The sequence below is a fragment of the Canis lupus genome, chromosome 19 (assembly GCF_003254725.2).
Source record: "Canis lupus dingo isolate Sandy chromosome 19, ASM325472v2, whole genome shotgun sequence".
In the NCBI taxonomy this organism is placed as follows: domain Eukaryota; kingdom Metazoa; phylum Chordata; class Mammalia; order Carnivora; family Canidae; genus Canis; species Canis lupus.
The window spans coordinates 8116165-8188253 of NC_064261.1; the positions used below are offsets into that span (position 1 = coordinate 8116165).

The 72089-nt window shown below is 36.9% G+C and overlaps 1 protein-coding gene, 1 non-coding gene and 1 pseudogene across 2 annotated transcripts; 2 read left to right on the forward strand and 1 right to left on the reverse strand.

Annotated features, from left to right (window-relative positions):
• Window positions 1–24273: 24273 nt before the first annotated feature.
• On the forward strand, window positions 24274–32116 carry PABPC4L (poly(A) binding protein cytoplasmic 4 like). Its single transcript, XM_049097283.1, has one exon. It carries the CDS (start codon window positions 24982–24984, stop codon window positions 27160–27162), a length of 2181 nt encoding a protein of 726 aa, XP_048953240.1. The 5' UTR covers window positions 24274–24981; the 3' UTR covers window positions 27163–32116.
• TRNAV-UAC (transfer RNA valine (anticodon UAC)) lies at window positions 27294–27367 on the reverse strand. The gene has a single exon. It is a non-coding gene; the product is annotated as a tRNA-Val (tRNA).
• A 23136-nt stretch (window positions 32117–55252) lies between the features above and the next one.
• LOC112642702 (alpha-enolase-like) lies at window positions 55253–56465 on the forward strand (annotated as a pseudogene).
• Window positions 56466–72089: the final 15624 nt, after the last annotated feature.

Consider the following 72089-nt stretch of genomic DNA (forward strand, 5'->3'; position numbering starts at 1 on the left):
ACCAGTGATTCAAAGGCAAAGGTTACATGGAGACAAATATTTCAGTCATAAAAACAAAGGTCAAATATCAAATTGAATTTGTATTAAATTTCTAGCAAGAATGGTTTAAATGTTGATCTACTTCATTCTGGGGCTCCTTGAAAATTCACATATTAAATTCACATATTTCTGTGGAAGATAAATGAAAAAAAATGAGTTATGTTTCTGAAACTCGAGTCTAGAAACTTCCAGGAACAAAGGAAATTTTTAACAAACTTCTTATAAAGCAACATTCTCTCTGGCTTCTTTTATCCAGTATAATTTCCTATCAACCCTCTTGCAACAAGGATATTTATATCTCATTTTGGGTGGATTGCTCTCCAAATAAGACATTTTACACAGTAGCAAGTGTAGTTTCATGATATTTAAATTAATTTTTATTCTGTTCTTTCTGTGAAAATATTGTCAAATAAAATCTTAAGCAGAAAAAAAAATCACTAAAACCACATTAAAAATTGAAAGTAAGTATACTATTACTTAACCTACAGACTGGCACTGTTTACCTACTAAAATAAATATTTCTACAAAATCCCATCTATACTGCTGAATATGTCAAATGTACTCACCTATGACATAATCAATCTTAGAAAAAATGTTTCAACAGTAAGTACTTAGTTTTGCAACGTAAAGTTGATTGAATTCTGAAGTACTAGTTTGGGTTGTATCAAGCATACAAAGCTCATCTAAGAGCAAGCTAAATTCTTCGAAACTGGAAAGAACCCTATTTCATCAACTATAGTCACATCATTCCACGGCAGATGTGATGTGGTTTAAAAAACCATAAAATATTTTTTAAAGAAATATTAAAATAGAAAGGAATTTCAGGTGGAAGAAAATAGGAAAATCTGGTAAAGCTAAGTTTAGCACATAAGAATCCATGACATTTCATCCTATATGGTTTGCTAGAGATAGGCTAGTTAGGTAATTAAATGTCATGACTTCTTGAGCCTTTCCTTCTGTCTAGTGTAGTCTTGAGGATATCACCCCCAGACTCCAGTTAATCTGAAAAGCATGTTACCTGAAACAGACAGACCCTTCCTACACAACTTGTTTGCCAATTTCACCTCTTACATTTTAGACAGTTACCTAGCAAAAAAGGAACAAAACCAATAACAATTTGGTGTTTTAGAATATTGCCTGCATTTTAAACTAGTATAGATAAATTGGGTTCTGTAAAAACTTGCAGTTAAAATTATAAAGTTATCCTATTTTCTAGCCTGTCTTTTTTCTCTTTGGACATAAATGAACCCAAGGGAAAAGTTTGAAAATGAAAATTCATGCTTGAATACTGTAACGGATATATTGAATAGTATCTTCCTCCCACTCCCTCCCTCACTCCCAACACATCAAAATGCATCTTCATAACACATTTTTAAACTTTTAAAAATAAAAATTATAAAAGTCACTCTCTCAATATTATATTCATCATTCAATTAACAAATATTATGTCCTAAAACTTGTTTCTTTTTAAAGATTTTATTTATTTATTTATTTATTTATTTATTTATTTATTTATTTATGAGAGACACAGAGAGAGAGAGAGAAAGAGAGAGAGAGGCAGAGACACAAGCAGAGGGAGGAGCAGGCTCCATGCTGGGAGCCCGATGTGGAACTCGATGCCGGGACCCCAGGATCACACCCTGGGCTGAAGGCAGGTGCTAAACTGCTGAGCCACCCAGGGATTCCTAGGTTTTTTTTGTTTGTTTGTTTTTTGTTTTGTTTTTTGGTTTTGGTTTTGTGTTTTAATATTTAGGTTAGAGGGAGAGAAAGGAAGGATGGAGATTCAGATGTATAGAGTTGTTGAACAAAATGAAGTTTCAACATTATTAACATACTATATAAAAGCACAATAACACTCAAAAATACCAGAGTTGCCTATTACAGGGAGAATGGAGAATGCATTTTGGATTCTACACAAAAATTGAGCTTCCTTATGTTTGCCCCCTCCACCATCCATCCACCAAACCCAATGGAATCTAAATTATAGGATTCTCTTGCTTCAAAAATTGTGTCTGAGTAGGAGACACTTATCTGGACAGCTGCGTGGGGGATTAAAGCAGCTAATAAATTTAGCAGAGCAGAAAGTACAAAAGAGGAAGAGAGGTTGGACCTGTCAGATCCTAGCAGGCTTCACAGAATCAGATACAAAGGATTTCTGGTGGCCCTGAAGGGAAAGAAATGGTCTGGGCCTTTTCTGCTATATAGCTCACAAATTACTTTCTATGGGTACACACACTACATGGGGTATGTGTCAGTGGATGTCAGTTTCTCACCAATTTCACAATCAGATCAAGAATTTCTCCTTCCATAAGAGTGAGCAAAGAAGTGTGGAGAAGGGATAGGACATATCTAGGCTGATATGAACTCTCCCGAGGAATGGAATCTAAGCCCTCTGTACTCTCTAAAATAATGAAAGATGGAGGCAATAATTGTTCCTCATCCCTACCTTCACACACAACAGCATGACCCTCTAATCAATTAAGTATATTATGCTTGTTGGAATGGGGAAATGATATTTTAAATTCCTTTTGATACTATGTATATGTTATATTCTGAGCCATTTGGGGAAAATATTTTTAAAACACATTTAACCTTTACTTATTTAAAATAAAACCTAAGAATTTTTAAATGTTACTCAACTGAAAAATAAGATTTCACTTGATTAATAAGTAGAAGCTCTAAAACATCATATTTTGGCAAAAAATATTTATTTTAGCAGGCCTGTTCCAAAACAGAATATCAATTTTTTAAGCGATGTTGACAAAACATTCTATCTTGAACTTCATTTTGTAGTTAACCTTGAAGTTAGGTAACATACAGGTGGGACTTACCATGAAACAAGACAAGCATGGACATCCAGAGGCATGGATTGTTTTCCTACTTCTGGAAAAATCTGGCTAAACTATGTGATATAAGGCATGTAAATATTTACATTTGAGTTTTATTGCTATTGTCATTTTGCTTTGTTCTACATTTAAAAAAATAATGAATTGAAGATGATCTCCAAAGTCATCTCCAGTTTCAATGCTTGGGTGGACATATGTGTCTTAATTATTTTTATTACATAAACAGTAGTTGATAATAGTACTTGTTCATGTTTTAATTTTTTCTGAACTTTTTCCAAGAATTAGTAATGATATAAAATAAAAATGGGGATCCCTGGGTGGCGCAGCGGTTTAGCACCTGCCTTTGGCCCAGGGCACGATCCTGGAGACCCGGGATCGAATCCCACGTCGGGCTCCCGGTGCATGGAGCCTGCTTCTCCCTCTGCCTGTGTCTCTGCCTCTCTCTCTCTCTGTGACTATCATAAGAAAGAAAGAAAGAAAGAAAGAAAGAAAGAAAGAAAGAAAGAAGAAAGAAAGAAAAAAGAAAAAGAAAGAAAGAAAGAAAGAAAGAAAGAAAGAAAGAAAGAAAGAAGAAGAAAGAAAGAAAAAAGAGAAAGAAAGAAAGAAAGAAAGAAGAAAGAAAGAAAGAAAGAAAGAAAGAAAGAAGAAAGAAAGAAAGAAAAGAAGAAGAAAGAAAGAAAGAAAGAAAGAAAGAAAGAAAGAAGAAAGAAAAAATGCAGCTGTCTTCTTTTTAGATCTCTATTCTCAGAATTATATACAGCAGACTCTAGGATAAGAATAGTAGATAACGTGAAATGCTACTGTAATAAAAATTAATTAGTGATTTCTGGCATCTTATAAAATATAAAGCTTTTGAGTCAATATTAATTCAAATCTCTATTGTGATGTAAAATCACAGAGAAAGGGACTGATGTGAAACAGACTCCACTTCTTATACCATGTGAAGGAAAAGGGAGTATTGCATTTATTGAATCGTCGTTATGTAGTGTGGCCATTGTGGTGGACATAAAGCATTCAACTTTTCAAAGATGCTTTGAAATTTAATTCTATTTTATCTGGTTTTCCCTGGATCTGAAGAATTGGAGGTGACAAGCCATAGCCAAATCATTCTGGGCACAGATGCCATGGCAACTTGCCCCAGGCAGTTCCAACCAGACCCTGAGAATACTTTTTCCTGGAAGCAAGAGATGGAGAATGAACTTCATGTAACAATTTGACCTTCCTTCTCCAAAGTCCCGAATAATAGGCCCATCTCATATTTGAATATCCTGCTTTGAGTAACAGATAGATTAATGTGTGTGTTCTTTGTGTTTGTATTTGGTGGGTTTACCATAATCTCAGCTTCTCTTTTAAAACAAAGACCCTTAATGTGACTGAAGATAAGGATGGTTTTCTTTTGACTGTGTATATCATTCTAATATCGAATATTGTGTAACAAGTTTTTCAAGAATCTCTTGGTCACAAAAAAGGATTTTCTAGCAATTATTAGAATAACGAATGCTAGATGAGCGCAGACAAAACTCAATGTCTACATTCTCTTACCACTCATAAAACAGGAGGGAATAAGAAGACTATATATTGTGTCAGATGGGTATCTGAACTAAAAATCTCCTAAGACTTAAAGGATGAATAAATAAATCCAGTCTTTTCCAAAGACTCAGTTCTTTTATCTCCTTGGTCTTCTGACCATGTCCCAATAGTTATAGCTTTGATGAAATCTCCATAGATTACCTTAGTCTCCCAAGGTCATTTCAGCCTTGGGAAATACTCAAAGCATCTTATTTTTCTAGCAAACACATTTCTCCAGACCTGGAGGCCCCAGAGCCTCCATGGAACATTCCAGATCTGACCTTCCCACTCTGCTCCCCTCCTGGAACCACCAGGCCCCATCATGCTAAGTCCCTACTGCAGGGGAGAACAGGTTCTCCTCCACAGGAAAGGGATTTGCTCACTCATTCCAAGGCTGCCAGGGGCTCCCAAGAAGTGAACTAGGACTGGCTATCCGACCCCAGGGCTTCCTGGGCTGGGAAGAGCAGCAGCCTGGACAGACAGACATTTCTCAGCTCTTAACAGGCATTGCCCACTCCTCTCTGAAGGAACACTCCTGTTTGGGACGGCAAAAATTTTTTTCCCTCTTTTTGGTGTTGGTTAAAAGGGAACACAAAACATTTAAATAAAACTTTCCAAATAAAACTTTCCATTTCACCCTTACATTGTTCCCCCCCTCTTTTCTCCCTCTCCCTCTCTTGACATGAAATTGAAGTCCTCACACACTAATTAGAAGTGTAGCCAGACAGATAGATTTACATTGATGAAATTAGCTCAGTGTTAATTTTCAGTAAGAGAACCCCAGTCCCTCTGCTCCGCCTACCAGCCACTCAGCAGATTGTTAGACCTTGTATTCAACTGCCATGTGGCTAGATTTTCACTGAGAACATGTAGAGAGAGGGAATAATTTTTAAAATAAATATGTAGATATATTGAATGTTTCGTATATACCAACCTTATTGTATGAGTTAGGACATGCTAGCAGCAACCTAGCTTTACAAATTAAGAAAGTGAGACATAAAGAAATGAAGTGACTTGCCTATGGTGACTCAGCTTACAAATGCTGAGCTGGATGTCAAACTTTCAGAGCTCCAAGGAGTCAGTGGTTGAGAAAAATGGATTTAATTCACCTATCTCCAGTATTCCATGGATATTTTAAACCTGCCTATTTGAACCAACACTTTATAATTTGGGGGAAAAAAACATTTTAATTAAGTTGTTTGGGAAATTATAGATTTTAATTGCCACAGTTTTCATCACTCTCCCAAATAAATTACTTCTAACTTTACTTTTCAATTAGTCTTTGGGGCCCTTAATATCTTTATTAAATAAATATCAGGTGGGTAAGAAGAAACAATTTCACTGGGTTGAGAAGAATACCAGAGAAGAAAAGATTTCTGTGGCATTAGGAAAAATAATATTTGGTATTTATAATTTATTTCCTAGCCAATATCAATTTCTGTAAGTCAATAAGCCAAATACATTTACATGTATTTGCTACACGTAAGAAACTTTCATTTTCTTATTTATGAGAAACAAATTACTCACAATTCTTTTCCAGTCCATAGTTTATGGACTTTGTATTTCAAAGCAGATATTCTTACATGGGAAATCTAAGTGCTGTTCTTCAATAACCTGTTTCTACCAAGAGATACGCAATATATTAACCAATCAAAACTATGCTTTATTTATTTTGATTAACCAATTTGCTGAATACAAAGATATTACATTGGTAATTTAACAATTTAGCTGCTCATTAAATCAACAGTATTTCCTAGACATTCACTTTACCTAGATCACTCAAGTAAGCCCTGGGTGTGATTATAAAAGATGAAAACAAAGGAAAGTTTCTATTCCCAGGGATGCCTCGGTGGCTCAGTGGTTGAGTGTCTACCTTCTTCTCAGGGCATGATCCTGGGGTCCCAGGATTGAATCCTGCATCAGGCTCCCCGCAGGGAGCTGCTTCTCCCTCTGGCTATATCTTTGCCTCTCTCTGTGTCTCTCATGAATAAATAGATAAAATCTTAAAAAAAAAAAAAAGAAGACTTCTATTACCAATTGGGAATGAATGATAGGCACTAATATTGAAGATATATGCATTGTTTTATTGTAACTTATTTATTTAGATATTTACATGTCTGCTTCCCTCCTTCCACTATGCTGTATTCAGCAGTATTTAAGAACTATATCTAACATCATGCTCACCGCCTACCTGCCCCGCCAGCATTTTATATAATGCTTGGCAACTATCAAGCAAACACTTGTTGAAAGCATATCTTAGTTGATTACTACCATTTTACATATGTATCAAAAATCACCTGAAATAGCATATCCTCAAATAAAGGAGGATTTGACATTCAGACACGCTTGTACATTTCCTATATTTTTTTACTCCCTTCAACATAAAAAATACACATACAAACATTTAGCTATATATAATCCATAAACATCTGTGCATAAAAATATATGCATATAGATTTGTAGAGTTTTAGTCTTCTAAACCCAGAGTGTATATTTGAGGGAAGAATTATACTAATTGCCCTTGCAGAAATCAAGTAGAATATTTACTCAGGTAATCTGAAGATATTTAAATGCAGGTTCTGAGAATTATAGATATTGGCATTCCTCCCTGGTGTATGTAAAAGTGAAGAAAACAGTGGAAATAAAATTTTGTTGCTGTATTTCAATTTTAACGATAGTTATTAGTGTTGTTGCTTTTATCAGTCTTTAAAAGAAACTCTGTGACTATGCATCTGTAGTTTACTGAAAAGACTATGGATATAGAAAAATCATATCAAGGAATTAACAATAAACAACAATATGTACTGATTACCTAATATTCTCTTTAAAATATCTCTCTACTATAATTACTCAAACTTCCAATAGACATGAAACATTCCTATATATAGTTGAATTAAATTATTACATATTTTGAGCACCTATTCTAATTCTTTAATGTCATGCTTCCATAAAATTATAAATATACCATAAATATTAAAATAGGAATAAATTTAGTGATCATCTATTCCAGCCTCCCAAGAAGTAATCCTCTTTATCACACTTTTGCTGTGTATTCATATAGCTTCTACTTGAATACTTCAACTTGTTACTTCAAAAACCCTGAATTTTCATTTTTAAACTCCTCTTATTTTTAATGAATACCCAGATTATGCTGAAATGCCCCTTATATAATGTTACTAGTCCTGCTCTTTAACATAAAGAGATTGTTAGAACTCGACTTCTCAAAATAATTCTGACATTCTCCATGAACTTCCTGTTTTCCAAGCCAAATTTCCTTGTTCTTCCATATATGTCCTGTGATAAGTCCTATTTTTAGCTTGTTCTACTATTACTACAAATAAGCCATGAAGGCTATTTAATGTTTCTTAGAAGAAAAAATAAAAAAATCAATTTGGTTACCATTTAGTGCTAAACAAAAGACAAACATCAACTATAACAATTAGACTATGATTTTCAAAATAACAGTGGCACTTTTTTAGTAGCACTTGTGAGCTTCATAAGAGCCACATGAATTGTTATTACAGAAAACACTTAATATCACTCACATGAGACATAAGATATGGTTCACAGACAGAGGAAGGAGAGGTAATGTTAAGGTCTATTAGAGAAAGAGAAATATGATAGGAACCACTAGAGAATTTTTCTTTGGGAGTAAAATTACTGAAAGAGTTTTACATCTTCCCCACAAATCGCACTGCACTCTACAGAACGAGGTAAGTCTATGATCGAGAAATGGATTTTGTGTGTGTGTGTTTGAAGCGAGTAGAAAATAAACACCACTCAAAATGAATAATCCCCATAAAAGGATTAAAGTGTATCAATAAAAAAAAAGTACTTACTAATAATCAACAAAGGAAGACAAAATAAGTTGTAGTTTACTAGAGAAGTAAAAGATTGAAATGTTTTTAAAGACAAATTATATTGGTGAGAGAATAGAGGTTTGTTGAGGACATTTTAAAATTCACACGACAGGGATCCCTGGGTGGCGCAGCGGTTTGGCGCCTGCCTTTGGCCCAGGGCGCGATCCTGGAGACGAGGGATCGAATCCCACATCAGGCTCCCGGTGCATGGAGCCTGCTTCTCCCTCTGCCTATGTCTCTGCCTCTCTCTCTTTCTCTCTCTGTGACTATCATAAATAAATAAATAAATAAATAAATAAATAAATAAATAAATAAAAATTAAAAAAATAAATAAATAAATAAAATTCACACGACATAAAGCAAAAAAAAAAAAAAAAAAAAAATCAATGAAAACTCCAGTTCAATAAAAAGTTGTCATAGCTTAGAACGTCTGCCAACAGAAATTGTGTATCTAAGTCTTCTAACCACCCAGTTCTCCTGCACTGTAAGAAGGCTGGCTGAATGTCTGCCCCTGCCTAATTTGCATTTTGTATTAGGAATGGGGATGAGGATAATGTTGGTAAGGTTGAAACTAAGGGAATGGTGTGCAAAGTATTTGGAGCTAGAGAGAGGGAGGTGGGTAGCGAGTGGAGGGGCGGTGTCTTCAGAGCAAGGGAAATCCTTCAGTGGCTCACCAGTGTTTGGAGTAATACCCAGGTCAAATAAAGGAGGCCAGAATATTAAAAAGTGTTAGAGACGCATGGAGAGGGTTGTAGGCACAAAGGTAAACTAAATGTGTGTTTGAGTCAGAGCCTACGGACTAATATTGGCTACAATGCAAAGAAGAGCTACCGGAGGAAACCAGAGACAGAGTAGACACCTTCACTCCACTACCTTTCCAGAAACAGCCTCACAATGACCATTCAGTGGTGTCTGAAGTAAAAGGTTTACTTCTACAACATGCCTCACCAATGAAGCCAAGAACTAACCATAGAGTCAGGCTCTCTAGGTTTGTATCCATATGACCTTAGGCAAGTTATTAAGTTACTGTGGCTCATCGGCTTCATCTGTAATGAAGTTAATAATAGTATCTACCACATACTGTCTTATAAAAATTAAAGGGGATAATTCATATATATAATCGAATATGGCTTATAGTAAGCACAGAGTAACTGTTGGCTTTCATTATTATATCAGATAATCTGGCATTCATACATGTGTCACAATCTCTCCTTCACAAATGCAAAAAAATTAATTACAGAAAAAATTCATAAAGATGACTAGCCTTACATTACTAGAGAAATAACCTTTTTCCTCAGACTGACCTAATATGATTCCAGGTCTATTTATTTTATTTCTGAAACATAACATTTTTCAATATCATTTTTTTCTCTCATTCTGTTACCTTCTGGATCATCTCCTCCAAAAATTTCCTGAGGAGAGGAATTTTTTTCTTTTTCTTTTTTTTTTTTTTTTGTGGTTCATCCAAAATTAGCCTGTATCTCTTCTGGGAACAGAACAGCTGGAGAGGGTTTTAGCTGTGTCTGTGTGAAAATTCCAGAGGGTCAAGGAGATCCCTGGGGGATTTATTGGCTCAAAGTCCCTGTCTGTCAAAGTGGTACATCTTCCCATAATCCCCTGACACTTCATCCATGGCCTGTTGATGCATTTGTCTTCAGTGTCTCCTTGACACATTGTCTATTAGGAACTCACACACTATGGTCTTGCAAATTGTTTAATTAGTTAGCTGAGGGGAGGAAGAGATGTAGTAGCAAGATATAAAGGGAAGGTCAATTAAAGATATACCAGGAGTAAAGGCACAAAGAATGAAGACTAGATATCATAAATGGCTACTGGAATGAGTCAACAAGTGGGAAAACAAATTTGAGTGATGATGGAAATAGAAAGTTTCTTTAAGCTTTGTTATTATTGGCTTTTGTTTTCAAAATGCCTACTAGAGTAAATTAGTTGTAGTTAAAAAAATTAGAGATGGACAACACGGAGATTACAGTCACAGTAATATATGATAAACTTCAAAGTTGATAGGAAACTAGATCATAATTGTTCTCACTACAGGAAAGAAATAACAAATGATAATTATGTGACATAATAGAGGTGTTAGCTAATGCTACCATGGTAATGATATTGCAGTATAAATGTATCATCAAATCAACATGTTGTTGTGATCTTAAATTTATACAACATTACATCGCAATCGAATCTCAATGAAAAGTTAGAGACACAGACATGCTTACAGAGACATCAAAAATATATTTAACTTTAATGTTATCTATGCAACAGAAAGAACATGTTTTTGGCAATTAGAGACACACAGATTGAAATCCTCACTCTCCTCTAGTCTGGTTACAGTAGTGTTCTCTAATCTGTAGGGGGGATACAGTTCAAGACTCTCAGGAGATGCCTGAAACTATAGATAGTACTAAATTCTATTTATACTATATTTTTCCTATACATATATACCTATGATAAAGTTTAAACTGTGTATTAGGCACAGTAAGAGATTAACAATGGCTAATAATAAAACACAGTAATTATTATAATATAGTGTAATAAAAGTTAAATGAATGTGGTATCTCTCTGTGTGTCAAAATATCTTATACTGTACTCACCCTTCTTTTTCTTGTGAGGATGTGAGCTAACAAAAGGCCTCCAAGATGAAATGAAGTCAAGTGAATGACATAGGCATTGTGATGTGATGTTTGGCAACTATTGAGCTTCTAATGCTAAGTCAGAAGAAGGATCCTCTGCCTCTAAACTGTCGTTGATGGTGGGTCACTGAAACCGGGGAAAGCAAAACCATAAATAAGTGGGGACTACTGTACTGGACAACTTATAAAAAGTTTCTGCATATGATAGCCAAATCTAAGATGATGGGAAATGTATCTCCCCTTTGCAACTGCTGGCAGAAATGAATAGGTAAGAGTATAAAAAACTGATAATAACGAAATATTTTAAAAAAATAGTAACTGTTGTACTCTTCCCTTGTGCTCAATACTTTATATAGAAATGTACAGTTTGGGTGGCGTAAATGATATGCAACACATAGTTGCTTTTAGTAGTTAAATACTAACATTTTCTTAGAGTAATTTTAGAAAAAAACATAATTCAGATTATATGTCAGTTTGATCTCTTGTATATATAGCAACTTTAAGCTATTTTACTTCCCAATGCCGCTGTCTTAACTCAGGTCATCGTTGGTAATTATCCAAATAATGGTGTGGCTGTCTAGGCTCTCTGTCTCTTTTAAGCCCTTGTTCTTCCTCTCCTCATCCCTGGGGGAGCAGGCTCTTTAAGAATGAAATATTAAAGTAACATAATGTGAGCACCTGGGTGGCTCTGTGGTTGAGCGTCTGCCTTTGACTCAAGTCATGATCTTGAGGTCCTGGGATCAAGTCCCACATCGGGCTCCCTGCATGGAGCCTGCTGCTCCCTCTGTCTGTGTCTCTGCCTCTCTCTCTCTCATGAACAAATAAATAAAATATTTTTTTAAAATTAACATTATGTTACTCTAAACAAAATCATGACAAATGGCAGAGTTTTGTTCTTTTTTATGGCTAAATAATATTCCAGTGTGTGTGTGTGTGTGTGTGTGTGTGTGTGTGTGTGGAAAGAGAGAGAGAGAGAGAGAGAAATTAAGGAATAATTCCAGTCAATCCTGAATTATACTCCATCCACCAAGAGACCATGAGCTTTCAGTATTAGGAAGGAAATAATATAAACAATTCAGAATCTCCTCAATACATAAAAGCCCAGGATGGTTATAGAGCTCGTGTAGCAGTGTTTGAGTTTGGAGACCAAAGTGAAATGTTCCGGAGCCTGAAAAACAAGATTATGGAGACTTTAGAGGCTTTTTCTCATGCTGTGGTGGACAGGCTAAAAAATATTCCTCAGTACATTTTTGATGAGTAGAAAATGCCAAAAATGTACTCTAAATCCAAGTTGTTTACAATTTTGTTGCGAGGCTAATGCTAATTTTGCTAAGGGCATTAGGAAGGAAGAGGGCTAAGGAAACCCATGGAAACTTTCAAAATGGAGAACTTACAAAAGACATGGGCTAAAGGCCACATCCCAGGCAGCTTGCAGCCTTACTGATTGCATTTAAGCGCATCACAGTTGGGCCAGTGAAGATGGAGAAGTGGTGCTGAGTGCAGTGTGAGACGGCAGAGGTATAAGAGGTATACTGACTGGTAACAGAGAAGAAAGAAAAAAGAATGTCAGTGAGGTTAGTGATGTCTTCCTCCAAATTCAGGAAAGGAGGGATCCCTGGGTGGTGCAGCGGTTTAGCGCCTGCCTTTGGCCCAGGGCGCGATCCTGGAGACCCGGGATCGAATCCCACGTCGGGCTCCCTGCATGGAGCCTGCTTCTCCCTCTGCCTGTGTCTCTGCCTCTCTCTCTCTGTGACTATCATAAATAAATAAAAAAAAATTTTTTTTTAAAATACTAAAAAAAAAAAATTCAGGAAAGGAGGTTATCCTTAACTCACGTATTTGTTCAGTGTCAACAGCTGTGAAGGCTTTGACTTTACCCTACCTGCAAAGTACCCTACTCCCAAGTTATCATCCGCATTTCATGGATGCTGCCAAAGACATCAAATCCCTGGATCAGATACAAAGGACTTCACCCCTCAACGTACTAGCAGTGGCTGGAGTGTAAACATTTTCCTCTGCTCGTTCCCGAAGCACAATTACCAAAGGGTTATATGAAAAGAGTCAACTGATCCCTAAATATTGAATAGTTTTCATTAAAGGGGGAGAAATTTGAGCTTAGAGAGCTGATATCTTTTATGAAGGACAGTAAGAATGCTGGCTTTTTGCCTTGGATAGAGACACCATCTCTATCTTCCAAGGCTGTTCACTATATAAACATCCTTGAAAAGTTTGGAACGGTGATAGTGCCGTTCCTCACATTTCATTCAGTGACACAAAAGACCCATGGAAAGTCACTCGTTATCAATATCCATCTCTTCTAGACCATCTTGTCTTCTGAGTGATCATGGTAGAGTAGATTGGCCACTCTAACCAACAGAAGCTGGAACAGATCCACTCAATTTGTCTCATATTTATTATTGATATTAAGGCTGCTACCAACAGGACTCCAAACAACAAGCTGAGATAAACTTATAATATTACTCTCAACCATTTATACCACACTTCTAGACCCAATCAACTGAACAATTCCTATAAACCATCACCTCTACCTTAGATGGAGAATGACTTCTTATTTTTCTCCATCTGGCTTGAGTACTAATCCTGGTATGGTAGGATGTACACATGATTATACAGAAAGTACCTTGGCTTTTGGAAGGATGAAGTCTGGATAATTCTGTTATCATTAACAAACTTGGAAAAGTGAATTGAAGCTGACCTGAGTGTCTTCCAGGGCCAAAATACTGTTAATTAATCACTTCAGATAAAGTCAGGAACAAATGTCATACCACCAGTTCTAATCAGATGACTCATGATACAGGGATAATCGTCCCTAGGTTGCATATAAATTTCAAATCATTCATCCTCTGGGAAAAAAATCCATGAATTTCTTCATTTTGGAGAACACTCCGCGGTCTTTTGACAGCTATGAGATATACAGATGTTATTTCCTTAAGCACATGAAGGTCTCTTAAGACCATTTTTAAGGTGCAAGATACCATGTTTTCAGGGGAGAGGCAAGTGAATGCCAATCTTCTTTAAAAAAAAAAGATTTTATTTATTTATTCATGAGAGACAGAGGAAGAGAGAGAGAGAGGCAGAGACACAGGCAGAGGGAGAAACAGGTTTCATGCAGGGAGCTCCATGTGGGCCTTGATCTCGGGTCTCCAGGATGACACCCTGGGATGAAGGCGGCACCAAACCGGGGGAGGGTGGAGCATCCAGGCTGCCCGAATGCCAGTCTTCTAAACAGAAAAACAATCCCACAGATCCACATAGTATCTCTAGGAAAAAGAGTGTCATTAAAGTTTTTTGTGACCTTATATGGGATTTACATCAGTCAGGGTCACAGGTTGACAGTGCCACTGATGTGTCCTCCTCTCTAGCTGGTGCATCTTTAGCATTCCTAATTTAGTTCAAAAAGCAGGTTTTTGTCTGCTTGTTTGTTTTGTTATGTTTCTGAGGAACTGTCTGGCAACAGCCAGTCCAACCCATTCTCCTGGTCTGTGGCATTCATCTACTACGTGGAATGACTGAATGATCGTCACAGAAAAGGGAGTAGGGAAAACATCTGAGATGGTGGCAGTTGTTTCACACAGGAAGTACAGGAGCCAAGACCATCTCTTGCTGTTTTCAACAGTCTTTACAATGAGTTTAAGGGTAATGGGGTAATGGCATTTGAATCACGGTCAGAGCCACGTGATAGGAGATGGAAGACAAAGTAGTCAATGACATTTAAAATGCTCTCCACACCTTGGAAGCAGCACACCAGGGTGTTTTTCTTCACGAGCAAGCGTCTGGGATGATTCTGAAAGCCAGAGATGATTGACGTTTGTCCCTTCACCATATGTCCTGGAGTCCCAGATATTTGCTGGGTACTTAGGTTGATGCTCTTCCTTTTTTGCCACAAAATTGTTGTGTCCCATTTCTAGATCTGTAGTTTGATTCATTTCCCAATCATCTTCTATTTGCACCCAGACTTTTTATCCATAAAGGTCAAGTACCTGAGAGACAATGTTCCCTCTTTTGGTTGGCATGGACCACGATAAAGGGACTTGGTGAGTATTGTACTGCTGAATACTACTAGTACTAGGATAGTGTTCAATTGATAAATGGCCATTATGTCATTATTCTTTCTTTTAAGATCTTATTTATTTATTCCTGAGAGATAGAGAGAGAGAGAGAGAGAGAGAGGCAGAGACACAGGCAGAGGGAGAAGCAGGCTCCATGCAGGGAGCCCGACTTGGGACTCGATCCTGGGTCTCCAGGATCACACCCTGGGCTGACGGTGACACTAAACTACTGAGCCACCTGGGCTGCCGATGTCATTATTCTTATGGTCTAAAAATATGCCTAAGAAGGATATCCAAGTAGCTGCATTAGAAGAGAGTTTGAAACCCTTGAATTCCTTTTGGACAGGCTACCACTTGGAGGGTATATTAACTGGTCCATGCGGCCTGATGATAACAATAAGGGAAAGTTACACCAGCATGGTCAGGAAGGGATGGAGCAGAACGCCAACTATTCATACTCGGCCAAAAAACCCATCCCGTCGACCCTGATCATTTCTCAGGAAGTGGCCAAATGAGATGATCACTTGCTGTGGACAGCCATATTCAGTGATTAAAATCTCTGACTAAAAGATCTGGACCAAAAATAAATAAAAAGATAGAGATAGATAGATGATAGATAGATAGATAGATAGATAGATAGATAGATAGATAGATATAAAAGATCTGGACCAAGAGGAGTTGAAGAAAGTAGAGTCAGAATCATTTTGAGTTGATTTTTGAGAAGAACATTCTAATTCTCCATAACACCGGATACCTGTGGATAGTGCAGACTCTGGAAAACACATTGAACACTATGAATATCAACACGTTGCTTTGTGGCTTTGTGGAAAAAAATAGATTCCATGGTCAAACTAAATATTCTTGGTTTAAAAAAAATAAACACAAAAATAAGACATTTTGGCTTCTGGGGCTACAATGGTATAGTCACAATGGTGCAGGCTGAGCTTGAACAGTAACACTATAACCTGGTGCATGTGTCGTGGTATGTGCACTGCTCCAGGAGAGGACAACCCTGACAGAGGCTTCCAGGACTGGGTAAAACTCAAAGAAGTGTGACCTTTCCTAAATCGGAAACATAGTTAGGAAATATAAAATATAATGATGGATTCACACAGCATTGATGGCAATCAGAGAATTGCAAGTTCAATCATGACCTTGATGGTTATCAGTCCCATGAGTCAATGACCCTTAACAAGGACATTTATAGGAGAGTCCCAGATGTTTCAATAAGAAAAAGCTATTTATGTCCAAAGGGCAGTGCTCCCGAAGAGGATTGTCTTTAATCTGCCAAATTGGTAGGAATGTCCACTTGGCACCTAAATTCCTAGTGTAAATCCAGCTGTAAAACCAAAAGAAACAGTATATTGTGTTGTCACCACTTAATGACCCACAAGGTCCATTCAGCTTTTCTTCCCTACTATGAATAATGCCCAAACCTTTCAGTTGGATTGGGGCACTCCCTCCTTCCAAAGGAGCAAGTAGGATTGTGACTTGGGCATCAATAAAGCCATTGAAATTTGACTCTCTCCCTTCCCCTTCAGCATGCTTGAAGGGCCCCATTTGATATCTGGTTTCCCTTTTGGGGACAGGGGAGACTTGGGCCACTCATTAATTATCTTTCTCATGAAAGTGATTAAGGTGGAGGTAGAAGAGGAGAAAAGGATTGGGGTTTGCATATAAGGAAAACAGCACCTTCCATAAAATAAGGCTTTACATTTGTTATCAGGTTCAAGTGGAGTGATAGCAGCCTGGGTTTCAACTAAATGAATTTCCAGTACTTTTAGCCTGCTCGAAGATCTCTCAGGAGGTATGTTCCTAATGACTACCACCATCTCTTTCGGTCTTGGAGGACACCTATTTAACAGCCACAGCCAAAGTATTTGCAACTGGGGCTGCTGGGCTTGTGTACTTTAGCCAATGTGGGCCTACCTCCTAGCACAGTAGCTTTTTTTTTGAAGATTTTTTATTTTATTTATCCATGAGAGACACAGAGAAAGAGAGTCAGAGACACAGGCAGAGGGAGAAGCAGGCTCCATGCAGGGAGCCCGACGTGGGACTCGATCCTGGGACTCCAGGATCACGCCTTGGGCCGAAGGTGGGTGCTAAACCACTGAGCCACCCAGGGATCCCCAGCATAGTAGCTTTTCTAAAGCGATAAATCTGAGGCCTTCACTTTCACCTTGTTTTAACATAGAAGCTAGGGGACTTTTGCAAAATAGTAGAAAGGGGGTTACTGCAAGAATTTGTATACAATTTATTTAATCAATAACATATTCTCCAGTGGCTTATCTTCCTCAAGTGCCATCAAAGCAGTAAGAGCATGAATTCTGGTCAATTAGTCATTGGCATTTTCCCACAAGAGTTCTTCTGTCTCAGGAAAATCTGGGAAGCCAAAGCTGTTTTCTAGTAGTCAGTACCTGCTGAAAAACAAACACACACACACACACACACACACACACACGACTTGAGATCCTTTACTCTCGTTTTCAAATGACTCTGAGGTTGGTATGATGGACTATAAGAGCAGCTTATATGAATTTCCTTCTTTTCACATTCAGCAAAGATACAAGTTCTTGCAACTGTTGTCTGAAAAATATCAGAACAGTGTGCCAGCCCTGGATTAATTTTAGTATTAGTTGTTTCAAAGGGACGGACGTGAGGCTGATTACCAGATTAGTGAGGAAATTGCCTCCCCAAGAAATTAACAGCCAGGGCGCCATCTGGGCAGTTGACTTTATATCTATTTCCCTACTGTTACCCTGAAGTGACCTGCCCAATTCCTCCCATTAACAGCCAAGAAACTGAGGAGCCTTTTTTTTGTTTGTTTGTCCTATAGATGGTATTATTTGATCAATGCTTTTTGCTGCTGAAACTCATAGACTTCCCTCAAATCCCACTAATCCATTTGTGAGGCTCTTAGCCTTCCTTTCTATAGAGCTATGGCTATGTCAGTATTCCATTCTCATCACTAAAACTGCCAAAAACTATGGAGAATCTGAGATTTCACCTTCACTTGTAAGCTACAAGTTTAGCTTGTCACCATTTTAGGGAAAACGGTGGGTAAAATAAACCATGTTTCTGGGTGAGAGACGAAGACTTTATTATTCATAGTAATGACAATAGCAAACACAATAGCAGGGTGTGTGTGTGTGTGTGTGTAACAGTACTGCAAGCCCAAACTCCCCATATGGTGATGTGTGAACATCCAGGTGACACCAACACCCCATAGCAAGTTCCCTAAAAGGAGAGCAACCCAGTGCTTAGAAGACCTAAATGCTTCATAATGAAGAGGAAACATGCCTGTTTCTTTTTCTTTTTCTTTTTTTTTTTTAACATGCCTGTTTCATGCTCCAAAGAGAGACGGTACCTCTGTCTTGCTAGGCTGTGAATAAACCTGCACTTTGCTTCAGAGAGGAACACTATCTCTATCTTTCAAAGCTGTCTGAAACATAATTTAAACTCTAGTGCCTTTATTGACAAGCTGTGCAGAAACTAAGAGGTCTGTGAATAATAATTGTCTACCGACACTCGAAACATATGCTTTGAGAACCTACTGCATGCTAGCTCTTATTCTAGGCATTGAGAATATGGTGGTGGTGGGACCCTGGGTGGCTCAATGGTTTAGCGCCTGCCTTTGGCCCACGGTGCCATCCTGGAGTCCTGGGATCGAGTCCCATGTCGGGCTCCCTGCATGGAGCCTGCTTCTCCCTCTGCCTATGTCTCTGTCTCTCTGTGTGTGTGTCTTTCATGAATAAATAAAAATTTTTTAAAAAAGAGAGAATATGGTGGTGACTAAGTCAAATACAGTGTTTGCCCTCTAGAATTTACATTTTAGAGACGGTGATGGTGGTGTGGAGTGCATGCGTGTGTGTGTTGGTGGGGGGAAGCAGTGACAGAAAATAAAAAAAAATACCATAATGAGCCTGTTTGTGGCTCATTTGTATGTAGTAATGGGATCGAATAAGGAGGACATGACATAGCAAATATCTAAATAGGGCAGTTCCTAAGCCAACTGATTAGTTCTGACAGTTTGACAGAATAGCAAGTATCAGGAAATGCAGGAACACACCTAGGCGAGATCGCAGGAATTGCTACCTAAGGAAAAGAATTTACTTTGAAGACAGAAGTTAGCAAACTACAGGAAAGGAACCTTATCACTAGAAGGCATTTTGAGTATTTGAGTTTGCTAGTTATAGCGAGAAACTACGCTTAGGCAGAAAATTGTTGCATCACAGAATGTTTTCACCCAATTACAGAAGTAGGCCTGGCACAGGCCAGGGGGAGATAATAATCATCCACTCTACACTGGTAACAGCCTGCTCACGTTACTTAGTAAGGTACCCCTTTAGGGGTATTCATGAAGGAGTGAAGGAGAATGAGAAGGAAAATTCCGCCAACGCCTAAAGATCGATTCCCAGTAACCCTGTCAATCTTGGACCATGTCTTCTACCGCCTCACTTCCATATATCTTAATGTACAGAGGTTAAGCCTATATAGGGAAACTGGGACACTGCCTTCTGGGTAGGAATCTGACTGACTAATGCGAAGGGCTGCAGTGTAGATGAGTAAAAACTAGAACGATGAGCAAAAAAGATCTCTGTCCAAAGTAGATGACAGTTGCCCACAATGGCTGTCAGAAAGTCATCTCTGTGTGAATGACCAGTAAGGAGATGAATGTCTCCGTGAAAGCTGGTAGACCTTCCTGGTATGAAGAGTAAGCTAGTAAGTAGCCTCCAATCCCTCTCTCTTCATCACGGTCAAAGCACAAAAAGATTCTCTTTTGCACCGGCACATGGGTTCCATTAAGAAAAGCGAGCTAGCCAAAGGGTATGTTCTGACCCTTTCAGATCCCTCTGTTCTTCCTTAACTTTACCCCTGGTGAGGTTGAGATTTTGGCATAATAATACAATGGATTGATGTTATGAGAAATGATCAGCACTGATGACAGAGAACAAGTCTTACTGCTTTGGAGAAAGGAACTCCGAAGGATCTAAGACTACAGAGTGAACAGTTTTCTAGGCTTTGGTCATATGGGACAAACCTAAGATGAAGTCAGAGTTCATGTGGAGCAAGGATGGAAGTGAAGTAGGGAAGGAACAATGACAAAAATGAAAGGGTTTTGGGCACCCATCTGAGGGCAGTCAGATTGCAGCTTTAATGTGTTTCACCACCAGTTGTCTCAATAATCACCATATTCTTAGTTTCTAGAACTATTCTAAAGGATCAACTACCTCAGGCAATGATTCAAGAAGACTTCAGAAAGTTCTTTGGTGTACTTATGATGAGAGATTTTTACTTTAAAATGCATTTTCATATTCAAAATGGTTCATGATTATGCTTCTTTCCATTATTCCTGCTTCCTGTTTCCGTGACTCCGCGACTTCATATTATCTTCACATTACCTTTCTGAAATGTTCCATTAACATGTCACTTTGATCAATTATTCCAATAGCTCCCGTTCAGAATGAGGTCTGTATCCTAGCCTGGCATGTGAGGCACTCTGGCTTATTGCCTTCGTCTTCTCTTGCCTCAATTCCTGCCACTTCCTTCTTCACACTTTGTATTCCCACAATATTAAATGGATACTGGTTGCTACTAACTTTCCTTATCCCTAAGTTCTCCGGGGATTCATAAAAAGACTCCCAAATCGTTTTATGCCCCATCTTCTCTGCAAAGACTTTTTTAACCTTCCTAGACAGAATGGTGCATATATCTCTGTGCTAAATTTCCATCTTATCTATTTCAGATTATTGATTTCACACTGTTATAAACTTGTTTTTTTTTCCCCTAGTAAGAGTTGTGAGACTTTTGCAGAAAGATGCTATCTTCTTCGGTTTTATTGCAATGATGGCTGATATTTTACTAATAAATGATATTTAGGATCGAACTGAACTTTTGATCAATATCTAGTAGTAATCAAACATTGCTTATTGCTTATTGTGTGTGATGTTTCAGTATGACCCATGTGGAGGAGGTTAACTCTGATATGTAAATCACAATCCTCATGCTAAAGAAGTTAACACTATATTTGAATAAAAAATATATGTATACACAAATATATGTATATATACATATATATATATATATATATATATAAAAGCAATTAAAACTGGAAAGAGAGCATAATTGTCAAATGAAATGCAACCCAAATAATCTGAAAGACACAATATACTTTGGAGTAAATATTAAGCATGGCACTTTCAAAATTTAATAAAAGGAAATTTAACTCATGTAATTACTTTCATTAAGACACTGAAGATCATTCTGAGCAAAAATAAGGAAAATTTTATTAATTGTTGAGTACAACAGAGCAGTGATTCAAACAGATGTCAGAAACTACTTTGGTCTAATTACTACAACAGATTTTTATTTTAAAATGCATTTTCATACTCAAAATAGCTATCAATTCAGTTTCCCAAAATAAATACCAAAGTAAGCAACAACCTGCACTGATATCAATATCAATGAATAGAAAGATCGACGGTTTTCCTGTCATTTAAGCGAAGCGGCACCTTCTTCCCGCTTAATTCTGTGAGCCATCCACATAACAAATCTGTACATTAAAGGGACAATTGAGCTAAAAGAAACAGAAGCTTGACAAAATTACAACTTACTTCAAAATGAGGCAAATAGTGGCACTTAGTTGAAATATGCTCAAGTCGACACCACACACAGCTGTAACGACTGGCTAAGGAAAGTGTAAGACAACATCATAGGTGGCATCGTTTTTTGCATCAAGTTTCATCAAAGCCAATGAACTCATGCCAAAATCAGTTTCATGGGTGGAATGGATACGTTAAATAAATTGTTTCATTAAAGAAGTAATCCACGCCAGTCAGCTGGACTATTGAGAGAAAAAAAAAAAATGTCACAAATGGAGCTGAAGGATGACAAAATTTGGATAATAAAAGAACTTCCTGTGCATGCAAAACAGATGAAGGACTAGCTTGACAGAGATCTATGTACCGAGGATGGGACTGACTTTGCAAAGTTCTGGAAGCCATTTGTTATTTTTCACTAAAATCCAATGGAAGAAACGTTAGCAAAATTAATTCTGGCAGCAAAATGCAAGATGGACTGGCGTATAGATGGACTGGCATCTAGGCAAAAGAAGATGAATGAATAAAACTCACGCAATAATACACAAGGAAATGAGGCAAAGACAGCGGCAGCTGGAATGGAAAAACAGGGCAAGTGGAAAGACCACCCAAATTAAGAAATTAGTGAATGAACACAACTGACAAAAGAAAAAGATGAGATTTAGAGAATTAAAGAGAGGGAAAAATCACAGATGCGTAAAACGCTTGCTTTGTTAAAATCTAAAAATAAAAAAGAAATAAAAACAGTATAATGAGTAGAATAAACAGGAAGGAGCATGATTGGTAGTAATTTGACAAACAGGTTTGTACCTATTGCACACAGTTGATTAGAGACAAAAAATGTAGTTCTAAATCCTGAATCTGGAAACTCTTCCTCACTCTTCACAATATGTTGAGCGAAGATCACATCAAGTAAAATGAAAAGCCCGTGAGTTCTTGAAATATTTTGATACCTTGTGGTACCTGAATGACTATTGTACAAAGGCCTAATGTGATCTTGGGCATTTTTCTAGAAATAAGACGTCTTGAGACAAAATTCTTAAGAAATATATAATCAGGAACTTTCTTTTAAAAAAAATGATAATTCTGAACGTGATGATGAAATATATAATCGAAAATTTCCTTTAAAAAATGATAATTCTGAATGCAAAGATGATTTTATTTACCTTAAATAATGCCAAATAGTGTCTGAATTTTCAAAGCACGTACCGGAATGTTGCTGATATCTATTGATGTATCTACCAACTATACAACGGGTCATTTTTCCTTTTATAAGTTGAAGCCTTGAAGATATGGTTAAAGAAAAGATTATTTATTTGAACTAATAATAGTATAGGAGCAACACGTAACCATAAGTTTCACAAAACAGAAGCCCTTGGTCAGGATGAATTGGGGAGGAATCACGGACCCATTATTCCATTTTAGATATGTTAAAAGCAATTTGGGTTTTATCATGAAAATCACACTCCAGTTTTAGTGGTTTTTTTTTTTTTTTTAATGTATTACTAAACTGTTAGAGTATCATTATCTTCTGAAGGAGAAATATAGTGTTTTTAGTTCTTGCATTAGAAAAGACGCCACTATGGGGCATCTTAGCTTTAAGCCTTGCTATTTAGCATAGTTCACAGACCAACAGAATTCGCCTCACTCGGGAGCTTTTTAGGAATGGAATTTCCAGTCCATTCCACGTTCCCGAATCCGAATCTGCTTTCAGACCGGATCTCCCAGGTGCAGGATTCCTATGTCCATGGAAGTCTGAAAAGCACTAAATCAGCGTTCTATAAACTGATCCACCACATTTTAAAGTCTTACGAGAATCTTAAGCAATCTCTTAAATGCTAGTGGAGATAAGGTCATTATTGCCAAAACAAAACAAAACAAAACAAAACAAAAACAAAAAACAAAAAAAAACCTCTGACTGTCAGGAACTGGGTTGGACCTTTCCAAACCTGTCAATCCAGTTAATCCTTAGGCTAGTCTCGGAGGTGAGGGGCACTCTCTCTCCATGTCTCTGGGCACGAAAACCAGCCTCAGGCTAAGTAAATACCACGTTCAACACATTCGGTAGATGTGGAGCAAACCCATTTCTGAAGGGCCCTACGTGGGGCCTGGGGATCCCTTGAGCAGGGCCGCGAGGGTCCCGGACTCCCAGAGGCGGCCGTGGGTCTCTAAGAGGGAACCCGACGCGTTCCTAAGAGACTCAGGGAGAAGCTCCCTTTGCAAAGGGCACGTTCGCGGATTTCTTGAGATGCACGTTCTTGCAAAGCCGGCCCTGGGGGGGGGGGGGGGGGGGGGGGAGGGGGAGGGGGGAGAATAATAATAGAAATAAAGAAGTGTGCCTCGGGTTTGGTAAGGGCCGCGCGGCAGCAAGTTGGCAGCGCGGCGCGGGGGCCGGGACGTCGGGCCTCGACCCCGGGGCAGCGGCGCCCTCGGAGGACCCCGGCGCGGAGGGCAGGCCCGGGATCCCGCAGGCGCCGGCCGGGCCTGCGGGCGGGGGCTCCCGGGGCCACTCCCAGCGCCAGCCTCTCTCCACCCAGGTCGCCGCCCCCCGCTCCGCTCGGCCGCGCAGCTGTCGGGGGCGGGGGGGGGGGGGTGCGCGGGGAGGGGGTGCGCGGCCGGGCGGGCGGAGGGCACGCACTCTCCAAAAAAATATTAAAAAGACAAACATCCCGCTTGGCAGCGGGAAGTTGAGCGCGCGAGTTCCGGGTCCCCCGCCGGCCGCAGCCCCGGGTGAGCCCCCAGCCCCGGCCCCAGCCCCGGCCCCGGCCCTGCAGGCCGCCGCCCCCGCGCGCTCGCACACCCCGGCCCGGGCGGGTTCGGGTCCGGGTCCGGCCCGCGCCCCGCGCGCCCCGAGCAGCCGCCGGCAACGCCACTTGTGGAGTTGTTCCCCGCGGCGCCCGTAACTTTGCAGCAAGCCCGGGAGAGGCCTGCTTTTATGCAGAAACCAGCCACCCGCGTGCGTGTAGGGAAGCCTCCGACTGCGGAGGGCCGGGCCGCCCCTTGCAAAAGCAACGCCTTGCACCCCCCACGCCCACCCCAACCCTCGCCCTCGCCCTCGCCCCCGCCCCGGAGCCTGTCTTGCAGACTGCAAAATTCAGTGGCCTTCTGAGGCGGAATTGGTTGCTCGCGGGAGGCGGGGAGCTTGCTTTTTGTTTCTTTCCTTTCTCTTTCCTGCGCTCCCCAGCTGAGACCGTTGCCCTCCCCTGCAGGAGCCGCCCCCTTGCACCCCCCATCCCCGGGCCTCGCGGGCAGGCTCCGCGCGCGCGCGGGGGGCTCGGCCAGCACCGCAGCGGGGCGCGGCGGGAGGAGGCGCCGGAGTCGCCCCGGGGCCGCGGGGGAGGAGCCGAGCGATGAACGTGGCCGCCAAGTACCGCCAGGCGTCCCTGTACGTGGGGGATCTCGACGCCGAGGTCACCGAGGACGCGCTGTTCCGGAAGTTCAGCGCCGCGGGGCCCGTGCTGTCCATCCGCATCTGCAGGGACCTGCTGACCCGCCGCTCGCTGGGCTACGCCTACGTGAACTTCCTGCGGCTGGCGGACGCGCAGCGGGCCCTGGACACCATGAACTTCGACGTGCTGCGGGGCCGGCCGCTCCGCCTCATGTGGTCCCAGCGCGACGCGCACCTGCGGAAGTCGGGCGTCGGGAACGTGTTCATCAAGAACCTGGACCGGTCCGTGGACGACAAGGCCCTCTTCGAGCGCTTCTCGGCCTTCGGGAAGATCCTGTCGTCCAAGGTGGTGAGCGACGAGCGCGGCTCCCGCGGCTACGCGTTCGTGCACTTCCAGGAGCAGAGCGCCGCCGACCGCGCCATCGAGCACATGAACGGGGCGCAGCTCCGCGGCTGCAGGCTCTTCGTGGGCCGCTTCCAGAGCCGCCAGGCCCGCGAGGCCGAGCTGCGCAGCCGCGCCGGCGAGTTCACCAACCTGTACATCAAGAACTTCGGCGGCCGCATGGACGACGCCAGGCTCAGGGCCGTGTTCAGCGAGTACGGCAAGACCCTGAGCGTCAAGGTGATGACCGACGCCAGCGGCAGGTCCCGCGGCTTCGGCTTCGTGAGCTTCGAGAGCCACGAGGCGGCCCGGCGGGCGGTGGAGGCTCCTGAACGGCAGGCAGGTGGACGGGCAGCCGCTGTTCGTGGGCCGCGCGCAGAGGAAGGCGGAGCGGCAGGCGGAGCTCAGGCGGGCCTTCGAGCAGCGGCAGCAGGACGGGCTCCGCAGGGCCCAGGGCGCCAAGCTCTACGTCAAGAACCTGGACGACGCCGTCGACGAGGACAGGCTGCGCAGGGAGTTTTCTGGCTTCGGAGCCGTCAGCAGGGTCAAGATCATGCGGGAGGAAGGGCGGAGCAAAGGCTTTGGCCTCATCTGCTTCTCCTCTGCCGACGAGGCCGCCAGGGCCTTGGCCGAGATGAACGGCCGCGTGCTGGGCTCCAAGCCGCTGTCCATCGCCCTGGCCCAGAGGCCCTAGGAGGGCGGGACGGGCGCAGCCGCCGCGCTTGCAGACGCAGGGCTTGCAGCCGCGGGGCCTTGCAGCCAAAGGGCTTGCAGCCGCGGGGCCTTGCAGCCGCAGGTGCCTGCAGCCGCGGGGCCTTGCAGCCGCGGGGCCTTGCAGCCGCGGGGCCTTGCAGCCGCAGGGCTTGCAGCCGCAGGGCCTTGCAGCCGCAGGGCCTTGCAGTCAAAGGCCTTGCAGCCAAAGGGCCTTGCAGCCAAAGGCCTTGCAGCCGCAGGACCTCGCAGCCAAAAGCCTTGCAGCCAAAGGGCTTGCAGCCAAAGGGCTTGCAGCCGCAGGGCTTGCAGCTGAATGGGCTTGCAGCCAAAGGCCTTGCAGCCGCAGGACCTTGCAGCCAAAGGGCCTTGCAGCCAAAGGGCTTGCAGCCGCAGGGCCTTGCAGTCAAAGGCCTTGCAGCCAAAGGGCCTTGCAGCCAAAGGGCTTGCAGCCAAAGGGCCTTGCAGCCACAGAGGCTTGCAGCCACAAGGCCTTGCAGCCGCAGGGCCTTGCAGCTGCAGGGCTTGCAGCTGAATGGGCTTGCAGCCAAAGGCCTTGCAGCCAAAGGGCCTTGCAGCCAAAGGGCTTGCAGCCAAAGGGCCTTGCAGCCACAGGACCTTGCAGTCAAAGGCCTTGCAGCCAAAGGGCTTGCAGCCAAAGGGCCTTGCAGCCAAAGGGCCTTGCAGCCAAAGGCCTTGCAGCCAAAGGGCCTTGTAGCCAAAGGGCTTACAAACGCGCTTGCAGCCGCAGGGCTTGCAGTCGAAGGGGCTTGTAGCTGCAGGGCTTGTAGCCGCAGGGCTTTGCAGCCGCAGGGCCTTGCAGCCGAAGGGGCTTGCAGCCGCAGGCCTGCAGTGGCTCCTGCTCTCTGCCCCATTTACCCCACAGAGGACCGCAAATCCCAGCCGAGGGCTGCTCATGCCAGTAGACTTTGCGATAAGAGTTTTTGTAGACAAAGCTATTTTTCTCGTGTGGGGGGAAAAAATATGAATCTTGCAAGCTGGATTCATTTGACAGAGGCACCCCTTCCAATTACAATATTGTCTCTCTGATTTTGATTTAGGATGCGTAGCAATAAGCATAATTAGATATATTTTTATTACGTTTTGAACCATCGGAAAGGAGATAGTTGTTAAAGTTTATGTCTTATTTTTTTTTTTTTTTTAAGAAGTGCAGCTGCATCTGGTTCCACTGGGGAATCGAACCCAGGAGCTTCTGCGTGTAAAGCAGACGTGATAACCACTGCACTGTGGAACCGCAAGCCCCTATCTTCTTTCATATTTGAATACTATTGCTAGCTTTAGTTTCTTCTGTGAAAACATGCTAAAAACCAGTTCTTAGGCCGAAGGATTGCAAAGTAATTTATTTTTCCAAATAGATATTTTCTAGGTTCTCGTCGGAGCTTTTTAAAGAAACCAAAGGTTTAAGATTTGCTAGTATAAATTCAATACCTAGTTATATTTTGAATTAATGTTTAAAGTACTAGGAAAGAGTTGAATGCCTTTTGAATTTATATCCTGGCATGATTGTCCTTCTGATGGCTGAAATTAATGGTGGAGGTTTTTAAGGTTTCCTACAAACTTGACTTCTAGGATATTTTGCTATTCTTTCCATTGGCAGGCTGTCATCTATGTGCTTGCTAGTTATCAACATTGGGGCTCGAATAGTAAAACCTGAACTTCTACATTCCTTAAGTCATAAATTTGTATCAATTAAGGTGACAAAAAGTTGGCCTGGTCTTAATTCTCTTCACATCGATACAGGTTAGTATTAATGCCTTACGTTTCTTCCAGACACCAGTATTATAAAAGTCAAATATAGAGAATATAGAAATTCAGTTCAACAATTCTTTTTCGATCTCTATTTTATGTTCGATGTAATGATATTATCTCAGGGTTCAGAAGAGTATGTTTCTTTATTTTTTTTTATGGACTCATGTCTCTTTTTATTAGAGCATGAGATTTACATAACCCATTAAGTTTTGGCCTCGATTTATCAGAAGCTCGCTAAATTGATTTTCTGATAAATTGAAATTACATCAATTTGCCTGTTTTCTAGAATAACTTTTAATCCCATTTTCAGATCTCTCTTTCTCTCTTCTCCTTAATCTCTATTATTCATCTTTGTTTTATACTTTTTAAAAAAGAGGGTGTTTTTATTTTGATTTTTACTGTGTGCTATTTGAAATCCACCTTGGAAACGGAGACAAGAATTATTTATTTACATTTAAATAATTACTTTTAAAATTCTGTTTTACCAAAGGTGTCTGGAAAATAGCTTTGTGGTTGTTGTTGTTGTTGCTGTTTTATTTTATTTTTTTCTTTTACTCTGCTTAGAGGTTTCCTGTAACCATATATTCAAATCTTCTGTTTCGTATATTACCAGTACAAAAGCTATATTAAAATATTTTCTTTGGCAATACTTTAGCTATGAAAGAATGAGAAAATCTGCTTCTATTTATTTTTGTATGAACTACAGGTTTATTCATAGCACATTTTCTAAGTTAGAAGTCTCTTTGAGACAATGAAAAAATTACGGATCAAAAACTTACAGCAACATATAATTCTATTATTTAGACAAATCGTCTGTTTAAAAGTGTTGCATATCCCCTCAATTTTTTTAGACATATACACATAGTAATTTAACAAAAATGGAATCCTTGTAACCTTATTACAGATTACTCTTTAAATTTTACAATATGCCATAGTCCACTTCCATATCCACAAATAATTATTTGCATTATCATTTTAATGAGTCTTATTCTTTCACTGTTTGTACTATAATGCATTTCCTCTTGATACACATAAAAGTTGTAGATTGTTTCCTAACCCCCTCTTGTTTTCTTCTGTCATAAACAACTTGGAGATAAACATCCTAGCAAACTTATATATGCTGATATATCCAGTTACTTTCTGAAGAAAATCTGTAATTCATTGGAATTAATGTTTAGAAGGGCAGAGATTTTTAAAATAATTTTGATAAATTTTGCCCGAGTGCTCTCCAGAAAACCTGGTGCCATTTCCATTTCCATTACCAGTATGGAGGACTGCCCATTTCCATATACTTCAAGAATAAGAAATTTTGTTTAAGCTGTTAGCCAATTCAGAATGATAATGTAAAGCAAAATATTTCACGGTAACTTTTTTTTTTATTATTATTACTACAAAAGTTAAACAGCATTTCTTGTATTTGTTGGCCATCTGTGTTTTCATATTTGTGAACTGAATGTTTCATGATCTCAGTCTGTTTTCCTTTTGGGTTGTTTTTCATTTGTATAGATTTGTTACATTGAACAAAATCTTACACTTTTTTCTCCCATATTCTCACTTTGTTTATAGTTTTGAGGGTCATTCCAAAGTTCAGTCTTTAAACTCAGAATTTCCAGTCTTTTACTTAGGTGGATTTAATGTTATGACTCAAAACACTTTGAGAACTCAAATATACACACATGCAATTAATCTGTATTATCTTCAGTTACATTTAGAGCTTTATATTCTGAATAATTTCTAACAAGACTTTTGTCTTTGAAGTATGTTGCCCACAGCCTATAGTAAATCTCCTTAAAAGTATCTTACTTTTCAAGTTTCATTAATATGTTTGGTAAATACCTACCTACTATAAGAATCTGTGTGAAACTCATATGCCAACTCTAATTCATTGGGCCTCGGAATCACTGTGTTAAGAAGTTTATACCTCAAAAAAAAAAAAAAAAGTTTATACCTCTAAAACAGAGAGTTTTTAAGGAGAACGACAGGCCTGGGAAGTGTAGTAGGTGTGTCAAGCCTTGACATCTCTTTCTGGATAATCCAGTCTATCAAAGTGTCCAAATATTTGAACAATTTTTCATAATGCTCGTAAATGGATGATTAAGATAATATCAGGGAGCTGAGTTCTCTGCTGTGTACACAAGGGAATAATAGGACATAATATCAGATGTCTAGATGAATTGTAGCTGTAGCTTCATGACACTGTATTCTACCTTTTTAGTGGAAATAGCTTATTTTTAATATTTACCATAAGAAATGACAAAGTCAGTTTGCAAAAATATATAATCCTGTGGATTTTCTTGATTATTTTATTTGAATTTTGCTCATTCTCAATTTTGTGTGTGTGTGATAATATCAAGTCATCCTAGTTGGCAGTACAAGTTCACCCTTTGAAGAAAATTTAATCATTATGCCCAAGTGCCTTGATAAATAAGAAGAATCTTTACTTTTCTGATAAGCATTCCAGTAAGAGCTAATTTACAAAGGTGCCTTGAGCCACTGCTTCTATTCTTGCCTTCCTCTACCCACACGCATTGCCAAGTTTGTTGTAGAGGCCTGCTGGCGTGCACAGCCAGTTCAATAAATGTGCCTTTCTAACATTACTTAAAATTTTCAAATTTCTAAATATTTTTAAGTTTGTAAGTGAAAATCTGTAGTCAGTAAAAATAAATGTTTTAAAGTGGTTTAGAATTGGTAATGTCCTGTTCTTAGTATTTTTTATAAATCCATTGCGAAAAGATCAAATAAGGTTTAATCTTTCGATGGTAAAAGCGGGTCTAAAAATGATCTTTTTATTTAATTTTTGAGTATTTCTGATTTTCTAAAGATCGGTTTGTCTTAGGAGTAAGCTGAAAACAACTTGAATTTTTAAATGAAGATACTTGTGTTTCATGTCGCAAGACACCGACTTCCGTATAAACTAATATTTCTTTTACAGCTACTCGTAATTATGGGACCATGTTTAAAAAGAGGCACAAACACAGATCAAATTTTGATCAGGAATAATTGACTATTTTTAAAACACTTCTGCATTTAATTGTTAAAGTAAAATTCATCTTACATGTTGAGTATTTAGAATTAGATGACTTGTATTTGGAAAATATGCCTCCTAATGTAATTTTTAAAAATACATGAAACAGCAGATAAAAAAGATTTTCTTAATCTACATTTTAAAGAGTAGAACAAATTAAATATCCTCATGATATCTTTGGCTAGCAGAAAATTCCAATTCATACTAGAAAAGGAAATTTTACCTAACAAAATATTCAGAGTTTAAATATCTTCAGGCATAGTCTAGTAAGACTTCTGTACCACTTTGCAGTCTCTTCAATTCTAGTGACAGATAATCAACTTTCTAAGTTCTGTGCAGAATGCACTTAGGAAGGTCAAAGAGTAGAAATAAGTTTAGGAATATACATCCACTAAACACTGGATATTTTTTATTATTTACATCTAATTGTAAATTTCATTATTTATTTGCTATTTTCTTTCTTCTTTAAAGTTTTGTTTACAAACAGTTCTTAAAATTCCATTTTCTCCCTACAACTAGTTTTCACATAAGTCAAAAAAGGTGATTTTTTTTCTACCTCAAATTGTACAATCCTAAGGATCAAATTATGCAATATCTTTTGTATAAGATTGAATTCATTTTTGTTTGGTAATGGGACTTGTGTTTTTGTACAATCATACTCTGTTAGGTCTAAATTAAGCAACTGCTGAAAAATTTAACTGCAAAGGTTAGATTCAATTTAGTCACCCAAATGGGTTTCCAGCAAAAAATAATTGTCAACAGATTACAAATGGTTTCTTACAGTAATATTTGAAAATAAATCTACATTTAATAGGTATTGGTTTCTTGAGTTTTAACATAAGGTATAGTCAAAGCCAAATATGTTTTCATGCATGTTAACATTTTAGAATCATAGCACCAGAGGGAAGAGACTCTTCTTTTACTGTTATACAGGCATACCTCATTTTATTGTGCTTCACAGATACTGTGTTTTTTACAAATTCAAAGTTCATAACAAACCTGCATTAAGCAAGTCTACTGGCACCATTTTTCCCAACAGGATCTGCTCACTTGGTATCTCTTTGTCTTATTTTGGTAATTCTTGCAATATTTCAACCTTTTTCATTACTATTAGATTTGTTAACAGTGATCTGTGGTCACTGTTTATGACTTGCTAAGAGCACCATTGATGGCTAGCATTTTTAACAATAAAGTATTTTTTTAAAGATTTTTTTATTTTATTTATTCATGAGAAACAGAGAGAGAGAAAGAGAGAGAGAGAGAGGCAGAGACACAGGCAGAGGGAGAAGCAGGCTCTGTGCACGGAACCTGACATGGGACTCAATCCCGGGTCTCCAGGATCACACCCTGGGCTGAAGGCGGCGCTAAACCGCTGAACCACCCCAACAATAAAGTTATTTTTAAATTAAGGTATGTATATTGCATTTAGATATGATGCTATTGCACACTTAATAGACTGCAGTATATAATAGACATAACTTTTACATGCCCTGGAAAACAAAACAAAACAAAAATCATTTGACTCACTTTAATGTGACATCCGCTTTATTGCAATGGTCTGGAGCCAAACCCACAATATCTCTGACATATTCCTAAATCACCAACTATTGTGATATTCTATATAAAGAATTTTAAAGGAAAGTTCCTACTGACAGTGTGATGAATAAATCTTGAGACACATCTAAAATGTTATATGCTTATAAAATGGTTCCGATATATAGAAGTAATTTAACCACAAAGATAAATTCATAGGTGCTAATTTTCTTTACAAAACTATTTGTTATTAGACCCATTAGTACACTTAAATTATAGGAATTAACAAAATTGGACTTAGGTAAAGCTTTTCTCTTTTTTATTTTTTAAGATTTTATTTACTTATCCATTAGAGAAAGAGGCAGAGACACAGGCAGAGGGAAAAGCAGGCTCCCTATTGGAGAGCCTGATGCGGGACTCGATCCCAGGACCCCAGGATCACACCCTAAGCCAAAGGCAGAAGCTCAGCCACTGAGCCACCCAGGCATCCCTAAAGCTTTTCAAGCTTTAATTCTGTTTACACAATGTGGTATGATCCTCACACATTTTACCCATGCACTCTGTATTAAAAAAAAATACAGACGTACTAAATTCTGAGTTACAATTATATTTAGATTTGAATCTAAGGTCAGATTATTCTGCAGGTATGCTCAGAGGAAATATTTATAGCTTTGTGTTGGTTTTGTCTCGTGGCCATGTCTTATCTTAGTGTTCATAGAATGGTCTTAACTCTATTGAAGTTCCCTGAATGAAACCATTGAATCCATCAAGGAAAAGAAGAAAAATAATTCTATTAGCGGCCTTCTTTGCCATAGTAAAGAAAATGCTCAGCTTATGAGAGATATTGGCAGTTTGCACAATGGCATTGCATCAGATTTTGTTAACCCATTTATATTTACATCACTTGGATATTAAAAATACGATCTCTGCTTGAAGTTCTGCCAAATATTAACAGCACATTTGAGTTCCAAAGGCAATGTCACTGAAATTGTGGATGTTATTATAATTTTATTTTATTTTATTTTATTTATTTACATATTTATTTTTCACACAGAGTGAATATTGGTCGTGATTCATTGTGGTGGGTGTGTGTGTGTATGTGTGTGTGTATTTAATTTGGTATTTCCATTGGGATTCTCTTATCTCAGTAAACCACATCTGACAGTCTACAGTGAATCACAATTTTGATTTACATTTTATCTTTGTACATATGCCAGTGGCATACCAACACACCATGGTTTTGACATATTGCCATTCCTAGTTCCTTGAAATTAAAGTAAGGCCTTATAATAGTAATTCCAGAAAATCTTTGTTAATCAAAGAAGTACCTCAATTTGAATGTAAACCAAATATTAGAATTATAACTAGCCTATTTTGACACATCATTATTTTACCGAAATACCACGGGAGGTGTTAGAAATGATAATCTAGTATTATTCACCACTCTGTTCACTAATATTTTACACAGAGTATTTATACAAATGACATTTATTTATTTATTTATGATTTTATTTATGATTTTATTTATTTATTTATTCATGAGAGACACACAGAGGCAGAGACATAGGCAGGAGAAGCAGGCTCCCTCTGGGGAGCCTGAGCGGGACTCGATCCCAGGACACTGGGATCAAGACCCGAGCCAAAGATAGACACTCAACCACTGAGCCACCCAAGTGCCCCTACAAATGACATTTATATTGCCGAGATTACAATTGATTAAAAAAAAAAAATTGGCACTGAAGTTACGTGGTAATCTTATTTTATTTTTTTAATTTTTAAAAAGATTTTACTTATTTCTTCATGAGAAACAGAGAGAGGCCGAGACATAGGCAGAGGGAGAAGCAGGCTCCTCGCAGGGAGCCCCATGTGGGACTTGACCCCTGGATCTCAGGATCATGGCCTGAGCCGAAGGCAGACACTCAACCCCGGAGCCACCCAGGTGTCCCATCTTATTTGATTTTAATATTTATTTTTTTTTGACCAAAATGAAACTGTCAAATGCAAATTTGATCGTGTCATTCTGCTTAAGAACTTGTCATGGTCTTCCATTACTCTTAAAGTCAGGTATAAACCTTTACCATGGCTGAGGAGACCTTACATTCTTTGGTCTCTGTGTATTTTTTAATCCTTTTCTTATGCTACTATTTCCCTTAGTCGACATGCTGGAAATAAACTGGTTTTATTTCAAGTACCAAGTATCAAGTTAATCCCTTCCTCATTCAGAGCTTTAACTTTTTATCAGATAGTGTGTTGTCTATTGCAAGGGGTAAAAGGAGCCTTCCAACTTGCTTATGAAAAAAAAAAATGATGAGGGGGGATCTCTTGCCAGATCAAAGTAAATAAGAGATCTTTTCAAAATGGAAATAGTTTTCTTTTTATTTTTCGTCACAAGGGTCAAGGAAGGCTCCTTATGCACAGCATTACCTTTTTTGAAATTACACCACATGGCATAGTGTTGCAAGGAGAAAAAAGCAAGTCCTTTGAAAAGGTCAAAGAAGCTCACCTTCAAACATTTAGAATGTTATTTTTAAATATTTTATTATTTTTTTAAACAAAAGTTCATTGTCCTCCCGACCTATGCTTTTTCATGATTTAGGATATAGAGTAGATATGTTTCTTTGTCGGAAATCTGATCTTAAGTCTAGAAGGAACATGAGATGGAAATTGTGCTGCCAAAAAGTAAAGCAGGTTGTAAGTTCTGAAGAAGGTGGAGTACAGGGTAGAGAAATGACACTCAGCAGCAAGTCATCACATCTTAGCAAATTTGCTGTGTTTGGCTTAGGAAGTACACACATAGCAGCAACATATTCCTTAGAAAGTATGGGGGCAAAACTCTGGGGAAAATCTGCATATGGGTGAGGGATATTTATTTAGTTTTTTAATATTTTAAATTTGTATTAAAATATAATGTGTACAGAGAAAACTGTAGAAAGTCTAGGCATATAACTTGATGAATAATTCAGAAATAAGTATATTTGTGTAATTACCACTCAAGCCAAGAAAGAAACAGAACTTTACCTACACCCTCTAACCCCCTTCTAATCACTTTCTATCACACTTATTCTATGTAATTTCTATCTTGTTGTTAAACTCTAAGGATTAATTTTAGTTACCTTGAATTGTACTCCAATTGATTTATTGAATATGCAGCCTCTTGTGTCACTTTTACTCAAGAGACTTTAGTAAGATTCACACATACTACTTAGCGTACTAGTAATGGGTTCATAGTTACTGTCATATACTATTCTGTCTTATGACTATACTGCAAATTATTTATCCTTTTATCATGAATGAACATTTGGGTTGCTTCCATAAAAATTATCCTAGATGTCTTTTTTTTTTTTGAGCTATAATTCATGAACAATTTTCAAATGTGCAATTCGGTGTTTTTTAGTGTACTCACAAAGTTGTGCAACATCACCATCATCCAACTCCAAAACCTTTTCATCATTCAAAAAGAAACTGCATGTATCCATTAGCAGTCCTATTCCCCACTCTCTCCTCCCCATGCCCAGCACTTGGCAACTATAATCTAATTTGTGTTGATAAGGATTTGCTGTTCTGAACATTTCATATAAATGATATCATATGTGACCTTTTGTCCCTGGCTTCTTTCACCTAGCCCAATATTTTAAAGTTCCATCCACGTTGCAACCATGCATCACTACTCAATTCCTTTTTATGGAGGAATATCCCACATTGTTTATCCACTCATCACTTGTTAAACACTTGTGTGGTTTCTACTACCTGGCTATTGTGAATAAGATTATTGCGATATTAGTGTGAAAACTTTTTTGTGAATATGTAATTTCAATACTCTTGGGTATATTCATAGCCAAGATATATTCTCTTTCTCTTTTTTAAAGGATTTTATTTATTTATTCATAGAGACATAGAGAGAGAGGCAGAGACACAGGCAGAGGGAGAAACAGGCTCCCGGCAAGGGGCCCTATATGGGACTCGATCCCAGACTCCAGGATCACGCCGTGAGCCAAAGGCAGATGCTCAACCTCTGAGTCACCCAGACCTCCCTATTCTCTTTCTCTTTATAAATTTTGTTTATCTCCGAGTAATCAACTTTTGGTTTCATTAGCTTTCTCCATTACTTTTCTATTTTTTTCTCTTTTCATTGTGTTTCATTTATTTCTGTTTTAATCTTTCCTATTTCCTTCCTTTTTTTGCTTGCTTTGGATTTAGTGCTCTTAAAAAGAGACATAGACCCAAAATGGAGTCACTAGTTCTAAGCTCTGCATCAGCAAACCAAGACTTAATACCTAACCTAATTGGAATTTCACCGTCTTCCAGGATTGGAGCCTTTAACCAGTTGACCTGGAATTACCTACTCAGCACTAGTGAGGTAATCCACCTAATAGACCCCTTTTCATTCCCAAAAGGAAGGTGATCTCACCTGAACCAGTGCACTAAATGGATTATCTCCTGAAATTAGTGGGTTTATAAAAAGGCTGAGAATGGGATGGGGACCACCAGTCTGACTGAACTTATGGCCATAGTTGAACACTTTGAAAGGACTTTGAAACAATATCATAAACACAAGTCCATGAAACTATTGGCCTTACAACTACAACAGGTCCAAGGCCAGAGACTTTAGTTAACATGGGTCCTCTCACATTGCACCCTCTAGGGATCCATCATCAAAACACTGGCCCACAGATTGATGTCTGATTTGTAGTCAACTGGGACACTGGGAAAAAGATTGTTCTCAAAGGTTCATGCAAATACTTCAGGTCATACAGAGCTGAATGCCTTCATAATTATCCCCATAGAAAGGCCCCCAAATGAGTCTCTCCCAGAGTTGTTGGAACTCCAAGGTTTCAACCAATAATTCTCATAAGCTGCTAAGAGAGAACTACAATTAAAATTAGTGGGAATCCTTGTTAAATTTCAGTAGATGTCAGAGCCACACTTGCTACTTTAAACCCCACTCTCAAAAAAAAAATAAATAAATAAAAATAAAAACAAACAAATAAATAAATAAATAAATAAATAAATAAATAAATAAACCCCACTCTCATAGGACAACAAATCCTTCAGGAAAAAAAATCCTTCAGAGTGAAAAAGCTTCCATAGTGAAGGTATCTAGTAAAATTTTAAGAGAATTTCTGTCTCAACAAGCACAAGTGACTCTGATACCACTTTTACTGAAAAACATTCTCTTTTTTTGCTATGTGACACAACCCCAGTCAATCAATAAGGTGGAGATCTTCTTTCTAAGTTAAAAGGGCTAATACATTTTGCCTCCAATGGAGACCTTACCTTAGAGATTTCAGACCAGCCTGAACCTGAACTTTCATGTTCCTTACAATATGTCCTTGATAGAAGAGTAGGAATTCCAACAAAAGTCCCCTGATTTATTTTTTTTTAATTTTTATTTATTTATGATAGTCACACACACACACAGAGAGAGAGAGAGAGAGAGAGGCAGAGACATAGGCAGAGGGAGAAGCAGGCTCCATGCACCAGGAGCCCGACGTGGGATTTGATCCCCGGTCTCCAGGATCGCGCCCTGAGCCAAAGGCAGGCGCTAAACTGCTGCGCCCCCCAGGTATCCCAAAAGTCCCCTGATTTAATCAAGGTTTCTAAAACTTGGCTACTTCTTATATTGATATAGGGAGAATAAAAATGCAAAACCTACAAAAAAACTTATACAGGCATAACTAAAGCTCTTCCCAAATTACCTCAATATCCATTAAAACTTCAGGGTATATAAGGATTCACACCAGTAGTAGACCTAATTGCCCACAGTTTCATATCCCCTGGAGTAGCCCCTCTAATGCCAATCTTCCTAGCCAAAAACCTAATGTGTTGAGATCGTGACTTGTTCAGGACCTGAGATCTATTAATAAGATAATTATTCCCTTATTTCTCAATTGTTCCAAATTTGAAAAGCTTTTTAAGTCCCACCAGACTCAAAACGGTTCGCTGTTACAGACTTTGTTAAGCATTTGTCAGCATCCCTGAGGACCTAAGAGGACCTAACAGCCAATATCCATTTGTCTTTACTAAGAACAATCAACGATATATCTGGATAGTCATAACTCAAAGGTTTACTGAGACCCCTGCCTATTTCTTTCAAGCACTCCACAAGATTTAAAGAAAATCAACCCTCTTACAATATGCAGACAACCTATGCTCAGTTACTGACCCATAAAGGATCCCATTTATTTGCTTACAACAGTTAACTGAAAGACAAAGTAATTAAGGAGAAATTACAAGTATTTGGAGACACTGTTTATTACCTAGTTCATAATCTAAGTGCTGAAGGATTCCAGCTATCTCCAAAAAGAATTTGACTCATTCAAGAGTTTTCCAGGCCCACAACTAAGCAGCAGCTTTGTGGATTTCTAGGTTTGGTAGCTATTGCAGAGCATGGGTTCCTAATTTTTCTTTATTCACTTCACTTTATGAATTTACTAAAATTTCAGCCCCTGAACCTCCTCCTTTGGAACAAAAATATAAGCAGGCCTTTATAAGACTAAAACAAGTATTACAAGAGCTGTCCGCCCAAGGGTTACCTAACCATTCCAAACTTTTCACTTTATTTGTGCATGAAAGGGATAACCAAGCCCTGGGAATGCTCACACAAGAATATAGTAATAAACATAGCTGTATGGCCTATTGTAGTCTACAACGGGATTCTGTTGTCTGTGCATATCTGAACTGCCTTAAGGCTATGGAGCTCCAGCTGCAAAATTAGTAGAAGCCCCAGTGGATTTGACCCTAGGAAATGACATTTACTTACAAACCCCACACGCTATCCAAAAGTCTTCTTAACTCTGAATTGATTCAACATTTCTCTGCAAGCTGACTAACTTCCAATGAGATCCTTCTGCTTTCACCACTTAATCTAAATCCTTAAGGTCTCAACATTCTAAATCCTGTTACATTATACCCTTGTCTGATGAATGCCAACCCCATGACCATGAGGTAATAACATCCCATTTTGTGACTCCACATCTTGATGTGTAAGACATATCTTTGTTACTTGGAAAATTGCTAGTATGCTGTTACTATCCAACATGAACTACTTGAGAGGGGAGATCTCCCATGAGCTAAACCAGTCCAACAGATAGAGCCCTAGACCCTTACCAGAACGTGCCAATTATCAGAAGGACAAACTGTTTATATTGATGTATCTTTGGAGTCATCTATGATTTTGTGGGTGTTTTAGAAATGAAGGGGTTTTCTTATGCCCACTGGGATTCTAACCAAAAATGGATGAGTAAAAGACCTTCTTAATGTTATTCTCTTATCTACTGAAATTGCTGTCATCAAAATTGAAGCAAAAGACCAAAGCTGAGTGTCAGGAGAATGTCCTAACTGACTTCCATGCAAAAGCAGCAGCAATAGAATCTATGAAATTTGTGACAATTGTAGTTGAAATTTTTTCTGCTTTTGCAAACAAACAACAAACAAACAAATGACCTCATGTTGCCAGACTTGGGCATCCTGATGTCCTTGCAACACAGCAACAATCTACTTCTGAATCAGGGACATTAAGAAACACAAGACAGTGGTTAAAGTTCAATGAAACTTGGAAACCAGAGATGGCTTGGTTCTTCCAAGCTCCTTGGCATAACCCAGTTTTCCGAATTTACATTCCTTCACCCACTGTAGTGCATTTACGATGACTCAAATTATGAACAAACATTGGTGGGGAGACTCTAAAAATGTAACATTTTACCACAAATGTCTGATATGTCAGGCCCATACACCTCAAAAAATTATTTTTGTTTCTAGGGATGTCAAACCTTTTCCTTTTGGACCCTCTGAGCACCTACAGTTAGCCCTCATGCAACTGCCTCCCAGTATGGGTTATCAACATGTTGTTACATATGCATCCTGGATGCGCTGAAGCCTTCCCCTGCCTCAAGGCTGATGTCCTCACAGTGGCAAGTAAACTGTTAGAAAATGTGTTTCCCACTCCGTATACCTCCTACAATCTCTAGTGATTGAGGTATCCACTCTAGTTGACAAATCATAAGAGTCTTAGCAAAAAACCTTGCAAATTTCTTGGAATTATCACTGTGCCTATCACCCTCCATCATCAGGCATGGTTGAGAGAACTAATGGGACCGTCAAACTCAAGTCTCTAAATTTGCTGAAACTACTGGATTCCCTTGGCCTAAGGTATTGCCTCTGGCCTCCCTGACTGGTCACAGACCCCCTTTGGGAAAAATAAATTCACTCCACAAGAAGTAGTCACCAGTAGGCCAATGTCTATTGGCATACAACTTTCTGCTGATCCTTTATTGTGTTATGCTAATACGACCAACTACTGTAAGTCTTTAATGTCCTATGCCAAAGCATATCATTGACCGGTTGAAGAAACCTGCTGGAACCGAATTCAGAGGGTCTTATTGGTCATAGCCTGGAGACTGGTGACTAGAGTATTCCAGAAACCATATCAGAAGAAGACAGCCCTTGAGCCTTGCTGGAAGGGACTTTTCCTAGTGCTCCTGACCACTGACACTGCTCAAAAACTAGAAGGTATTGAACCTTGGGTACACATCTCACAGCTAAAGAAGGCTCTGTATGACATGTAGTCCTATATGGACACAGGAGACTTCCAAATCAAAATGATAAAGAAAAGAAGTATCTGACAACCATATAGAATGCTTCCACCCAAGATGCCAGATCAAAACTTCACTATTTAACTAAATAAGAAACTCTTTCTTCTCTTTCTTTCCTTTACTCTGGCATTGGCCTGGAAAGAGGTGGCCCTCATCTATGTCTCTCAGGCCATTGCTAAGGGAGGTAACCTTATAGACTGCTTGATCTGTCATCAAAGAATTCAATCTATCCATGATGCTTGAGACTTCCTCATCCTCCCTATGACCAATTTCTCTTCAATTCCCAGTGTCACCATAAACTATGATTGACAGCCCTTAGAAGCTTCTTCCAAAGCTCAACTTTTATGACCAGAACATCCAGTGGCTTTTTATCTTTTCTCCAATTATAACGTCTTGGTCAACTAAACACAAATACCTATGTACCTCTTAGTACAGTTGCACCTCTACATTCCCATGATTATCTAAATCAGGTCTTCCCCCAGTCATGAAAAAAAATCTCAACAGTAGCACCCATCTTTGCAAAGTACTTAAAGTAATTATTTCAGCTTGGGAGGCTTACTTTCAGAATGTGCTGAAAACCCAACTGACACCTGGTTTGAACAGGCAAATGCAATAATCCCTGTGAATGAATCTATTAATAATGTCACATTAACTGGAATGGTTTGTGCACTGACAGGATTTATCTTTGTGGTGATTATCATTTCCCTTAGACCTCTGAATGCCTAGATATCTGGCACATAACCAGGCAATGCCTCTGAGGATATCCAACTATGCCCCCTAACTGCACAAATGAACCAAGACAATTCATTGTTCAAATCCCCTGAATCTACATCATCAAATTAGTCAGGACTTGACCAGGAGGAGTTCATGATTCAGGATTCACTTCCTTTGGCTCTACTTTTCCTGCTAGGTATAAATTTAAAGACTATGATCAGGAACCTCTCCTTACCTCTTGAAAATATTGCAGAATCTGCTGCTAGAACAATAGCTGGCCAACAAAACTCGTTAGACTCTCTGGTCAAGGCTCTTGATGTTAGGATAGCCCTTGATTATCTTGGCTGAGCAGTGAGGTATCTGTGCTTTGGCCAACACTACCTGCTGTATCTTGATTAACACTTCTGAGATAGTAGATATTTGGTCATATAAGACGATTGAGCAAGCCACTTGGCTTAAAAAGGGGAGTCCTCTGGGGGAGGGGGTCTTTTTACTTACTTGATTTTCATTGATTTGGGTCTTGAGCATCATAGCTCCAAAGTACACTCCAGACATTGAGAATTATCTTACTTATAATAATCATAGAATCTCCTAAAGGCATTGTATTCTCTCAAAAGTTTTAACAACTTTTTTAAAGATTTTATTTATTTATTCATGAAAGACACAAAAAGAGAGGGGCAGAGACACAGGCAAAGGGAGAAGCAGGTTACACGCAGAAACCCCATCGTGGGACTCGACCCTGGGTCCCAAGGATCACGCCCTGGACTGAAGGCAGCGCCAAACTGCCGAGCCACCGGGGCCACCTCTCAAAAGTTTTAAATGCTTGTTCACAACCATGAACCACCAAGCAAATGATCTTCCTAAAAGTGGAATGCCAAAAAAGAATGAAGAAAATAAACGACTAAATTTGTGAATCTGAAGTCATAACCTGTGAATACCACACAGAGAGTCTGCGAAGAAACATCATGACTTGTGAATATCATACAGAAGATCAGTAAAAGCTACAAGAACTACAGAGTAATAGCTGAGAGTGAAGCTAAAGCCTTAAATTTTGATCATATCTCAGGCCAAGAGTCTGATCAAAAAAGGGAAATTGCTAAAAAAAAGAGACAACAGGCCCAAAATGGAGTCACTAGTGCTAAGCCTACCATCAGCAAACCAAGACTTAATACCTAACCTAACTGGAGTTTCAGCCTCTCCAAGGATTATAGCCTTTAACCAGCTGATCTGGAATTATCACATAGCACTAGTGTGGCTATCCACTTGATAGACCTTCCCATCCCCAAAAGGAAGGTGACCATGCCCAAAACAATACACTATTTTCCTTGTCTTGCCCTCTTTCTGCTTTTAAAACCCTTCCATTTTGCACAACTCTTTGGAACTTCTTCCTATCTACTAGATGAGATTCATGAATTATTTAACAAAATAAAGCCAATTACTCAAATTTACTGACTTACAAAGGAAAGGAATCTGATTGACATTACAATTTTCAACAGCAATTTTTTGTGCCAGAAAACCATACAATTCATTTAAGATCCTAAGGGAAACAAGTTTGATCAAAAGATCTACTATCTAAATTGATCTTCTTCTAGTCTGAAGGCCATGGACAAGCTTAAGAATATGACAGAAATCAGGGAATATTGTTCCGATAAGTCCTTCCTAGGAAAATTGCTAGAAAGTTATATTTAGAAAATATAAACAATTAAGGATATAAGATTAAAACTGGTGATAAACATTGAATATATATTTATTTGTAAGAAGTGATAAACATAAGGAGCACCTATAAAGCATGTGTTAGTTGACTGCTCTGATGTTTTAGATAAAAGTAACACAATTAAAAGTGGTTTAGAAAACTGAAAGTGGATGTGGAAAGTAAAATCAGTTCACTAATTGCCTTATAAGTATTAACTGGGAGTATGAGACATTACTTCAAATTGAATTTGGAGGGAAAGGGAGATGAGGAAACAGTGTTTCTAGTTAAATTCAATATTTTTTTTTCTTTTTTTAGTTAAATTCAATATTACTCATAGAAGGGAATAATGGACAGAATCCAGCAAAGTGAGAAGACTGAGAATATTCTAAAACATATTAGTAAAAAAGTAACCATTAATCTAAAACTACAAATCTTTATAAATACCAAAATGCATGATGAGAAAATAAATTACTACATTTTGATATAATTCCACGTAAATAAAACTTAAAAAAATATAAGAAATTGGAGTCTAAATATATCAATTATATCAATAATTAAGTTGGCTTAAATCACCAGTAGAAAGAAAATATTTTCTTATTGGCTAAAAATTGTGTCAAAAAATAAACCAACCTTAAGAAGTGAAGAAAATAAAAAAGGTGCACCAATATACTCCATTCAAATGTAATGGAAAATAATGTACAGGCTAAAATCTTGATATTTGGAAAGAAAAAACTTAGACTAAAGGAAGTATAAAATGATGAAATCATAATTTTATAAAGTTAAAAAATATTTCTCTGTGAAATTATAATGGTCATGAATTTTATGCAAGCAGTGCAATGATTTTCATTCAACAGCAACTACAGCAGGTTCAGGGAGAAATAGACAAAAACAATTAATAAAAATAAAATTTGAGGGGAACCTGGGTGGCTTAGTTGGTTAAGCATCTGCCTTTGACTCAGGTCATGATCCCAAGGTCCTGGGATCAACTCCTGCACTGGGATCCCTGCTCAGTGGGGAGTCTGCTTCTCCCTCTCCTTCCCCACACTCATTCTCTCTCTCAAATAAATAAATAAATAAAATCTTTAAAAAAATGATAAATAAAATTTGAGACATGTCTCTCGATCTAAGGCAGATCAAATGAGCAAAAATTTTGAAAATACATTGAAGTACTACAAATTTGTTTTCAATAATTTAGACTTTACAGATTGAAATTTTAACCCAAATAAAGATACTGCACCTCTCTTAAATGCACAGAAAATGTTCATGAGAATTTATCTTTTTTTAATATCATAAAGGAAATCTTAATACATTCTTAAAAATAAGAATAAGACAAAGAACATTCTCTGAACTCTTTTCAATAAAACTAGAAATAACAAGATGGAAAAACAAAAAGCTCTCCTATTTAGAAATTTTTTATTTATTTATTTATTTTTTTAATTTAGAAATTAAACACAGTGTTAAACAACTCTTGGATGGAACTGGAAATTCATGTCAAACTGCAATATTTCTCAAAATGTAAATGAAACATAGCAGAATCTGAGGTATAGCTAAAGGAATTATGAGGGGGAAATTTGATACCATTAAGTATATACATTAAATATATACACCAATAACAATTAGAAAAATAAAATAACTAAACACTAAACTTTTGAAAAGTTACTTGAAAGCCAACAATAAATTAAACCAAAAGAAAATAGAACTTGAGGAGTTGTCACCTAAAGCGTGACTCAGCACTGTTTTAGGATATCGGTACTAAAGCTGTGAATAAATAGAGTTCCTACCCTTTTTCAGATGATTTGGATAAAAACTGTCAGTTGGGGAGTGCGGGTTTGTTTTCATTTCTCCCCCAAGTGGTAGTGTTAAGGTAATAATTGTAAATGTAATATGGCCACAATTTGACTGTACAGCTATAAATCTTTACTATTGAAATATGTAAGATTTTCTCAATGGATCTGGTATTTATCAATGACCACAAAATAAACCCCACATTCCAGCATAATTTCCTCATCCTAATATTTTACAATATATTTACAGTATATTTCAAGAAAGTGTTTCTCTTTCCTAGAACCTATTGAAATTTTTTTCCCATGCATCCACATTCATAAGAACATTTTGATAGATATGATGGTTTCTGTTTGATCAATATTAATTTAAAGCTGCTGGATATCCTTGGAGAGCTAATCAAGAAGGTAGAAATTTTTCCACATTAGTGTTGTCAAGTGACAGTAGATTTAAGAGGTAATGAACATTATTTACTTAAAAAGAAAATGTTTTCCCTTATGCAATTACTGTTAGAGGAATCATTAGCCACAACAAAAGCTCTATGAATCAGTTAAACATATGTCTCATTCCATAATTTATACTTCTTCTTAACAGTCTGTGATCCCTTGGGTCAAGATTACTTTAGAAATACAAAGAGAACCCTAAAACTAAATAATTTCTATTATAAAATGAACATGTAAATTATCTGCTAAATTACTTGTACTTAATTAGTAATTTTGCATAATGACATACATTCTCTTTGGGTCTCTTCAGGCTCTGACGGATAACACTTTACAAATGTTACTTAAGTTCCAATTATAGCGCAAACCTTGTAGAAATGTACTATTAATCTAAATACGCAAACGTGAGCAATCCTGGTATTCCTCAGGCAAACTGTAATTCCATATTTCTGCTAAAGGGTACCTTGGCTCATTCTGAATGACTAGGTTTCTTACGTCTATGTTTCTTACACCAGAGACTAAAACTGTCAATGCTTCAAAGTTTGTGATTGGATAACACCTTGTGCAACGGTTACAATAATTTCATTTGACTTTTAGTTTAGAAATTCAGATTATAACAATACTTTTTTTTTTTTATGTGAAAGCTGTCTTCTTGGGTAGTTAACATTAAAATAACCATGTAAGTCACTGCTACAACTAATCACACTGCAGTGTTCAGCTTGAATTGCTCTGATCTTGTCCTAATTACTTTGTGTCTTAAGCTATTACATAGGATTCATTGAGAAGGACATTTAGTTGAAATTAAATGCTCGAAAAGTAAGTTATTTTATTTATTTACCAGGTATTTTATTGAGTGCCTGCCAGATGTCAGGCTCAGTCTTGGTGATGATGCAATGAAGAAGGCCGACAAGGGTCCCACTCTCAAGAAGTTCACATTCAGACGATGTGTGTGTTATGTGTGTAAATGTGTCTGGGTGTGTGTGGATGGGAGAGGAAATAGATAATAACTAGAGGGACAAAAATAATATATTATCAGAATTTATAAAGTGATATGGGTTTTGATAGAGGAAGAGTGGGATAAGGTGTCTGCTTATTCTTTTTTTTAAGAGAATTATACAATAATTCTCTTAAAAATTAATTTTTGTATTTATTTGAGAGTGAGAGAGAGCAAGAGAGAGTGCTATGGGGTAAGGGCAGAGGGAGAGAAGCTTGAAGCAAAGATTCTCCACTGAGCCCAAACCCCAATGCTGAGCTCTGTCTCAGGACCCTGAGATCATGACCTGAGCTGAAACTAAGAGTTAGTCATGTAACCGACTGAGCCACCCAGGCATCCCTCTACTTTAAATAGAACCTAGAATTGCCTTCCATTTTACACATAAATAAAAAACAGATTTTATACAACTTCAATGTACATCGAGTGGAGCTACAGGGTACATTTTGGGGAGATTGTATTTTGCTTTATTTAGAACTTAACCAAAAGTTTATTCAACATTTTGGAAAGTCATTTCGCCATGGCGGCACCACTTGTGGTATATGAGTTGTCTACACAACCTCTTCCCTGATATTCTTGTATCAGTTTGTGATTATATTTATAAAATAAAGGTAATTTTAGATCTTATTTTAAAGGCTTATACAGAGAGAAAAGTGTCTATATTAGTCAGTTGAATATATATTCTAGGATTTTATCACATCATCCCTAAATGAACATCATGGTTATATTTAATTGGGTAAGATATTTTTCCTATTTAAGCAACAAAAATGAAAAAAAAAAATAAAAAAAAAAAAATAAGCAACAAAAATGTTGAGAATAAATACAAATTTTAAAAAACACAATAACCATAAAATTCTGAAGTTTAAATGAATTCTGGAAAGTGTTATTCTGTCAACTGGATGCTTAAAAACCCTGAAATTCATAACTATAAGCTTTCTTTTCTTTCCTATAAGAAGTAAAAATAATACAAAATATGATGAATCATACAATATAGAGAAAAATTAATCCTGGTGGTTGTATGTGAACATATTTGTACTGTGATGAAAGGTAGTTCAAATGTGATACAATTTATTCCTTTTCACTGAGCAGAGATACTGTTTTTAGATGACTCAATGAGCAGGTAAATGAAAATGAAGGATAATAAACTGAAGTTACCATATACACAGTTCAAAAATAATTTTTTTCAAAAATAATTTTTAAAAAGTGACAGAGGAGATGTCACTTAGAATAACATACTGTAAAAAAGCAGAGCTTTTCAATATTTGAAACCTTTAAAGTTAGTTTACAGGAAAAAAATATTCCCTTTTCCAATGACATCGCTTATATAACAGATGGAACGCTAACGGTTAGTAGGGAACACAGGTTTACAGCCAACCTAAATAGGAAACTCCAGGTGTTTTAGCAAACTATTGCATTATTCATCAACAGCATTTAGTTGCCAAGAACTTTGAAAAAGACTTTAAAAAATCAATGAAGTTACTGGGCTATTAATGCATAATTTTAGTAATAATGTAAAATGAGTAGCAATTTCTGGATGAGAGGCTATTTAGGACATTTTTATTGTACACATTAAACCATGATTCTCCAAAGAAACTTGTTTTTAAATACTTTTCACTATTCATTGCATTTGTTATTTATTTAAAAATTAAAAATTGCAATTAAAGTTATTATAAATTTTTGTGAAGTTAAAAGAAGTGGTTTTTAAGCTACATAGAGTTTCAAATGTACAGAGTCATCAAGGAATTACATAAAAACATACAATACAAAAATAACCCTATTCATGGGAATTTTTAAAGATTTATTTAAATTCCTGTTAGTTACCATACAGCATAATATTACACTTGCACAATATAGTGATTCAACATTTCCATACAAAACCCAATGCTCATCCACAAGTGCACTCCTTAATCCCCATCCCTTATTTCACCCAACCCCCCTCCTGCCTTTCTGGTAACCATCAGTGTCTTCTATTCATGACAGTTTTCAAAGTTTCTTATATTGGCTGAATTTTTATGAGGACTTTTATTTAAAATAGTAAATCAAAAGCTATAAGAAAGGTGTGACACACTGGTATATAATAAATTACATATACATCTGTAGCTAGATATTTATTTGAAAATAATTGTATTTTGATAGTTTAGATATTGTAACAAAATCAACTGTAAATACATAGTAGGAGAGTTGAGAGTTGAGATGATTTTTTTAATATTTATTTATTTATTTATTTATTTATTTATTTATTTATTTATGATAGTCACACAGAGAGAGAGAGAGAGAGAGAGAGGCAAAGACATAGGCAGAGGGAGAAGCAGGCTCCATGCACCGGGAGCCCGACGTGGGATTCGATCCCGGGACTCCAGGATCACGCCCTGGGCCAAAGGCAGGCGCTAAACCGCTGCGCCACCCAGGGATCCCCCCCCTTTTTTTTAAATTTTTATTTAAGAGTTGAGATGATTTTGAACAGAATTACTTTTAAAGAAATTTTGAACAATATTAAACTAGCAGGCACTTATGAAAGTTGTGATTATATTGACATTCACTAACAGTTTGTTTAAAAATATTTATTATTGTCCTACATATCTTTTTTCACCCAGAATGGTAAATCTGTGTTATGTAAGTTGGATATTGAATTTTTTGTAAGTTTTCCTCTTTTTTAAAAAAAATATATAATCACAACTTTCTTTTCTTATAGGTTTTTCGATATTAAAAATGAAAAATCTAAATTCCACTCCTGGTTCTGCTATTTTCTGTCTTGATTGAGCGTATGAAAGTTCTGTTAACTTTCAAGAATTTTTATTTTTTTTTAGTAATTTGAGACTATTTTGTCTACATCCAAGAGCTGCTGTGAGAATTAAGTAAAAGAATGTAAAGAGAAAAATGCTTTGCATAGGTAAGTATTCAGAAAATTAAAACTATAATTATTTTTATTAATTTGAGAAGGTAAAAGTATTACAATGTTGATAGACATACATTTTTATACATAATGAATATATATATTATATATAACGAATATATAATATATATAATGAATATTTTATATATATAATGGAATATAATAAACAAAATTCTACTGAGGAAAACATTTTTCATCTTATTTCCTAAATAAAAAATGTAAATATTTGAGAAACTAACTCATAATAACACCTATTAGAATTACACTAAAAAGAAAAGGTGTGAAGAGATAAAGGTGTTAACTAACACTATTGTGCTGTTCATTTTGCAATTATATGTGTGTCAAATCATCACACTGTATACCTTAAATTCACATGTTATATGTCAACATCTTAATGATGCTGGAAAAATTTAGGGAACAGTTAGATGAATGATATATATCTATTATCAATTTTAAAGAGGTAAAAAGGGATCCCTGGGTGGCTCAGTGGTTTGGTGCCTGCCTTGGGCCTAGGGCCTGATCCTAGAGACCTGGGATCAAGTCCCACTTCGGGCTCCCCACAGGGAGCCTGCTTCTCCCTCTGCCTGTGTCTCTGCCTCTCTCTCTCTGTCTCTCTGTGTCTCTCATGAATAAATAAATAAAATCTTAAAAAAATAAAGAGGTAAAAAAAAAAAAGATGAAGAGATTTGGATGATGTGTCATATCAAGAAATACCTGTGGCCACCAGAAGCTGGAAGAGGCAAGAAGGGATCATCCCTTAGAGCCTTGAAAGGGAGCATAGCCCTGCTGATACCTTGATTTTGGACTCTGGCCTCTAAAATCAATGAATGAATACATTTCTGTGTTTTAAACAAACAAACAAAGGCCACTAACATATCTTAGTGGTGCTAGTTTACATTTCTGAGACTCACTTGCCTCTGGAATGCAGTGGCATTTTTAATAATTAGATGCTTCCATATTAGATTTGGATTTAGAAAAGAGCCACACAGAGTGGCAGCTGCATATTTGTTGTAGCAAGCATACAAGGACTCCTGTTAGTCCAGGATTGCTGTGTGGCACATCTGTGGTGCCACTAGTCCTCAGAGTCATACATGCAGAGGGATAGGTGACACATGTGGTTTTACTTGAGTTGGAGAACTCCAGCACTGTGTTAATTTTCTCCCTGAATTCAATGGATCTACTTTTTGCCTGGTTGTAAAATAGCCAAGATTAACTATCTGGCACTCCTGAAAATGTTGTGAGACGTGTAATATTTTTTAGGGAATTATTTCCTGCTTAGAGAAGCTACGTGGAGTCTATAATAACAATTTGCAGATACCTAGAGTCATTCTTCCATTTCTTGACTTACCGAATTAGGTGGTGACCGTTGATATGCTGCTATGAAACAACGTTTAGTGCATTTATACAATTACCCAACTTATTTTCTGTTTCCTCTTACAAATATTTCATGAAGGTTTTGATCTTCATTGGTTAGGTTTAAAATTTTAAATTGTAGAATTTTCCCCTTAACTCCACATGATACATGGTATGGAATTATCTAACCTGTTCCTTTCCATGTAACCTTGCTTTTCCAACTTCTATCAACCATATAATTATTTTGTTATTGTTGTCAAAATTTGTAATTATTTTGTTATTGTTGTCAAAATTTAGAACACTTACATTCTATTCTAGCCTGAATGTGAATATACTGTCTGTAAAGAGATTCTGAAGATTAAGGTCCAACAACACAGATTTACAATACTATGATTTATTAATAGATGTTGCAGAAGCAAGTATTGTAAATAAACTTGCAAAGAGAAGAAAACTTTATGAAACAAAATTTGTTCCACTTACTTTGTAATACTTCAAGTATATGAACAAGTGGATTTTGTCTTCTTTTATTATATCACTTGCTCAAATGTATTTGATTTGATTTGATTCATATTCGGAGTGTATCTTTTCAGGACTTTTTTTTTTCCCATGGAGTTCATACTGTTCCCTTTTTCTTAGATTTTTAAAAATAGAAATACATCTCACTTATTTTCCTAGATATAGATGCATAAGAACTAAATACTCTAAAACTTTTCATGCCTGAAATAATTTTTATGCCTCATATCTTTAATTATCTAGGTATTTTTTTTAATTTTGTATCCAAAATACGCCCAATCATTGTATTAGTGTCCTACAGTATTCTTAGGTTCTGAAGAGATTCTATATTAATTCAGTTCTCATTTTTTAAAAAATATTCTTTCTTCCTTTATACTTCAGTAAACTCTTTTTGTTCCTTGTTTTTTTTTTTTCCGTTTACTCATACATATCTGCATATGCAACACCTTTCACTCCTCTACCTGTTACTCATCTGTGCCTTTCATATTGAAGATTATTGATTTTCTCCTGCATTTGGAAATTGTTCTCTGAGGATTTTACTTCCTCTCTTATATTATGTCTTTGGTAATTTAACACTCCTTTTACATGAAAACTGGAACCCCTAAATTCACCTGCTATGTCTCAGTGCTTTTTTTTTTTTTTGCCAATTTGCATATCTATTTGGAGAATTTTCCCGACCTCTTTTTCTAGTCCTTCCATTTTCCCTTTAAAAATTGCTCAAATGTATATACATATTCTTTCTTATTTGATCATTTTTAAAACACTAGCCTATATTCTAATACAAGTTAATTTCAAAAACTTAACTCCTTAGTCCCTAATATTGCCAATTTGATTGTTGGTACTAATGATCTCATCTAATTATAATTATAACAAGGATTATATGAAGAAACTATGTAAAATGTAGTATTTGGCATCAACTTGTTAACGTTTAGAAACTTATTTTTAGGAAGACCAAGCTACATATAGAGCACTTAAAAATCTATAATCTTTCTTATTGGCCCAAATTTTTTTTTTTTTTTAAGATTTTATTTGAGAGAGAGACAAAAAAAAACATGAGCAGGGAGGAGGAGCAAAGGGAGAGAGAAAAGCAGAATGCCCAACAAGCAGGGACTCCCAACTGGGAGCTCAATCCCAGGACCCTAAGATTATGACCTGTGCTGAAGGCAGGTGCTTAACTGACTGAGTGACCGAGGTGCCCCTGCCCAAGGATTTTCTAAACTTTCTAGAATCTCCCCCTCTCAGCCGAATATATCCCTTCCTCAACCCTTTCAACTCACTTAGTACCAAACACACAAAGGGTACATTAATCCAGTTAAATAAATGAAGAGATGAATGAGTGAATGAATGAATGAGTATCAAAATTATAAAATCATCTTTACATAACGCATATTTAGCAATTATGGGCCTCATTTTCTTTGTTCCTAATTTATTGACGATTTTTAGGAAATAAACTCCTGGATCAAGTTAGTGAAATATGAAGGACAACACTTAAGAAGTTAATTGTGCTATCCCATTACTGAGGCAAGAATCAATATTTGAAATAAAGAAGGACATTTTACAGTAATAATAAAAAGTCAGTCTACTCAGAAGTTTTCAAAATAAAATGCCTTATGAAAATAATATAACAGCTTCACAATATTTTAAAAATATTAGTTAGCAGAACAAAGATGAGATAGAAATATCTACCTCTATCAATAGGTGATAGAACAAGCAGACAAATGATCAATAAGGATATAAAATATCTAAAAGGCAATATTATGTTTGGCCTAATTGACAAACCTGATGTCTAAAATACTACATTCAACAATAACAGATTTCATCACTTTCATGTGTACACAGAAAACTAACCACAATTTACAAGGCTTAAACAAATTTCAAAAGATTATAATTATTCAGATGATTTTCTCTAATGACAACAAAATTAACCTACAAATCAATAACAAAGGATAATAATAAAATATCCAATTAATACAAAATCAAACAATACATTTTAAATAAACATTGGTCAAGAGAAGATCACACAAAAAGTTTTTGAATAATTTGAAATAATAAAAATGAGCAGACATAGTAAAACTTGTGAGATTTTCCTAAACTGGTGCTTAGAATGTATATATATAATATATATTATTATATATTATAATATGTATTTTACTCATATATATTATTTAATATATATAAAAGAAACCAAAATGAAATATAATATGGATACGTCATTTGCAAATATCTTCTCCCATTCTGTAGGTTATCTTTTAGTTTTGTTGACTGTATCCTTTGCTGTGCAAAAGCTTCTTATCTTGATGAAGTCCCAATAGTTCATTTTTGCTTTTGTTTCTTTTGCCTTCGTGGATGTATCTTGCAAGAAGTTACTGTGGCCGAGTTCAAAAAGGGTGTTGCATGTGTTCTCCTCTAGGATTTTGATGGAATATTGACGGGATGAGCACGGGGTGTTATTCTGTATGTTGGTAAATTGAACACCAATAAAAAATAAATTTATTATAAAAAAAAGAAATATAATATGGAAATAATCAACTTAAGCCTAAAACTAATAAAATAGAAAGGGAGTAATATCAACATAGTAGATAATATCAGCAAAACCAACAAAGTTGGTTCTTTGAAATGATTTTTAAGATGAATGAAGCCTTAACAATTCTTATTAAGAGGGAAAAAGCACATTGAAAATATCAAGAATTTTTAAAAAGGGACACCACTAAGATTCTACAATTAATGATATAAGAATAATAAAATATTATATACACATTATTTCAATATATTTAACAATTTTACAAAATCCATGAAAACTGTGACTTACAAAACTGACATAAGACAAAATAGAAAATCTGATGTATTCTAATCTACTAAAGAAATTAAATCCATTATTGAAATCTTTTCAAGAAGAACACTTAAGAAATCTTAATGTATTTTTCTATTTAAGTTAGAAATTTCAAGAATGTGACATAAAATTGTTCAGAGAATACAAAGTTATAAAACTTCCTAACAATTTGTAAATCAATTCTTGACACCAACATCTGAAGTTAATAATGGAAAGAATAGTTATAGCCAATATCTTTCATAGACATAGATGCAAAAAACTTAAACAAAAAGACTATTACAATAAGAAATTCTTGGGATGCCTGGGTGGCCCAGTGGTTGTGTCTGCCTTCGGCTCAGGGCATGATTCTGGGGTTTTGGGATCGAGTACCGCATCAGGCTCCCTGCGAGGAGCCTGCTTCTCCCTCTGCCTATGTGTCTATCTCTCTGTGTCTCTCATGAATAAATAAATAAATAAAATCTTTAAAACAAAAAACAAAACGAAATAATAAATTCTTTTTATGACAGAAACATTAACAGAAAGACAAACTACAGAGATAAAAATGGTTATAATTCATATAATTTACAAAAGACCTCATTTCAGATTATACAAAATACTGGAAAATAGTAATTTATGAAATTTATTCTAGAAATACCTGAAAAATGTTTACATTTTTCAAGACTCCCCACTATTAATTCTATTATCTTTATTAATAATAAAATAAATATTTGGCAATGTATTTGAAAAGGTACAATGAAATGTCTTATTACAGTCCAAGTGTTCTAACAAATCTAAATGTGTTGACAGAGTAGACAGGTACTATTGAGATAAAAGAACTTTATATTGTAAATTTTCATTTTCAAATAAGATGGTCAGGTCTCTGGGAGCAGGGCAGGACATTGGGGCAGACAGCACAGAGAGGAGCTCAGGGGCAACTTGGTGCACACACACCTTACAGCTGTTCACCCTTTGGTGTCTGCAACACCCTCTCTTTCTTTGCCCCATCATGACATCTGGCAGCCAGAAATGAACCATGACTATTCTCAAGATCTCGACCAGAGAGATCTTTCACTCTCATGGGAATCCCACTGTTTTAAGTTGATCTCTGTACCTCAAAAGTGACTCAGCTGGTGTTTAAGAGGCCCTAGAGATCCTAGACAATGATAAAACATGCTACGTGGTAAAAGGTGTCTCAAAGGCTGTGAGCACATCAATAAAACTATTACATCTACTCTGATTAGCAAGAACCTGACTAGGGGAAGATTGAGAAACTGATGATAAAGACAGATAGAACAGATGCTAACTCCCTTCTGGGAGTTTCTCTGGCTGTCTGCAAAGCTGGAGCTATTGAGAATGGGATGCCCCTGTACCTCCACATTACTGTCTTGGCTGACAATTTTGAAGTGAGAGTATGATCAACAGTGTTGGCAATGAGCTGGCCATACAGGAGTTCATGATCCTCGCATTTGGTGCAGCAAACCTCAAGAAAGCCATGTGCATTGGAGCAAAGGTTCACCAGAACCTGAAAAATGTCATCAATAAGAAACATGGGAAAGATGCCACCAATATGGGAGATGGAAGCATGTTTATTCCTAACATTCTAGAGAATAAAAAAGCAGCTGCTGAAGAATGAGATCAAGATAACTGCTTACACTCATAAGGTTGCCATTGGCATGGACGTGGCTGCCTCAGTTTTTCAGGGCAGAGAAAGTGTGATCTGGACTTAAGTAAGTATATCACATCCGACAAACTGACTGACCTGTCCAAATTCTTCATCAAGGACTACCCAATCTATAGAACATCCCTTTAACCAAGGTGACTGGGAAGCTTGAAAAAAAGTTCATAGCCAGGACAGGAATCTAGGTGGTAGGGAATGGTCTCAACAGTTACCAACCCAAAACAGATTTCTAAGATTTCGTAGGTGAGAAGTCTTGCAACTGCCTCCTGCTTAAAGTCAACCAAACTGGCTCTGAGATGACATCTTTTCAGGCAAGCAAGTTGGTCCAGTCTGATGCATGGCGGGGGAGGGGGCGGGGGAGCTTCATGGTGTCTCATCTCTGTGGGATACTGAAGACACATTCATTGCTGGCCTGGTAGTGGGGATCTGCTCCAGGAAGATCAAAACTGGAACACTTTGCTAATATGAGCACTTGGCCGAATATTGCCAGTACCTCAGAAATAAAGAAGAACTGGACAGCAAGGCTAAGTTTGTTGGCAGCAACTTCAGAAACCCAATAGCCAGGTAAGTTCTGCGCACGCAAGCTCCTCAGTCCTTCCATCACTATTGGGCTTATTAGACCTCTGCTTCTGATTTTCCCATGGAAAGCTCAAGGTCCCAAGTGATAAGGCCCTTAGTTTGCAGTTACTCCCATCTCTCATCCCTGTAATGTTCTCTCACTGATTCCTTAGAAGTGTCACAGAGGCGCAACTTGACCATCTGTAACCCTCTTGGTAACTCTAGCTCTGTAATCATGTGATTGACCCAAAACATTATTTTTCTCACTTTGCTTCTCATCACGTGTCTGGAGCCATGTGTATCCATAGTGTAATCTCATAATCTCAGAGGGTATCTACAGGCAAGATCCTCAAGAGTTTTGGGTGCAAAATGAAAGGGTCTCAGTGACCAATTAGAAGAAGAAGAAGAAGAAGAAGAAGAAGAAGAAGAAGAAGAAGAAGAAGAAGAGGAAGAGGAGAAGGAGGGAGAAGAAGAAGGAGAATAAATTAAATTAGGTTATCAGAAGGCATATTTAATTAATACAAGTTAATTTAAGGGAAAAAAATCAGGGAAAAAATACCTCTTCATTTTATTCTCATAACATTGAATTTGTTTGGCAAACAAGGAAAAATTCAAGTAAATTGAATTTTACTTGAATTCAATTTTACTAAGTACTAATAAACTCTCACCATGTTTCAAGATATAAGGATTTGCATGTGCAATAGCTTCACGATTTTCACACAAATTTCTGTGTAATCACAAACAGGTCAAGAATAGGCCTTTACCAGCATTCTTGAAGTCCCTTAATGTTCCTCCCAATCACAGGCCCCTCACTTTTCCCAAAATAAATACTACCTTGAACTCTAACACAATATCGTAGTCTTGATTTCTTTGTACTTTATCTAAATGGAATCATACACAGTATCTATTCATTTGGATCTGACGTCAGTTGCTTGACATGCTGTTTGTGTAACCCCCCTCAGTTTTGAGTTAATTTTTTTAGTTCATGCATTTTCAGGCTATATAATGTCCCATGTAGCAATATATTTATAAATCCCTTCAAATACTCATGAACATTTGGATTATTTGGAATTTTGGCTATTAAGAAGATTGTTGCAAAACATCGAAAACATCTACGTAACACATCAAAAAACATTCTTGAATGTGAAGTCCTCATACATGTGCATATATTCCTGTTGTGATAGGATTTAATTAAGTAATTAAATACTATTGCTATCTCTAACACAAATCCTAGGATTCTAAGAATGCAAATGTGAGGAGATACTTTGAGTTGAAAGTCAGATCTACACACCAGGAGTCAAAGTGAACAGGAAAACACACACACGCACACACACACACACACACACACACACACACACGCACACAAAATAATGGCCATTAAAGGGACTGTAGCACAGCTCTGAAACCTCTTCCATCCCTGAAATAAGCTTCCTTGAGATAAAGGAACAAAATTCTCTCAAATATGTATCACAGATTTAATAACTGTTGCTTTGCCAAAATACGAAATAAAATAAAATCAAAAACAAGAAAACAAAAACATCCTAGCGTCAGTCACCTTATAGCTTACAGTCATCCTAATGAAAAGAAAAGCCATAAGAGCTGGCTTGGTAAATATGCCCCAGCAACATGGGCATCCTCTCACCGAGCTTGGGATATTGCCACAGAATGCTGAATGCTCAACCAATTCCCAGTAGACACTAAGGTCAGCCTTAGGGATAGCACCCTCCTTGGAGGAGTTCAGCTAGCCAATGTGATAGATTGTGATAGATAGCTTACACTGGATCCTTTCTACCCTTGAATAGTAAATAATTCATCTGTTTTGGATTGGTATTTATCCTGAGTCATCAAGACCTACTTTAGAGCTCTCCTCAGTTTGGCTAAACTTTAGACAGGCTTCTTCCAGAGTATAGGCCCCTGACCTGGCATTATTTATGGCATTTACTTCAGAAAGCTTTCGACTGGAAATTTTTGTTCTCTTCCCTTGAAATGTGCATAAATTTTCTCCTAAACTCTTGCCAGTTTTTTTGTTTGTTTGTTTGTTTGTTTGTTTGTTTTTTAAACTCAGGGAATGTCTGTCTCAAAGACTTAGGAACAATCTCTCTGAAATGTAAACATCAGAGACGCCTGGGTGACTCAGCGGTTGAGGGTCTACCTTTGGCTCAGGACACGATCCCAGGGTCCTGGGACCGAGTCCCACATGGGGCTCCCTCCATGGAGCCTTCTCTCTCTGTCTATGTCTCTTCCTCTCTCTCTCTCTCTCTGTGTCTCTCATTAATAAATAAATAAAATCTTTTTAAAAAATGTGAACATCAAAGGAGATGACATTCCTATTACCTAGTCTCTAACTAAAGGAGGGTAGGAGCCTAAATTCAATTAACAACAATTAGCAAATGTAGGTAGCCTGATCCTAGAGAAAAACATTTGCAAACTCACAAATAACTCAATGTGCTGGATACGTGCCACTGATAACTCCAACTTCAAGATCCTCGAATACTTTTCCACTAGCTCATCCCAAAGCTAATAAACTCTCCAGTGTTTTGTTTCAGTGGGTGTGAATTCAGTCCCCTTCCCTATTGCAAAATCTCAAATAAGATTGAGATTCCTTGTTTAACACTGTCTGGTGCAATTTTTGCTTTGACATGGGTGTGGCTATGTGTTTCTGTTTTCCTTCTCTATATGCGTTGTCTTGGCCAGCAAATTTTCTCAGGGACAAGTTAACTGATTTATTATAATGGGATCACAAACAGTGCCTTGGAAAAGCAATCCACAGTATAGCAAAAATGGTATAAGAGTGGATTCCTTTGAACCTAATGCCTATAATATTTCCAATGTAAAATACCTTTGTCTGAGTACGTTCTCATCATTGTTCCCAGTGACAAAATTGAGTGCTTTTTTGCCTCCTTTAGCAATTTTTGGCCTTATGGACTAGAAGTCCTGCTTCTGAGAGGAGGGATGTGTTTACCCAGGAACATGTGAAGAGTTTCACTAAACTTAAAATTATTTACTTTTGTTATTTTGAGCTCCTTTTGCCAATAAAACAACAATCAAAAAGAAAGTTAACTATACTGGCAGAGATAATTGACCTCAGTTATCATGAGGAGGTGGTGTTGCTGCTGTGGAATGTGAATAGATCTGGAGCTAAGGAGATTCCTTAGGGAACCTCTTAATGCTTTAATTGAGTCAAAATCTTAAATGGCAATCGCAGCAAAGACATGATAACCAAAGAATTGGAACCCTCCGGCATGAAAGTATGATTTATCCCATGCACCAGTGCTCTTGGCCACCTGAAGTGCTGACTCAAGTTGAGGGAAATCTACATGAGCAGTGGAAGAAAAATATAAAGAATATCAGTTATGGCTAATCTCAGGACCAACTGCAGCAATTGGTTACATCTTCTTGAAATTTGTTGGTTGTCATTTGTTATATTTAATGAATGTGTCTTTTATATAAATCTGCACAAACATAATTTTCTATATTATAAGAAAACTTGCACAATAAGATAAAGGTTATCTTTATTACTTAATCTTAATTTCCCAGATAAATTTCTCTAATTTCATTTCTCAAAAAGAAATACTAACAAAATAGTTAAGTTCTTGGTAAATTGTGTAGGATCAGAAGTGTGTACCTTGGGAATAAGTTAAAAGCAGCTTAAGTAAACACCACACAACATTTGTTGATGAACATTGCCTTTACTTGAAGTTCAAACTAAGAATCATTCTCATGCAAGAATATTTACTAATTATTTCACTTATTTTAAAAAATGAAACTGAAAAGGTTTACATTGGGTCAGCCCATGATTAAAAGTATAGAATTATGTACATCAATAATGAAGCCCCAGAAAGAGAAATTAAGAAAACAATTCCATTCAAAGTTGCACCAAAAATAATCAGATAACCAGGAATAAACCTAATCAAAGAGGTGAAAGATCTATACTCTGAAAACTATAAAACACTGATGAAAGAAATTCAAGACAACACAAAAAAATGAAAAGACATTCCATACTCATGGATTGGAAGAACAGATATTGTTAAAATGTCTATACTACCCAAAACAATCAACGCATTCAATACAATCCCCACCAAAATGCCAACAGTATTTTTCAGACACCTAGGACAAAGAGTCCTGAAATTTGTATGGAATCACATAAGTCCCCAAATAGCCAAAGCAATCTTCAAAAACAAACGAAAAGCTGGAGGCATCACAATTCCAGACTTCAAGTTACATTAAACAGTAGAGTACTGGCACAAAAATAGACACGTAGATAAATAGAATGGAATAGAAAACCCAGAAATAAACCAACAATTATTTGGTTGACTAATTTTCTGGCAAAGTAGAAAAGAATATCCAATCGGAAAAATTCTCTCCAATAAGTGGTGTTGGGAAAACTGGATAGCAACACACAAAAGAATTAAAATAAACCACTTTCATATACCATACATAAAAATAAATTCAAAATGAATTAAGACCTAAATGTGAAGATCCTAGAAGTGAGTGGAGTCAGTAACTTCTCTGACATTTCCCATAGAAACTTTTTTCTACCTTGGTTCCCTGTTGCAAGGGAAACAAAAACAAAAATAAACTATTGGGACCACATCAAAGTAAAAAACTTCTGCACAGCAAAGAAAACAATCAACAAAACTAAAAGGCAGCCTAAGTAATGGGAGATGATATTTGCAAATGATGTATCTGATACATCGGGTTGGTATCCAAAATATATAAAGAGCTTATAAAACTCAACACCCAGAAAATTAATAATCCAGGTAAAAATGGGCCAGATACATGAACAGGCATTGCTCTAAAGGAGATATACAAATGTCCAACAGACATATGAAAAGATGCTCATTATCAGGGAAATACAAATCAAAACCACAATGAGGATCACTTCACACCTGTCAGGATGGCTAACATCAACAACACAAGAAACAACAGGTGTTGATGAGAATGTGGAGAAAAAAAGAACCCTGTGTACTATTGATAGGAATGCAAACTGGTGCAGCCACTGTGGAAGGCAGCATGGAGGTTCCTCAGAAAGTTAAAAATAGAACTACCTCTATGACCCAGCAATCCCACTATTGGGTACTTACCCAAAGAATACAAAAAAACATTAATCCAAAGGGATACATGTACCTCCATGTTTATAGTAGCATTATTTACAATGGCCAGGGTATGGAAGTAGCCCAAGTCTCCATCCATTGATGAATGGATAAAGAAGAGGTGGTGGTGATGGTGGTGGTGGTGGTGGTGTGTGTGTATGTGTGTGTGTGTGTGTGTGTGTGATGGAATATTATTCAGCCATAAAAAGAAGGAAATCTTGCCATTTGTAATGACATGGATAGAGCTAGAGTATAATACTAAGTGACATAAAATAAATACCATGTGATTTCTACTCATATGTGGAATTTAAGAGCAAAGGGAAGAAAAAGAGCTAGAGAGAGATATAAATCAAGAAAAAGACTCTTAATTGTAGAAAACAAAGTGATGGTTATCCGAGGGGAGGGAGGATGGGTGAAATAGGTGATGGGGATTAAGGATTACAATTGTGATAAATACTGGCTATTGTATGAAGTGTTGAATTACTATCTTGCACACTTGAAATTAATATAATTCTGTATGTTAGCTAACTAGAATTAAAGTAAAAACTTTAAAACAATAAAGTTCTACTTCAACACAAAAAGTGAGGAAAGAGCAAGAACAAATAATTTTCAGGGAGAAAAAAAAACACATGAATTATAATCATATGGAAATCTGCTCAATTTAATAGTGATCAAAGAACTATACACTAAAATGAAGCACCAACTTTCATTTGCCAAAGCTGCAAAGAGTTAACTGTGCTGTTCATTCTGGGGATGGGTGAAGTGTAATGAAATGGACCCTCAAAAAATGCTGGGGGAAGCATAAAGTGAAGTGTGTTATAAAGCTGCTAAAAAAGTGTGACATTCTTAACAAAATTCTAAAAATATGGAATTATAATGTTGTTTTTTAACTCACAGGAGCTGGACTTTTTAGTTCAAATGTCAATGAAATAAATAGCACAACTGATGATGTGAGAAACCCTGATGTATGGAACAAAAGTGCATTATTTTGTCATGATGTTTCTGTTGTGTTCTTTATCAAGGTGACAACATAGCGCACTTCACTGATTTGCTTACTGTGTTCCTGCCTTCCATTTATTTTTCCATATTAAATTTCTTACACGGAAGAAATATGTTCATTTTGGTTTTTTCATCTTTGTGTTCCATTTTAATTAAAATTATATCTATCAATCTTTTTATTATTGTTTCAGGGTTTCTTTTTCTTTAGTGCCCGCGGTTCTTGGTCACTGCTGCAAAGAACGAAGGGGTAGACCAGATGAAGAGTGGTGGGCAGCACAACAAAGTTTATTGAGCCATAGCAAAAAGCTCCTGAAGAGTGACAGGGCACCAGAGGAGTTTCTAAGTCTAGAGATTTTTATGAGAATGTTGGTAGGCTGTTTTAATCCATGTACCTGTCACCCAATCAGGTTTTTGTACATGTGCTCCTCTACCTATCAGGGAGTTGTTCATGTGGCAAAGGGTGGATGGCTCCTTCTAGGGTAAGTGTGACTTCCTCTTAGGGCGGGTCCTCTTTGGCCTTGCCTGCCTTTCTTCTGTTCTTCATTATTATTTTTATCATTTTACAAGAATAATATTATGATCATTAGACATGAGAGTGATTAACCTGAATTAAATGCATTTACCCTGATTACGGTATCTATGCAGTTGATCTACTTTAATGATTAAGGAAGCTCAAAAGAATGCATCAATTATTTTTTTAATTTAGCAGTTTGTATTTTATGTATAACCTTTGAAATTGAGACTGGAAAACCAAAAGGAACCCCTGAAAGAAAATACTGTTTGCCCTCCCCACCCCCTGCTGCTTTGCTTCTTTTCTTGCTTCTGTTCTTGCTAGGATGTACACCCATGCCCCTATACATGCCTTAATGTATGTCTTCCTTGTAAGGGACAAAGAGATAATGATATCTTTGGAGTCTTCCAGAACATAAATGATATCTAAGGAATGACCACACCGAGCCGCCATATGCGTATTTCAGACCCCTAGCTCAAGATATCTTGACATCAAGACCCCTGGCTTCATGGAATGAGTGGTTTCTAAAAGATGCATGAATCCTGTCCTTGTTCCTGGATGCCTGCTCCTTGGAGCCTGAAAGAACACGTGCATCAGACCATAATTGCCAATAAAAACCCCAGATCCCAAGCAAAAATGAGACTCCCTCCTTTCCCTTCCAAGTCTCTGAGATGCTCCATTTGAATCTCTCTGTATATCTTTAATAAAACTCTGCTTTCACCTCCGTTAGCTCGTGTTTGATTTCCAACCTTCAAGAAGACCTCTAGGCTGGTCCTGCAGGACCCTTTCTGGGTTCTTAGACACGGCCTGCTTGCATCAAAGTGGTTATTATAGTTGTTATTGAGTTAAGAATTTATATGCAAAGCCACGATATTCCCAACATAAAACATTTCAGATGTTTGACTGACATACAGAATAAGACATGTGTGTATCACTACGTGTACATTTTATTTACTTTATTATCCAAATAAAGCATTTCCCAGTGCAAAATGCATCCACAATCATATCTTAGAAAGATTTAGATATAGATGAGTCAATGATTGGATGTATAAAAACTACATAATCACTGCCATGTCCAAAACACAGTAAAATGACTTATTTTAGAACTACCTCTTCAGTACTTTCTTCACTCTTGAGTTTAAATTCCCCAAATTAAATGTTTATAAATGTCTAATAACAGGGATATCCTTTTGGCATAGTGGGTATAATGAATATTTATTATAGTCCTAAAGAATTGTACTGTCTGAAATTTCTATCCTAGAAAAAACATATTATTCACTTTATATAATAGGCATTTTCAAAAGTACTAGGAATCTCTTTTTTCTTATACATTAGAATAATTTCTAGCAAGTCCCAGAGACCAAATGGATAACTCTACCTTGGCCCGTATGTACTTTCTCCCCATGACCTTCAGAGACCTCTTTGATTATTAGCATAACATTTTCTCACCTCTTAGGTCTCCATTTATGCTTCAACAGCCTCATTTACATTTTGGCTTACTCACTCAGCAATAATACTGCAGAGCTTCATAGAAGGAAATAAGCTATCTATGGACAGGAAATTTAAGCAATAGCTCTAGATTTACATTTTTTAAATGTCTCTATTTTCATTCCTATCAACATCCTTCTGGGACTTGGCTCTTTTCCTTTCTTTATTGTTTATGTCAGCCTACATTTCTCTTATTTTTATTCTTTTTTTCTGGTTTTCTAAATAAGAGTAAAGTCTGCAGTCTGTTTTATCCCATTTCTTTTCTTTAAAGTCCTTTGTTCCACCCAAACAATATTCATCTATAGATAGCCTATCAGAATTGTTTTGCTAACATTTTAAAACGGCTGTGTATCAGATTGGCTTATCAAGACACCAGAGTATAGTATAACCGAAGACTAATTATACTTCGGAAGGATCATGCAATTTGTTTACTTGGTTTTGCAAACACTTGAGGGTGCTCTGGAAAGTTAGAGCATTGATGTTCAAATCATTTCAAATAACTTCAGACTGCCTCCTGGCAGTCATTTTATGTTTTGTTCCTCACAGAAGTTTTAATTAGATAGATCAAAGTTGGTTCTCAAATCATAAGGAAAAAATGAAAAATCAGCATGAATTTTTACACAAATAAGGGCAGAATGATTCAACTTGGAAGGGGAAAAAAGAACTAAAAGATGCAGTTCAGATTAAAAATAATTTTAATGTAATTGAATTGAGATATGCCAATATACTTTAAAAACTGTCTGATGAAAGTGCATCTAAAAGCAGATCCTGAATCACAGCAGGGTCCTTCGTATAATAGAGAAGTCAATGAGAAAAATAATTATAACTGTAAATCTATAGTTTATAGTGGGTCTACAGAAGTATTTCTTTTATGTAAACAAGACTGAACTGCTTTTTAAGCTGGTGGGCAATGGTTTAGAGAAAGCTCATTAAGCTGTTTCATTTTTTCTGTGTCCTTTCATCAGTTGGATGACAATTTAATTATAAATACGATGATTTATGAAATCAATAGATACATATTAAAATTAAATTTGCATCTTTTAAAGTGTAATTTGTATAACCAATTGGATAGATGGTGATGGTGTTCTACCTACGGAAAATTCAAGTAAAGATTGTATTTTATAAGCTAGAAAGTATAGGATAATAAGGAAGTTAATGTTTTGCCTGTTACAATTATTCAGTTGAACCCTAATCTCTATTACTTTCTTTTACAAGTTGTTTATAAACCATGTTGAATTGAATTCTGATGATCAAATAGTTTTATAAATACTTGCAGGGGAATTTCCGAGTGATTTTGAATATCATAAATAAAAAGATAATGTAACATGTTTTAAAAATACGTAAGCATTGAATTCTGATAGAACATGGCGTCTGAATCTTGTACTATTTCAGCCTTTGACTGAGAAGTTACCTTAGGGATTAAGGCATATGATCTTTTCAAATAAAATGAATTGTCATCAGAAGATCTATTTTGCATATTTCTTTTTGAACATTTCAGTTGTCATGAGTAAGATATGCAGGTGAAATGTATAAATAATAAAGCCAGAGACATTAAAAATCTAAGCCTGCCTATTTTGTCTAGCAGTAAAAATATGAAACCCTACTGAGTAGAAATTTTAGTCTTGTCTGTAAAATTCCAGAAAAGCAACTTAAGTCATTTTTGAAAAAAAGTTTTAATTATTTAATTATCATGATCTAATATTGAAAGTATTTGAAGTTCCCTTTATATTTAGCTGATTAATGCATCTTTATAATTTGCCTACCAATTCTAATTGATTCAAGAATGAGTTGTAGTGCTTAATTTTTTTCTTAGAGTTGATTTGATTTGATTTATTTTGTTTTACCTAACTCAAAATAATAGAGGACAGAGACAAAGTGAAATTATGCCTGGGATATATTTATTTAAAAGCAAAAACTTAATCTCTATATTAGATGCTAGTGATCTAGCACATTCTCTGGCTCAAAAACTAATGCTGTTTTTTTTTCCAAGTGGACCCAGCCATTAATATCTACCAATTAATTCTTAAAAACAAGTGGAGCTCTAGTAAGAAAATGCAGCACTAAAAACAAGAATTAGTAATATTTTTAAGAGATATTTTTAGAGCAAAAGTACAGCCCAGGAAAAGATACATGTAAAATAATAGGTACACATGTTATTTTCTCCTTTTTCATTAAGAAATGCAATAAATAGAAAGATTATAGTCTTGGTTGCATCTTATCCAAATAATAAAAGAAAGAAGAAGAGAGGGTGTAATCAAACCAATATGAGTTCATTCCTTGGCAAGTCAGAAGCTATACTAGCTGTGTTGTCACATAGAAAAAACTTTTATTTTCAACAAAAAAGATCACAGGGAATACCTTCCAAAACTGGGACTCCTGGAGAGAGAGTGAATAAAGCTCTTTAAGGTTAGGATGAATATTTAGATAGGAAAACCTTATCATCTATGTAGAGGTGTGCATAAGGGCACACACACGCCTTAATGAAACCTGCCCACACCTACATTGTATGGTATGTAAATGAGGCTGAGGCTCCTCCGTGGGTGGAGATTTTAATATTATAATAAGGTAAAGATAATGAAAGGTCAATTCAGAGGTCATTACAAGGTCTCTCTGTGCAGGCGTTAATCAGGTGTGGTTCAAATGGTCTGGGTGGTCTGGGTGGATTAAAGATTTTGTCTGGGCGGTTGCCATTACCTGGGGAGTGGTTTTAGATTTCATTTTCCTGAGTTAAGAGGAAAGCCAGAAAGGAAAGCTTAGGGGAAAATGTAAGACAAAAATTAGTGAGTTTTTTTAGCAGGTGGGAAGTAAAAGCCAGGTCTGGCTGGTGATAAGAGTTTAAGAAAAAGGTAATGAGCACATGGACTGTTCTCCAAGATAAACCATGTTAGGCCACAAAACAAATATTAATAAATTTAAAAAATAAAAATCATGTAAAATATATTTACTGATCACAGTTGAAACTAGCAGTTCACAGAGGAAGAAAACTGGAAAACTCACAAATATGCAGAAATTAAATAACATATTCTTAAACAACTAATAGGTCAAAGAAGAAAGCATGAGGGAAACTAGAAAACACCTTGAGAGAAACAAAAATGTAAATACAACATACAAAAACATATGGGATACAGTGAAAGCAATATTAAGAGGGAAATGTATACCTATAAATGTTTGCATAAAGAAAACAACAAAACACTGCTCAAAGAAATTAAAGATATCAATAAATGGAAAGATTTCCTATGTTCATGGATTGGCAGAAATGAGAAACAGTATCTTAGCCCAAGTCCTGGATCAGTCAGCCCAGGGCCCGTTTAAGTAACTTAGCACTTGTAAAGTCTGAAAAAACTAAAGCAGTAGAGAATTACCTCATATAGATGGCAAGATACGGACAACTCAGTGGGGAGGTATCAGAACAAGGTTTAATAGAAATCCTTGAGAAAGTAAGCCAACAAACAGAAAAGAAAACCACAGTTAAATTCAACAGAAGAAAAGTCATGGACTCTGATGAAGAGGATGATTATTGAAATTTAGGATGGTTAGAGACTGGAACTTAATGGAACAGTTCTAAGACAGATAATATTGGGTGGAAGTGAAGATCTGATCGTTTACTTTGTTTATTGTCTATATGCCTTTTAAAAAAATAAACTTGGTATGCAAAATTTAAAAAATGAATTTTCAAATATGAAATTTTGTTTCATATTGTTAACTTCAATAACAATCAATAATCAACACTGCTCAAAGTGATATGCAGATTCCATGTAATCCCTATCAAAATTCCAATGAATTTCTGTCAAAAAAGAAAAATCCACCCTAAAATTCATATGGAATTACAAGGAATCGCAAAGACCCAAAACAATCCTACAAAAAAATTTGAAGGCTCCTGATTTCAAAATTTACTATAACACCACTGTAACCAAATGTGTGGAACTGGCATAAAGAAAGACATATAGGCAGAAGAAATACAATAGAGCCCAGAAATAAGCCCTTGCATATATCATTACACACATCTGCAAAGGATACTGGAAAAAGTATTTGTTTTAGTCTAATTGTCATGCACCTACCTGAAAATTCTGTTATTAAGGGGAAAAAAGGAATAGATAACCATTTCTACCATATAGAAGAATAGATAACAGTTTCTATCAAATAGAAGTAACAGAGATGGAAACAGAACGGGGAAAAGACCCATAGAAGAATCTAATTAGCTTCAGAAACAATTTCATTCTTGCTGACAAAAGGCTCTGCACAATCTGGCTTCTCAATTCTTTTCAACTTCTTCCTTTTCTTCATTTTATCCAGCCACACTGGCCTTCTTTGTATTCCTTAAAGGCAACGGAGCCTATTCCTTCCTATGAGCCTGCACATACATGCCTACAGTTTGGTATGGTTTTTCCTAGTTCTTTTCAGACCGGCTTATATCCATCTCTCAATTCTCATTTCTTCTGTTCCTTTGAGGTAGCTTCTTGTTTCATTATATTCTTTAGACGGAATTGCCAGATTTAGCAAATAGAAATGTCTGATAACCTGTTCATTGGAGTTTCAGATAAACAGCACATATGTCGTTTTTTAGTATGAGTATGTACAATGCAATATCTGAGTCACATTTATACCCCCCCCAAAAAAAAAAACAAACTGAAAAATGAAAATCTACTCATTGTTTATCTCAAATTTGGATCTTAATGGGTGTCCTGGAATTTTATCTGACAAGCCAATTATTAGCGTTTTGAAATCTACAATGACATTATTTATTTATATTATTACATATGTATTATATTATTAATGAATGTCTATCTCCACTAATAAATAATACATTTCCTAAGGGCTTGATCACTACAGTATCTGTGAGGCCTAACACAATATAAACTCAATAGTTATTTGTTGAATGAATAAAATAAGGGTGTGCCTATCAACATTACTCTTTCACTGTTCAGTAAGTTTTATCCAATATCACAGGTGAAATAAGAGAAACTAATTAGGCAATACAGAAATGATATTTATATTCTCTAAGATAAAATTACCACTGAAGAGGACATGACTTGGAAAAAAACAAGGGATTCAAAAATATTCGACAATGAATACATCATTTGCACTGGTCACTGGCAAAAGGAGAGTTAACATTTATCAGCTATATTTTGATTAATTTTTTATTTATTTCAACTTTCCTCCTCTTCCAAATTACTGGACATTCAAGTAAAATATACTCAAATAATTCTATTAAATATGTCATATATAAAATAATCACATTTTTTTCCCTCAAAATCTTTTCTCTGTTTCTGTTTCTATCTGATATTCCCTGCAGGAAGCTAATCCAAATGATCTCTACAAAATTTTGGTGAGAATTATTTTGGGAGAGGTTAATTGCTGTTTTACTGAGAAAATGTGATTTAAAAATAATAAGTCAAAAAAATAATAAAAATAATAAGTCAATACTCTAAACAGAATAATAGCAATGTGCATGGACTGAATAAAGAAAACCATTTCTCTTATCAGGCTGTGAATATAGCTATCACATCACATTCTGCTTCAAATTATACAAACGCCAATGAAAAGTTCAATGTTATCAACTTTCTATCTTAGTAAATTTTTATCTTTCCTATTAATTTTATTTCCATTTTATTTATAACTATAAATAACAACCAGCTCAATAGAAAGCTATAGCATGGCCATGCACTGGAAGAAAATTATTAAAAATGTACACATTTATCTTAACTTTGTGTAGTAATTTAGTATGATTTCCCTGAAACTCTAAATGGATATTTATTAAACTCCAACAAATATCTCAAAACCCATTTGAAACAACAAACAAGTGACAATTATAAAGCTATTTAAGCAGTGGGATAATGAGAGAACCGGCACAAGTAATCCTAAAGCTCTAATAATTACGACACGCTACAGGTACAGAATAGACCGGTCAATCGGAAAAACTAGTAATCTCAGAAAACAATGCTAGCAATTATATGCAACAAAAAAGATATTTATTATCCATGACATTTTTTAGAAGGAAATTTGTGAGAGCAAGTGATGATTTATATTTTTTTAACTGTGTCCTACATGCTTCTCTTGACAAATAGAGAAGAAAGATTGAGTGTCCAGAAACTATCTTTAGGCAGGTGAATGATATTGTGAAAAGAAGCATAAGAGTGTATGTTGGGGGTGAAGAACAGAGAATGATGGGAAGCTATCAGAGAGAAATTTTGCCTTGAGGGGAAACATTTAGAGAATTGGAGAACTGAATAAATAGGATGTTTAATGAGACTACGTGAAAAAAATCTCCTTAAGGAGATTTAGAATAAAGCTCTATATTGCTCATTAAGATTTCTAGTTTTAATTGTGGTATCCTGGAAAAGAGATTGGGTCATGAGAGGCCCAAGTTGTATTTATATCATCTGTATTTAAATTTTCATTATAAAAAAAAAAGTGATTTAAAAGGAAATTAAATACGTAACGTAGAGATACAAAACCAAAGTAAATATAAGTGAACGTTTAAAAGTTTTAACATAAAGAAAACTTTTCTAAAAATCAACAGAACATATTAGGTGGAAATGGTGATGATAGATAGATGTGACTAGCTACACATTTTAAATGATGGTATTGAAAAACATAGGAATGTCAAAATCAAAGGCTTACAACCAAACCAAGCTTATATGTAGTAGAACAGATTGATTGCCGCCAGAGATTGGGGGTGGAGACAGAGGGGTGGGTGAAATAGTTGCAAAGGGTAAAAGGCACAAACTTCCACAAACTTATTTATGTTAAGTCATAGGGACATAATGTACAACATGATGACTATACTTAATACTGCACTGGGTATTTCAAAGTTGCTAAAGAGAAATATTAAAGATCCTTATAATAAGAAAAAAAATGTAACTATGTATGGGAATGAAAGTAAATTAGAATTATTGTGGTGATTATTTTACATGATATACAAATATCAAATCATTATGTTACTTTTCTAAAATTAACGTAAGGGACGCTGGGTTGGCTTCACAATTTAGCACCTGCCTTCAGCCCAGGGCATGATCCCAGGAGTCCCGGGATCGAATCCACATTGGGCCCCCTGCCTAGAGACTGCTTCTCCTTCTGCCTGTGTCTCTGCCCCTCTCTCTCTGTGTCTCTCATGAATAAATAAATAAAATCTTTAAACATTTTTAAAGTAAATTAAATTAATGTAATATGTCAATTATACTTCAATAGAAAAAATATATAAATAACCATTATATGAATAAAAGGAGAACAACCTTTTAGTAACCAAGATGTGCCAGTTATAAAAATGAAATGAATGTAATAAAAAATACAAATTCGAAAGATGAAAATTTGATAACTTTATTATTTATTGACATTTATATAGATTGAAGTGGGATCTTATCAAAATATTATGTTCATGGCTGGATGAGAAGAATGTTGTGGCCTGATGAGAGAAACTGGTACAACATGTTGGACATATTCATCATATTGCACTAAAAATGGCAGTACCAATTTATATTGTATCCATGAGCACAGGAAACTGTTAAGATGACATACATTTCGTTTATCTAGTGAGTCAACATCT

Excerpts from the sequence above, each read along its gene's own strand:
- PABPC4L (XM_049097283.1), top strand. The coding sequence starts at position 24,982 with ATGAACGTGGCCGCCAAGTACCGCCAGGCGTCCCTGTACGTGGGGGAT.